The 72089-nt window shown below is 37.0% G+C and overlaps 5 protein-coding genes across 5 annotated transcripts; all 5 read left to right on the top strand.

Moving 5' to 3' along the window:
* The first annotated feature begins 26403 nt into the window (after nucleotides 1-26403).
* On the top strand, nucleotides 26404-30366 carry LOC105439384. The gene is made up of 4 exons (XM_011668314.1): nucleotides 26404-26677; nucleotides 28652-28753; nucleotides 29693-29887; nucleotides 30215-30366. The coding sequence occupies exons 1-4, from the start codon at nucleotides 26404-26406 to the stop codon at nucleotides 30364-30366; spliced, it is 723 nt and encodes a 240-aa protein (XP_011666616.1).
* A 6512-nt stretch (nucleotides 30367-36878) lies between these two features.
* LOC105436422 (craniofacial development protein 2-like) lies at nucleotides 36879-38099 on the top strand. The gene has a single exon (XM_030998001.1). It carries the CDS (start codon nucleotides 36879-36881, stop codon nucleotides 38097-38099), a length of 1221 nt encoding a protein of 406 aa, XP_030853861.1.
* Nucleotides 38100-38224: 125 nt separating this feature from the next.
* Nucleotides 38225-38659, top strand: LOC115929290. Its single transcript, XM_030998000.1, has one exon. The coding sequence runs from the start codon at nucleotides 38225-38227 to the stop codon at nucleotides 38657-38659; it is 435 nt and encodes a 144-aa protein (XP_030853860.1).
* Nucleotides 38660-42904: 4245 nt separating this feature from the next.
* Nucleotides 42905-48005, top strand: LOC105439382. Its single transcript, XM_011668310.2, has 5 exons — nucleotides 42905-44469; nucleotides 45522-45779; nucleotides 46200-46301; nucleotides 46710-46937; nucleotides 47243-48005. Exons 1-5 carry the CDS (start codon nucleotides 43551-43553, stop codon nucleotides 47587-47589), a joined length of 1854 nt encoding a protein of 617 aa, XP_011666612.2. The 5' UTR covers nucleotides 42905-43550; the 3' UTR covers nucleotides 47590-48005.
* A 13545-nt stretch (nucleotides 48006-61550) lies between these two features.
* Nucleotides 61551-66418, top strand: LOC115918062. Its single transcript, XM_030997037.1, has 5 exons — nucleotides 61551-62457; nucleotides 63092-63379; nucleotides 63979-64080; nucleotides 64877-65104; nucleotides 65430-66418. Exons 1-5 carry the CDS (start codon nucleotides 61551-61553, stop codon nucleotides 65795-65797), a joined length of 1893 nt encoding a protein of 630 aa, XP_030852897.1. The 3' UTR covers nucleotides 65798-66418.
* The last annotated feature ends 5671 nt before the right edge of the window (nucleotides 66419-72089 follow it).

The following is a 72089-nucleotide window of genomic DNA, read 5'->3' as shown; positions in this document are numbered from 1 at the left end:
CTTAATCCTTGTCTAAATTCAGTTTCTTTTGACGTTTCATTAAATTATTAGAGAGATAAGACGGTTCGTTGTACCGTTCTCGACTCTTAATCCTTGTCTGACCTCAGTTTTTCCCCATCCCGCGCGAAGCGCTGAAGCTTCGACGTTTCATTCAATTATTAGAGAAAGGAGACGATTCGTTGTACCGTTCTCGACTCTTAATCCTTTTTCTTCGTACGTCCTCTTCCTTTCTTCTTTCTCTTTTTTGTTTGGCCGGTGTTTTTTGGGGGTGCCACAACCCCAACCCCCCCCCCCTCCCCATGGCTACGCGTGTGACTGCTGCATTAACACTGCAACCAAAAACTGTCGATTTTTTTTGTTGGATAGCAACTACCGGTAAACACAACGAAAAATCTAAATTAAAAAATTCACCTCTGGATTCAGGATTCGGATATTTCACCGGTTTTTGCAGTGTAAATGCAAACTTCGGTAAGACACCGAATTTTGCTCACATGACTCTCCTCGCTACCATTCTTAAGCGCATGCAACGCACTGATAAGTGGCGCATGAGCATTAATCACCCAATACTCGGTACGATTAAACTTCGCCGGCTTTTTTAAGGGTTTTTCTAGTGATGTAAATGGTAGTCCCCCTAAAAAAATCGATGATTTTTCAAAATGGTGTTTGGGATGTGTAAATGGGCATCCCGTCTAAAAGCCGAAATGAATTCCTAACCAGAACTTCAAACCTTTGACGAAATAGCGCGCCCGGGGCAAAAGTTATGAATGTTTATGTCAGCGGACAGAACCTATAGTCTGTCAAAATAATTAGCGTGGCCTTAAAACACATTTTAAAGATAAAACGAGCAATCCAAGATATAAATGGACATCATTGTTCACTCACTGTCCCCTATCTTATACACACAAATACGCTCTCATTTCCCTTTCTCTTTCTTATTTCTCGTTTTATGCTTTTGTTTCCCTTAGCTTTTTGTCATTTTGTTTGAAGTCTACCTCTGTATTGTATATCAACCGCAAGTCTACATCGACGAGTAATTTCAAGAAAAGTGGATATGTCTACACGACATTTATTTAGTGTAAAATGATTCATTCATTCTTAATGGCAACTATAAAAAGATTAATTGCTGTTTTTTTTCGTACATTACAATGGATAGCGCTGAAGAAGATCAAGGAAACGACTAAAGATTCTGATGTGAAAGAAGCCTGCCCCGGGCGCACTCCTCGTCATCAATGAAGTGTTCGACATCGATGACGAATTCAGAGGTCACACGGTAAAGAGTGAGGTATCGTTTGGTCATGAGGAGGGTCATTTTATGATTAGCTACCAGCATGCAAGCCAGGAACAGATGCTGCGAGTCAAGAGCTATCTGGAAGAATGTCGATACAACGTATGGATGGATGTGGACAAAATGAGTAGGAATTATCATACCTTTCCTTCTTTGATCATCATCCATTCTTCTTTCTCCACCGTTGTTTCTTCCTTTCGTTAATTTTTCTTCTTTGTTGCGTGGGTCTAACCATTAAATGAAGGAATTATGGCAGTGATTTAATAGAAAGGGAGGTACCGCGGAGTTATTACTTGTAGGTTAAATTCAAGATAACGAGAACTTTATGAAGGGGGGCGGTCCGGGAAGGGTGATATCATCTTCATTTCACATTCTTACTCTCCTTTCATCATCAGATGGACATGTGGGTCATTGTATCTCCACCACTGCATGTTAGTTATTTCATTTTTATATTAAAGAAACCACATGTCTGTCTTTTCCTCTTCGTTTTTTTAGGCCTACATCTATTCCTCTTTCATGTCTTTGGTATTTCATAACAGAAGGTGACATACTGGATTCCATGGCCAAGGCAGTCCAGAGAGCTTCGGTCGTACTGGTTTGCATGAAGAGAGTCAACACTGCCGCACAGGTGAGAAACAATGAAAAACGCATTATTGCGGTTAGTGGCGTAGCGATGTCCGGCCATGGAGGGACATTCTTGTTTATACTAAGGGGCGGAAAGGGACACCGGTCCAACTAGGAGGATACATTTCAGAAGGGAAAGGCCATCGAATGTAGAAAAGGGTTTCGGTCGTCCGTAACATCATATCTTCATGTAACTACCTATAGTGGCCACCCCTTCTTTTTGCTGTCTCTCTTTCTTTATCTTTCTTTTTGCCATTCGAAAAGGGATACTCTTTGTAGGAAGCTTGAAAAAGATGGGGGGAGGGTGAGCTTGAGCCTTCCAAGTTCCCCCTCCCAATCTGGATCCTGTATTTTACCTTTACTCTGCTGTTTCTTTTGTTTGTTGTAATACGTGTATCTATCAGAAGCGACTTACGCCTACACCCTAAAGACAGACATAATTCCCCTGATGCTTCAAGATCAATTCACCCCAGAGGACTGGCTCGGTGCCCTCGTGGGGATGAAGAAGTATTACCCTATGTTTTCAGACGATCTCATGAGACAGTGCCTACCCGATCTGGTCCGAGAGCTAAGCGATAGAGGCAAACGTGAGAAACTAGATCTGGCTTTGCCGTTGCTTGAGAAAGTCACAGGTAAGCCATCTTTGAGAACTCTTCTGTATTAGTCGTAACAGCAGTGTTTTTATACATTTTCTGTAATTACCGATTAGAAAAATTAACATCTACTTTGTAGGTATTTGTATTTCTTCACACAAAGAGAATAGTCTAAGAATCTAAACGGTCTTTTCTAATATCGATAAAACATTTAAACACTGATTTTCGTTCCCCATCTACATAATAAAAACGAGTCTAAATCACATGAGTAAAAGGGATTTCGCATGTGTTTCTCTGGTATACCCTTCACCTATAAAACTCTAACTCTTCACGACTGTGTCTTACTCCTATCATGCCTGTAGGTGCAAGCAATCCATCATCCCATGCTCAAAGGCAAGGGGATGGAACAGCGGAAGACGACGTAGACTACAGTGGAAGATTCAAAGATGACAAACCAGGCAATGAAGACGGGGGGAATTCCCGCCCGCAGAAAGAGGTAGATCTGGTCACATGGGACGAAGAAGAAGCGGGAGAATGGTTGAGAATGCATGGCGTTGATACGAGCAAGGACAGTTTCAAGAAAGTGGATGGCATCCGCCTGAAGCAGATCAAGAAACTACTAAACCTGGCTCCAGAATTTTGCCTGACGTCTCTGAAAGACGAATTTGGTCTGAGCTTGCGGGACGTCCTCTTGCTAATAGATGCGTTAGAGCAGCTCTCACTTTGATGAATCAGTTAAGCACCAATAGATGCTAATAGGAGATATTAATGCTGAGAGGATTACTAGGGGAGCGATGAGGCAGAGAAATGATAACCGTCTTCACCATCACAGTTTTCAAAATGATTTTCAAGGCAACGAAAACAGGGATATGATAATTGTTAACAGTCCGTCTGATGAAATGATGCATTTCACTGAACGTTAATCAACACGAAATGGGGAATTGAGGAATTTCTTAACTGGTATGAGAGGTATTATCCCCGCGTAAAACAAGAGAGAAAGAGAGAGAGAGAGAGAGCGAGAGAGAGAGAGAGAGAGAGAGAGAGAGAGAGAAAGGGGTGGGGTAGGAAAGGTGTCAATATAAGAAATCGTCAATATTACAGGGATACTACCAAAATAACTGGTTTGCATGATTATAATCAGAAAAAAAGGGGAACTGATGGCATCTATATCAAAACCTATGTAAATGGTTTACCATTTTAAAAATCTAGATACCCCAAATAATAAGCCTTGATCCAGAAACTACGTGCATCGGCCGGGAATCGAAATCGGTTGCTCATTCAACCACTGAACTACCGATGTTAATTTACGTACTAGGAAAGTTTTATTTCTGTCAAAAGTTTTAAACATTTATTATTGTGTGTAACTTACCTTGTCATAGAGAATACGGAGGAAGGAGAAGAAAGTTCACTTTCTGTTCCAAAGTCTAAAACAGACTGCTTTAAACATATCCCCCTCGTGTCTTCATTAATAGCATGGACTCAATCGGACAGATCCTTGAACTAAACATGGCCCTCTCTGTGAACACCTTTAGATATATGTTCAAACAATCTGGTAAGGCCCGTTCCCAATAAAAGGGAATGCCAAGTGGTGTCTGTTCCGTCTCGTGATTTAATTTTGACTTTTTTTTCTTCATTAGTATATCCCTTCGTATTGGTTTATGATGCGTTTACATTAAAATACAGCCGTATATGACCGGTACTCATATCCACCCTCGCTTTTGATCGACCTTGCTTCATAGTTCTCATAATGTAGAATGACATGAAGCTTTTCAGATTAAATGAATGACATCATTTATTATCAGCATGAAACAATTGTGATATGTTCAATTGTTTATTATAGTTTGTTTATTTAAATGCTATATTAATTCCAATCAACGTTTATTACCAAGGAATTCAATATTTGTAGATAATGTACATAATTATGCTTTGTAAATATTTATATAACAATTGCGGTATCTCAAGTTTGGATCTTTTTTGAGCCAATGTCGTCTTTTTACTTTCTTTATAAGGCTATTTTCAAAAAGTAGATATGTCTAACAAAATAATGATTATATTTCACCTGATTTTAAATCTGATTACTGTCTATGTATGTAATACGAGGATATCATTACGAGGATATCCAATAATGTACATTTACTTATTTTTTCTGTTGTGTTTGTTTTATGACCGTTATAAGTTTATGTTCATGGTTGTTAATGAATTTGTTAATACTAAACAGGGCCTCACAAAAGACCGCCACGATAGGTGAAAATGTGCTACCCTGTGCAAATATCAGAAAGAAATGAATAAATAAGTAAATAATATCAACTAATGTAAAGGCAAAGGGGAAAGGTTTATATAAAAGAACACCCAATTTAAAATCAGTTGAACTAGGAAAAGACCTCTTTTAAACGTCAGTGAAACAGAGGAAATAAATACTACGTTTTTTTAGACGACTTGGTCTTGTCCCATCCTTCCCCATGGACACTCTGCTCTGTAAACAAGTTGGGTAAAAAGAAATGCCCATTATGAGGGTAATTACATGTCTTTTCTTCTTTCTTTCTTTTTTTTTTTTTTTTGGGGGGGGGGGGCAATTTTCTGCTGAGCTTGAGTACTGATTTGCCAAACCTTCTACCGCACTTACAAAGTAAGCACAACAAAAACATCAGAACAATATTTTTACCCTGCACTTTCAACATTTGACAAGATTATTTAATTCGTGTGAATGCTTTAAGGATAAAAAACGCACTTTGGGATTGGAACAATATCTAGAATGACCATTAAACAAAACCAACAGATGAAAAGCGATTGTTGATGTTTTTCTTATTGTTGTTGTTGTTAAATGATGTACAATGAGAATAAAGAAAATGATGTTCAATGATAATACCATGCAATTTGGAGCTTTTGCAAATAAATGTAGACCATGATCTGACTATTCTTGTGGTTCAACTTTTGCGAAATGTTATCGTCGTTTATAACCGTAAACAAAATTCCAATGTACTTGCATCGGCCGGGAATCGAACCTGGGTAGCATGCCTGGTAGGTGAGCATGCTACAACTAAACCACCGATCCTTGCGTTAAATGAATTGGTACAGAAACGAGCGGGATTGTCGAACGACAATTACTTCTACAAAACAATTCACTTTACAGACCTTAGCCTAACCGCATTGGGTATGTCCAAAATACATGCCATCAGTAAACAATTGTATCAAAGTTTACTTGAAAACTGCATAATATATATCATTATCATATCTTTTTCCCTCTAATTGTTCAGCCATACCTCTCTTTATCCCTCTCCCACTCTGAATCTCTTTCCTTCTTCTGTACTCCATGCATCGCTCATATACACAACCTTGATGAGTGTAATAATCATAACTAACTTCTCTACTCCATATTTTTGTTCTTTTTTGCAATATAAAGAGTCACAACCCCCCCCCCAAAAAAAAAAAAAAAAAAAAAAAATCTCTCTCTTTCATTTTCCTATCTTTGAATTTGCTTTCCCTACACTCCCTCTCATTTTCTCCCCCTCCCCCGCTTTCTTTGGTTTATCCACATCTATCTTAACTATTTCACATTGACTTCCATTTTTGTTTAACTCTTACTCTTACTCTTCAAATACTTGTGTACTTCCCAATGTTGTGGATTAAAAGACAAGCGAAATAGAATTTGGAATATGTGCCTATAATCCTCAATATGGGGATGAAAACGAACCCAATTTCGTTTAGATATATATTAATAATAAAAGTAATATGTAGATTCTTATATAATGCATTATCCTCAAAGAGTCTTATGCGCTTTACATAGTATAGCAGAATTGTAAGCGATAATTACAATTGCAAATATTTGAGATGAAGTATACTACAGATAAGTGGGGAAATGCACAATATAAGTGGGGAAAAGCAAATAAATGACAAATTATCAAATAACATTTAATTATAGCTCCACAGAAATATAGAAAAATGGATGATTATAGAGAAATGTATGACAACAACGAAGTAAGAGGCTACAGAACAGAACAAAATATGGTAAGGCAAAGCAAAACATTATTTGATGGATACCCCACACATATACAATTGAATTAAGGTTACTGGAAGAGGTGCATTTTTAATAGACTCTTGAAGATGTCCATGGTAGAAGCATCCTGAATGTCCTGTGGCAGATTGTTTTAGGGAGTTAGGCAGGAAGTTGCTTATAAACTGTGCCATCTGATCGCTTCAGTGTTTAAATTTCGAAACTCTATGTATGTATTTATTAACAATGAACTTTAGATAAAGCGGACGGTTATCCGGTGGTTTCGGTTTCCTGTTGGGTAGATAAAACCCGGTCCCACTTACCCCAAATCAATAACGATAAATCTCTCCGTACAAGAAGATAGACTCTCCTACTTAACATCCATTATTAGGTGATCTGTCGCGTAGCGTGGCAGAGCACCTATTGATATCGTCATCGTATATCGTATTTCAAAATAATATCAACATCAATTTCTTCTTTGAATTAAATTCAATGCCAAACAATAAATGACATGGTTTGACATTAAAATTAGACATAAAATATTTCTTTATATTTTTTTTAACTTCTTTCCAAAACTTAATGACTTCGTTACAAGGAAAGAACATATGTATGCAATCACCTGGTTGATTACAATGATAAAATTGCTCAGTGGCATTTACTTTCCATTTAAACAAATTATTTGGTATTGCCAAAATAATGTACATGAATTTGAAATTAAAATTGATCAGTAAACTGTCTTCTATACCTTTTAACTTAAATATCCGAACATCTTACCATAGTGCAGGTATAGATTCAATTCCTAAAGCAATACTCCCAAATTCCTCCGCTCTAGATTCTTCGATTTTAGTTTTAATCAACTCATGATATATTCTTTTAACTGTCAACTGCCTTACTGAAATCATTTCAACAACCTAATTAAAATCATTATATACAAAAGCTGTGGATCTAAATTTCATATACTCTCTATGTTCTACATTCGAATCTGCTAGTACTAGCATATTTACAAGTGATTGAATCGCTCCTCTACCACCTTCCATTTTTAAATAACATTTTCCCACCTGACTCATCAACTAAATCTTTACTTTACTATCCATTAAATCTCCAACATACAAAATGTCAGAATTTATCAAATTCCTATAAAAGGGCATTTTCCCTTTATACATTACATTTGTATTTAGCCAAATCATTTCTTTACAATAGCTATCAAAAGTAACTGATCGGACATTTCTTGAGTAGTAGTAGCTTTTAAACAGGAAAAAAGGTCATAATTAAATATATTATAGTAGAAATGAGGCATCTTGTTTTCCAGAAGACTTATGGTTTTAATATTATATTTGCAACCCACATTTAACTCATCGCTTAAATATTTACATAACCAATTTATATTTAACGATGCAACCTTTGTTTGAACATCTAACATATCTAAAACCACCTTCTTGTATACTATTTAAACAAATTTACCTTTGCAGGTCTCCCTTTCCCCATGAAATCAAAATATAACTGATCGAGCTCCTTAATTATCTCTTTAGGACAAGACAAAACTTGTGATGTATAAAGGATTTTCGACATTATCAATGATCTTAATATCGTTATTTTCCCTTTATGTGTGAAATTCTCTGTTTCCAAAGATTTAACAGCTGCTTTATTTGTTCAAACTTGTTCATTTCTAAGCCTATATCTTTATTTTTTACAAAAGTAGATACCAAGTGACTTAACATAAACATCTTCCCATAGCACATTTCCAATGTATTTGCTGGATTGTTGGTTCCCAACCAGAGGGGTTTTGTCTTGTTTTCATTTAATTGAATTCCAGAATGCTTTTCAAATTAAAACAAATCTTTATAGCTGTTTTTAATACTTGACGTAACTGTACGAAAAAATAATGTCATGTCATCTGCTAACTGTAGTATTTTAAATGTTTTCTCATTAAAAAGAAATCCATCTTTTTAGGTGATCTGCCACTTAGCGTAGCAGAGCACCTATTGATTGTGTCAGGATCTATAATTTTTCTCTTTTTTTTCCCTTTCTTTCTGTTTCGTTTTTTTTCGTTTCATATCAAATGAATGGCATGGTAAATGATAATGAAGCTTTCATGACATGTGCCTTATCCATGATTATTGATCCTAACAAAGATAATTTTGTTAATTTCTAGTATTGACCATATTTCCGTCATACATTTTCATTTCTGAATGATATTTGATATGCAAAACCTTTACGTCAGGGTAAACTTTTGGTCACACCCATGTCAATGCGTGCGTCAAACCTTAAAATTGGTCAAAATGCTTATTCCACCAATTTATTACAAGTTTCAGACCTTTTTGAAAATTTACACAATTTGCGCGCGCTGTTTTTGAGTGTGCCGTCCGTACCAGACTCCGTACTGAATGTATTAATTCATTTTTTTCTCAATTGTATTGTGTTGCTGATACTGTTCTGAGCAATTTGAAATCACTTTTAGCCATTATTTACCTAAATAAGCAAAAGTTGCCAAAAGTGGTAAAAGGGGCACCTATTTTGAATCCGTTATAACTATTCAGAAAAGCTGATTAACCCCAATTTTTATTTCATGTTCTGACAGTTTATGAATTGGGGATGCGATTTCAAGTAGGCTTTTTTATTTATGTTAGAATGCTTTGACGTCAACATAGTGCCACTTAAAGGAAAACAATTGAATTTGATTCGATTAGGTAATGTTTGCGGTTGTTGTTTTAAATAGATCTCGTCTATCCCTAGTTTGATATCTTCCATATTTTATTGTTTTGTAGCTGATAATTTATTCTACAAAGCTACTGTGATTCAATTTTTGACCAGAAGACGAGATCGTGGTCAAAATTCCGATTTAAGGTGAAGACTGCAAAATCTGCCATTCGGTTACTACTGATACGTGCTATCTAACTTGATATGCTCTAGCAATGTATAAAAACGTTTGCGTAATGATGGGTGCCCCAGTATTTGGGAAATGGCTTCATTATTAAATACAACTTTGAATTATAGTTTGCATATTAAATACACATGCACTCCCAATGTACAATTTCTCGCCACCCCTACCCTCTTTCCCACCACCATCGCCACTAGCAGCGTTGGTTGATTTCTGGATGTACCAGGACAAAGACTACTGTCATATTATTCATCCAAGTTTTCTCAAGTTAATGAGCAGCTATAGTAGAATTGTATCGAATTATAAAAAGAATGGAAAGTAAATCAAAGATAAAAATGACCAGAAAGCTTTTACCAAAAGAACTGTTTGGTGTTATTTAAGAAAGAAAAAAAAAAGAGAGGGAAACAAAACTATCAGTATAATTTTTATGTTAATTATGATTCAATTGCTTTGGAAAGCAAAACTTAATTTCAATTCTTTGTTATGACAATAATAATGTTTTTTGCGATTATGTAAATTTGATTTGTAGAATTGTATCTTTGAATGTAACCATGTATATATTATCAATAAATCCTCTGATGAGGCAAAGAGAAAAAAAGGGGAAAAAAAGAATTGTATCGAATGAGGATGTTAACCTCTGATTTCTTGTTTCAAATAGTCATTAAGTGTATTTTAGTAAAGGTTAATGTGGTAGATAAACACAAGGGTTGCGAAACGCACTTTCAGCTTCTATTTCCTGATATGATACTCTTCACAGAATAACGCCAAGATTAATATCTCTAGCATCCGGTTTGAAAGGTATTATATTTCTTGCGATTCTTACTGTAGTTTTAAATAAAAATGTCTGATGATTGGTATTTTCCTTGAAAGAGGATCTCAAGTATGCTTTCAGCACGCACCTGGTCTGTCAGAACATGCTGTACACATGCTTTGCTCGATCCCGTGAACCATGTATACAGGAATATTTTTATCTAGCCTAATTGATCTGTATCTTGAAACAAAATTAACATAGAAACGTGACGTTCACTTGAATAATACATTCTAGGTAATATAAAAACAAAATAAATATATACATCAGATATACGAGATGAAGGAACAATGGAAAGAGGGGAAGAAGAGATGGCAAGAGAGAGAGAGAGAGAGAGAGAGAAAGAAAGAGAGAAGAGAGAGAGAGAGAGAGAGAGGGAGAACAGGGAGAGAAAGAGAGACAGAGAGACAGACAAGCAGGGAGAGGAAGATGAATAGAGAGAAGGTGTTAGACAAAAAATGTTTATTCATAGTACTGATAAATGAAATAAAATGAAATGAAATAGTCATAATAAACATGCTAAATACGATACACCACAATACAGAACTACTCACATACGAATATCGACAAACTCATTTAAGGAGTGATGGAGAGAATGAGGGGAAGTTAGGGAGGGGGGTAGAGTAGAACCTTGTTAAGAGACAGATGAGAAACGGCAGGAAAGAAATATATCAAACGGCTTTAGATCGAAATCGAGAGAGAACAAAGGAGAGAAACAGAGACAGACATAAAGATAAAGAGAGAGAGAGAGAGAGAAAGAGAGAGGGGGACGGGAGGCAGTGGGGTAGAGGAATATAGGGGAGGGGAGAGAGACAGACAGAGAGGGGGAGGACGAGGGAGGGAGGGAGATTGACAGAGACAGAGATAGAGAGAGAGAGAGAGACGCGTAGAGAGAGAGAGAGGAGTACATAGACTATCCAGCATAGAATTATCGTATCCGGACACCTAACCCCTGGACATCCACCCCCGGAAAACCACCCCAGTCAACTACCCCCAGGACAACTACCCCCTAGGGCAACCACCCTCTAGGACGACTATCCCCCGGGACATCTACCCGCGGACAACTAATCCCTAGGATACTCAGCCTTTATACATTTTCTACCAAAATTGTTTGGCAAATGACATTTATTTGTAATCTTGAACAGTGTAAATTTCGTTTGATTCTGTGAGAATTATTTATTTTTTAAAACCTGAACTCACGTTGATTTTTAATAATATCATTTTTCCCCTTGGTCACATTTTGCTTGAAATAGACCATGATTGTACTTTGTCCATCATACAGACAGAATTAATTGAATGTGTATTTTATTTATATCATTTTGTGTTCTATAATACAGGCTTGAATAGAACACATGATACATATTCAAATGTGTATATTACTTGAATGAGCAGTGTGTGTTGTATACTGTTAATAATTGTAATAATATCCTAGGTTTCCGTGACGACTTCAAAGTAGTTTTTAAACAGATAATGGTTTTATGAAGATAATCGGTGTTATCAGACATCCAGCGTCCAAGGCGTACAAAGCCCTCGTTCGTCCATTAATGGAGTTTTGGAGTGCAGTATGGGACCCTTCTGCCCAAAGATCCATTGCCCAGTTGGAAATGGTCCAAAGATGCGCCGCCAGATTTGTAGTTCATCGCTACCATCATACATCAAGCTTTGGAGAAATGATCAGTCAACTAGGATGGCCTTCCCTGCAGACCCGTAGAGAGCACTCCAGCCTAGCTTTCTTCTACAAAATCCACAATGAGGCTGTGGACAAACCACATCACTCCTGTGACAAGACCATCAAGGACAGTTCACCCTGATGGGTACCAACTCCCCAGACAATCATTCTTCCTAAGGACCTTGCGTGCATGGAACTCCCTACCAATGGACGTAGTAAAGGCTCCATCGGTGGAAGCATTTCGTCAACTATTGACGAAATGCAGTTTGCTAAACCCTGAACCAGACAAGAAGATTTTTACTTGCACCTTATGTAAATAGGACACTCAGCACTTCGCGTCCTCTGTGACACACACACACGCACACACCTTTCATCTGCAAGGATCTTCATGAGTTAAGGAGGTAGATTATGACGAAGAAGAAGAAGAAGAACGATAAACCTAATTGTTCATCTTATAATTTTCGGGAACGAAGAACATTTCGGAGAGAAGGAGAGAGGGGGATGGAGGAGGGAGGGAAAAAGCAGTGGGGCATCGGTCTGGCTTCTTTTCTTAATAAAATCGACTCGAGACCATTGAGTTGGAGTTTAAATAATGTTCATAGTGTTTAATTCGATGTATTTTGTAGCGTTGTGTGGCTCATTCCATGCTATCAAACTGCACAGTGAATCTTTATCAGTACTCGCACCCTGTTCATGGTTTCCACCTGAATTATTGCCCACACCATCGATCGAAAGGTCAGAACCAACGAAAGGGAGATTTGGAACTCATCGACGAACATATTCGACAAGCAATACTGAAGAAAAGTCAAACACTGAAATGACTGAGTCAATATTTGAGTCAGAGAAAAAGAAACAGCGCCATCTACGATGAGATTGTGGGAAGAGTAACATCAGCCATCGAGAGACAAGACACAAAGTTCCGCTCTGCGCTCCTCCTGCGCTCCTCCTAGCAGGTGCATCTTCTTCAGCCTCCTCAGCCTCAGCTTCAGGTTCCAGTTCAGGGACCGGGTCAGCTGACCAGCAGCACGCTCCTCTACATCTGGCTGCGGTGAACGGCGAGAATATGCAGGCTGCTCCTGCCCCTCTACTGGTGGTGGTAGTGGTGCATGGTGCAGGACCGGGGGGTGGGGGGGGGGGGGGGGCTTCGTACGTCTTGGCTTCTTCGGTGGCATAGCTTGGCCTTTTTTCCTTCAAAACTTGGTATTCTCTCTCCGTATTGTAGATGCAGTAATGTTTTGTCGGATTGCTCATATTCAAATGAAGCTCCCCTGCTGGACCCGGCTTTTATATACTCCCTCCCAGGCATGGCGCGCCTCGTCAGACCGTAGTAGAACGCAACGCGCTGCAACGCGCCGGGCCGTAAACCGTCATACGCTGGGACGCGCCGTGATTGAACGCGATGAAACGGGTACCATACACCTGCGGTCAAACATGGTTGCCAGATTGTACGTTCCCAACCGACCAGTCACGTTCTGATAGGGGGGGGGGGGTCCTTCACGTTTCTCACGTTCTGATCCAGGTCTGACACGTTTTTCACGTTCTGCTTTCTTAGGATGAAACTTGGATACCGGGCAGCTTTGAAGCACCTTTGTGCCCACGTTATAAGAAAAGGCCTCCAAAGCAATAGCAATCATTGTATCCTGAGACCTGCCCGTCGTGTCAGAATATAGAAAAACGCAACGCGCCTTAGCGCGCCGGGCCCGTTAACCGTTAGACCGTAATAGAACGAATCGAGAATTAGCGCGCCGGGCCGGTAAACCGTCCCACTACGGACCGCCTCCAAGTTTTGTTACGGCCCATTGCGTACTGTCACGTTTCGTTGCGTTCACCCCGTTTAACTACGGCCTACTAGGTTTCTCATCTGGCCCGGCATCTGGCCCGGCATCCACGGCAATCACGACCTGTCACGTTTGCCTAATCCATCCCCCGCGTTGTCTCACGTCCATCCCGTTTCATCCAAGGTAGCCTGAAACGGGGTTGCCGTGGCCGCCGGGAACATAATATAAACGTAGTATAAGTTCTTTCTTTACCGCGGCGCCAGCACGCCATCAATAAACTATCCGCATACGATCTTTCTTCCGACTTGGCCTGACAAAATGAGCAATGCCGGTGCGTGCGACTTATACCCGATTGGCCCCTAGCCAGGCGACGGGAAAAGCCATGTAGTCTCGTCATGCTACACCCCATTCAATGTCTCCTAAATCTCTTACTTGTCTGGCCAATTTTAGGTACTTCTTGTCTCACAATTGCTACTTTAATGCCGTAGACAGTACAGCCAGCGACGTGCAGGGTGATGGGCAGTTGTAGATGCCTTGAGAGTTATGGGAGATCAAGTTGAATGATACATGGCTAGCTTTACCTAGTAAGTAGGGTATAACCTGTCTTACTAGAGCACCTGTGAATGATGTTCTAGCTGGTCTTGTACCTTAAATTGCTGGAGAACGGTGCATCAAGATCAGGCTTTTTTTTCTTTTCTTTTTTTCGGTAGGGCTAGTTCGTAGTTTAAAGTGCTTGCTATGTGTCATCATGACATTCTCTTCATGCTCGTGACAGCTCAACTGAACCATTACCCGAATAACATAGGGTTTGTAGCCATCCTACAGATCTATAACATATAGAACTGAAGGGCGGATGAGCTCACATAGAGCCAATGGCCAGCTACCATGGAAGAGTTTGGTACATCACCATGTATATTACCATTGTCTGCAACATCATGAACAAGTACAAACAGAAAGAAAAACGAGATGCAAGCCTGACTGGTCCCCGAACAATTAGTCCTGCTGTAAATAGCCTTCGGGAAGAGTTGCTGCCTTTTGCAAATAATGTACATTATAATGACCAACCTAGTTCAAAGCCTTCGGGAAGATTTGGTCGTGATGCTCTGTCCCTGAAAACAAGAGGAAAGCGACTGCGCATTGCGACATGGAACGTTAGGACGTTGTATAAGGCAGGGAAATTAGATAACCTCATTCAAGAGGCTAATAGGATGAAACTAGATATTATAGGTATTGCGGAAACTAGGTGGACTGATAATGGATGCGTGAAGAAAGATGATTACACCTTTATATACTCTGGAGGAGAAAAACACCAACATGGTGTTGGAATGTTAATCAAGAAAAATCTCGAGAAACACCTTCTAGGTTACTGGACATTAAATGAGAGAATGATGTTATTGAAGCTGAAACCTAAACCGTTTAACCTAGCAGTAATTCAAGTGTATGCCCCAACCAGTGAGTACAGTGATGACCAAGTAGAAAAATATTACGATCAAATAGATGAAATGCTAAAGCATTGTAAATCAACAGAAGTTGTTATCGTGATAGGTGATTAGAATGCTAAAGTCGGAGAGGGTAAGGATGGAAAGATTGTTGGACAATATGGACTAGGCCATCGTAATGAACGGGGTGATCGACTTGTTCAGTTCTGTAAGGAACATGATCTAGTGATAATCAACACCTTTTACCAACAACATAAAAGAAGAACCTACTCCTGGAAAAGCCCAGGAGATGTAAATAGAAATCAAATTGACTACATTTTAATAAAGAACAGGTTCAATAATTGTATCAAGCAGGTAAATACATGCCCTGGGGCTGACATAGATTCTGATCACAACCCGGTGATTGCAGAAGTTGAAATAAAAGTAAAGAATACACTCTCCAGAACAAAAAGAAACCCTCTTCCGGATGTCACAGCTCTTAATAAAACAGACATAGCAGAAAAATACCTTATGAAAGTTAGAAATAGGTATATTTGTCTAGTAACCGAAGAAATAGAACAAACAAATAATGAGGTAAATGACATTGAGAAACTAGAAGTGGAATGGAAATGCTTTTAAAAAAGCATTCAGCATGGAAATAAGACACTCCCAACTAAAAAGAAACCAGCAAAGCAGCCATGGATGACAGAAAAGATTCATTCTGAACTTGATGCAGGAGAGGCAAAAGCAAGTCAGAAACTCCAAATCATACAGAGACATCAATAAGGAAATTGATAATGAATGTAAAAGAGCAAAAGAAGAATGGCTTACTCAAAAATGTATTAGAATTGAGCATTTCTCCAAGACAAACCAAACAAATGAATGCACAGAGAAATCAAGCATTTTAAGAACAAGAGAAACAAGGCAGCAAGCGGATGTATCAAGAACAAGGATGGAACATCTTCCCTCTTTGAAAAGAATGATATTAAACAAAGATGAGAAGAATATATCAAAGACCTCTTTGACAATGATAGAGGTCCAGAACTTACAATCACTGACAACGAGGGTCCAAGTATACTTGAATCAGAAGTTAAACAAGCTCTGCATTCACTTGGAACTTCTAAATCTGAAGGCCCAGATGGGATAACACGGGAAGAACTTGTGGCCTTAAAAGAATTTGGGATCGAACATTTGACTAGTATTTGCCAAATGATATACAATACAGGTCATATTCCTGAAGATCTGAAAAAGTCGATATTTGTGCCAATTCTAAAGAAGCCCAAGGCAAGTGTATGTGAAGATTTCCGGACACTGAGCCTTATGAGCCATGTAACTAAGTTGCTCTTAAAGATCATTCTCAACAGAATAAAAATCCAAATTGACAATGAAGTAGGTAAGGAACAGTTTGGTTTTAGACCTCAAAGTGGTACTAGAGAGGCAATATTCTGTATGAGAATGATGACAGAAAGGTATATTGCAGTAAATAAAGAAATATTTGTGTGCTTTATTGACTACTCTAAAGCATTCAACAAAATTCACCACGACAAATTGATTGAAAGCCTACACAAAAGTAATCTAGATGGTAAGAACATACGTCTTATATCTAAACTTTACTGGGAGCAGACAGCTTAATTGACAAAATTAACAATGAAATTACAGGTTACACAAAAATCAAAAGAGGAGTACGTCAGGGATGCGTAATGTCCACATTTCTGTTCAACTTGTGCACAGAGTTGGTATTCAGGGAAATTTTAGATATGAAAGCTGTTAGTATTGGGGGTGTAAATATTTATAATTTACGTTATGCTGATGACACTGTACTTTGCGCAGAAAATGAAGCAGAGTTACAACATGTATTGGATATTGTAAAAGTCAAAAGTGAAGAATTTGGTCTATTAAAGCATGAATGTCAAGAAAACTATAAGTCAATGATTTTTTAGTAGAACAGAGAATAAGCCTAGAATATGTTTGAAACTCGATGGACATATCATTGAGCAAGTCAGTAAGTACATCTACTTAGGACAAAATATCACAGATGATGTCAGATGCGAAGCAGAAATAAAAAAAAGAAGAATAGAAATTGCTCGGAATACATTTCTGGCAATGAAAGGATTATTCACAAATAGAAAGGTGAAATTCACGCTTAGGTTGAGACTAGTAAACTGTTATGTATGGTCTGTCCTAGTGTATGGAGCAGAAACATGGGCAAAAAACAAGGCCATGGAAAATAGAATGACATCTTTTGAAATGTGGATCTACAGAAGAATGATGAAAATATCCTGGAAACGAATGAAAACCAACAAAGATATATTGCCCATGGCAGGGCGTAAACAAATTGCACTAGTAGGATTAGTTAAAGAGAGAAAAATCAAATACTATGGTCATGTTAAAAGGCACCAAAGCCTCTTAAAGGATGTATTGGAAGGAAGAGTGGAAGGAAGTAGACCTAGAGGACGACCCAGAATCAACTAGGAAGAAAATGTCAAGAACTGGAGTGGACTAAAACTGCAAGAGTGCACCAGAATGACAGAAGATAGAGTGAAATGGAGAGATGTTGCAATCAACCTCCGAACCGGTAGAAAATACTCAGATAGATAGAAATCTCTTACAAAATAAACAAGGGGGACGAGGGGGCGAACTTGTTTTTGTGAGTGTTGGCACATAGAAGGGGTCAGTGTCCTTCCAGTAATACCGCCAACGAGTTGAATCGTTTGATGAGCTGTACCTATTTGAGCACTTGGAACGTGAAATACATATAAACACGATACACCCCCCCCCCCCCACTTAACCAATCCCCTATTAATACCGGAAGTTATGGAAAAGTTGTGGGAGTACTAGTTTGCTCATCGCACCAAGACAAGTCATCTGACATCATGTGCTTAGCGCTTTGCTAGACAGCACGTCTATCGTAAAGGCAGAATAGGCACATTTCGTCCCGTTGTTTTATAAATATCATACTCAAGAAGTCGAGAAGCCGAATTTTGGCACCTCGCTTTTTAACCTTCTCATACCCAAGAAATCGAGAAAATGAGATTTGGAATCTCGCCTTCTCACATATTCTTATAGCCATGAACAGTGGCGGATCCAGGAGGGGGACCCGGCCCCCTGAAAAAAACGTGTAAAAACACGTTAAGTTTACCTTTTTGGGGAGTTGGGCCCCCCTGCTCAAGCTCAAGGGGGGGGGGGGGGTTCAAATTTAAAAAATTTCGAGGGAAAAAAAAAGTGCTCTCACTGGAATCTTGCCTTATCACCTTCTCATACCAAAAAAGTCGAAGTGAGGAGATTCTGGATTTCACCTTCTCGCCTTCTTTGACCAAAATAGGCCAAGAAGGCAAAATGCCGGATCACGCCTTCTCGCCCTCTAGGACCAAAAAGTCGAGAAGACGAGGAACTATCTCGTTATCTCAGTGGCACTTTTAAGCCTCGTACTAATATTCATGATACGATATAATAGAAAATTAGGGGGAATAACATTTCCCCTTTAAAATGGTATGTTGTTGGTATATAATCTAAACAATCTAGGTGCTTAAAGTGATACACTGTTTGTTCGGGGTCACTATTTCGAGATTAATATTATACATTTAATTTGCATATTATGCAAATTAGCCTCAACCTAAGGGACAATTAAGGGAAATAAGTCATATTTTTCTGATAAAAATGCATGTAGGTAACCAAATTAAATTATATTAATGTTCACACTAACATTATTACTATGGTTCCTAAGCATAGCAACATTTTTAGGTTATCATTCATAATTTAATTTACATAATGCTTATTAGCTCAAACCACGAATGGAAATGCAAGTTTTCATGGTAGGTGAAACAGTTGTAAATAATTTAATTATTACCAATGTCTTTTGCAGAGTATTCTACTTCATTTCGTAATTGATAAAAACAATCATTTATGGAAATACTAGAGCTCAATGAAAGACCAAGTTTCATGGTAAGTGAAAATTGTATAAATAATATATTCCGATTGAAATTATTAATGTCTTTTGCAGAGTATCCGATTCATTTTATCTTTTATTGAAACAATCATTTATGGAAATACTAGAGCTCAAGGAAAGTGATAGTTTCCTGGTAAATGAAAATGTTGTAAATAATATAATCCGATTGACATTATCAATGTCTTTCGCAGAGTATGCGATTTCATTTCGTTTTTTATTAAAACAAATTAATGGAAATACTAGAGCTCAAGGAAAGTGAAAGTTTCATGTTAAAATGAAAATTTGGTATATAATATAATCCGATTGACATTATTAATTCTTTTTGCAGAATATGCGATTTCATTTCATCTTTTATTAAGATAGTCATCTACGGAAATACTAGAGCTCAAAAAATGTGAAAGTTTCCTGGTAAATGAAATTGTTTTATATAATATAATCCGATTGAAATTATAAATGTCTTTTGCAGAGTATGCGATTTCATTTCATCCTTCATGAAAACAATAATTTATGGAAATACTAGAGCTCAAAGTAGGTCCAAGTTTCATGGTAAATGAAAATATTGAAATAATAACATGATTGACATTATCAATGTCTTTCGCAGAGTATGCGATTTCATTTCGTTTTTTATTAAAACAAATTAATGGAAATACTAGAGCTCAAGGAAAGTGAAAGTTTCATGTTAAAATGAAAATTTGGTATATAATATAATCCGATTGACATTATTAATTCTTTTTGCAGAATATGCGATTTCATTTCATCTTTTATTAAGATAGTCATCTACGGAAATACTAGAGCTCAAAAAATGTGAAAGTTTCCTGGTAAATGAAATTGTTTTATATAATATAATCCGATTGAAATTATAAATGTCTTTTGCAGAGTATGCGATTTCATTTCATCCTTCATGAAAACAATAAGTTATGGAAATACTAGAGCTCAAAGAAAGTCCAAGTTTCATGGTAAATGAAAATATTGAAATAATATAATTCGATTGACATTATTAATGTCTTTTTCATAGTATGCTACTTCATTGATAATACCTTTCTTTGCTGCACAAAGTTCGTGTGAACAAGTCAGCGAGTTTTTGAAAATTAACAATATGATGGTTTCCCTATTCTAAACACTCTGTCACATTCAAGCTATTCACGTATTAAATAAGAGTAGTCAATAACAGATTACCCTTCTTAAGATCTCTGTTGTCTTTTTAATGTCCTACACAGTATGTTTTTTAGTTCAACCTGAGTTTGAGTTTCAAGTAAAGCTCTTTTTCAATTACATCTCAGCCATCGGCATGTAGGATGAGCAGATCTATATCATTACAGATGAGGACAATTTTACCACTTATTTTATTGCTGTCTTGATGCCCCTCTAGAGCCCCAAATTTCCCCCTAAAATTGATGGCAACATTTCACTTAAAGTTCATCATAGTGTGAAAGATGACGTCATTTGAAACACACTTACGCATTTCCCCCTTATAAATATGTCCGAAAACAAATATTGATCAAAAGAATACACAATTTGGGTTTTCTGTTGTATGCAGAATACCTAAATTTTGTATTCTTTCATCATTATTCGACTTTAAACACACTTTTTTTAAATTGTTGCAGGAATGTGTTTTAAATAACATCCTTTTTCACATTATGGTAAATTTTAAGTTGAATTTTGCCATCAAATTTGTAGGGCTTCCTACACTTTAGAGGGGCTTTAACAATCAAGATATCCGCATCTCCTGTATATACGTGGCATCAATACTGTTGTACAGTCTTCCTTCTCGTGGACAGTACAAAGCATGTTAAGAAACCTATGTTTGATTAATAATTATTATTATTATCCTTACTTATATAGCGCCTAACACTTACTTTATCAGAAGTCTCTAAGCGCTCTATAATAATGCAGCATAATTCCCTTGGCTTTAGCAGTGCAGCTGTTACGCGCTCTGCGTTTCAAGGAATACATTCCTACCAGGTACCCATTTACTTCGTTGCGGTGTCGTATGTTTTTCTTCACCTTCAGCGAAGCTCTATGTGCACACCAAATTTGGTTCTTTAGAACTACCAGTGTGTCTGCATTGAACATCATCTTTGATTGAAGGTCTATCTTCATAACCATTGAACACAACGGTTGCCTTCTCATACCAATTTGCCACATACTTAGCATTAGTACACTGTAAAAAAGAATTTGTTCATTGGTAATTTTTACGTATTTTTTCCATGTAGAATTTACTTGAAAACATTAGTTTTGCCACTTACGCACTAAATTTAAGTCTTGCTAACTCAAACTTTCAATTTAGTAGAACATACGTGGAATATTTAAGTAAAATCAAATACATAAGAACTTTAAGTAATTTCAGCTTGTATTAATTTAGTAATTTTAACTCAAAATCAGAAATTATACGTATTACTCAAACAATTTATGTTGATTATTCTTATCTTTTTAAAGTAAGGACCGATGCAGTACGTAATAGAAATATTTACATAATTTATGAATATTCATTAAGACCAAATTAAACTCTTTTTTAAATAAAACAATTCTTTTTTGTGGTTGATTGAAAATTAAAGGACTTTAAAACATTTACTAATTCATTTAACATGGCTAAGCAAAGACAAGACAATTTTTAATTGTTACCCAGTTCAAAACAAATCAAAACTTGATATTTCAGGAAATTGTCAACCAATTTTCCTTTTAAGATGCCACGATCAAGTATATATAAAATTTGGAGCCTTTCAATATGTGTCGAATTGAAGCGTATGTAATAGTTTGTGATGGTGGTAGATATATATATATATACGGTTAAATCTTAAATAGAAGTAGTGTTAGTGATTAGTGGATGTTACTTGTTAGATTAGATGGGTATCGTGCAATATGTAATCCTATCATAGCTTTTATTAAATTATCTAAAATGATTACAATACTTAAATTATTTACGTTAATGTAACTCGATTTAACTGAGTAAAAATTTATTCAGCAAAATAAGTAAATTCTACTTAAGATGCCGTAGGTAATATTTACTTAATAAAAATAAGGCAATTCTTTTCCTCAATTTTATTGAGTTATTTCGACTATTATTTTTTTACAGTGTTGGTAGAGTATCCCTGCAATCTGTTTGGTCAATTACTATGTATATAATTTTACTGGGTGCCATTACAATTATTTTTAAAAATTCTCCTATTTTTTTTTTTTTTTTATAGTTATAATTATTAGTTTTTCTTGTTTTTTTAAATATTGTTCTTATCATTTTTTTTTAAATATATATATTTTTTAATTTCATGAAAAATGTCATGAAATCATGCTTTCCGGTAATTACCGGATGCCTGGTTACGGCAAAATCATGCGTCCGGCAATTCCCGGAAAGCATGATTTTGCCATGTACCCGGGGAATCTGTAAAATAAAAGATTTTGGTACTTTTGACGATTTTTTTTTTTTGGACCCATTTTATAAAACAGATGATGCACTGGTTTAATTCGTGTGTCAGTGGATTTTGTATGCACGTGGTACCTTCAAATTTGTTCTAAAACCATTCGAAGGTACCTTATGCACACAATTCCTACCGACGCACTTAAACCTGTGCACCATTTGTATACTGGGCACCTGAATGGGTATACTGTTTCTTTGTTGCCATGGTTGACTAAAAAGGGCTTTTAAACAAATTTATCATTAATATATATAATAAAAAAACAAGGCTATTTGTAGTTGCCCAAAAAAGCATTAAAATACCCCCCAACAAATTATCATACTTGGGATTGGGAATCGAGAGCATCTGATGACAAGTCACACGGTTACAGCATTGATTTGGATGAGGGCGGCTTGGGAAAATCCGTTCAAAATAGGCAATCCATAAGTTATCTTCGATAATTATTATGTAAACAAAAGCGCGCGATTGCGCATGCGTGACTTTTAGATAGCGCGGCGCCAATTGGGCGCGGCGCACATATAGGTGAGGTATGCACGTAAGTTTGCCGAATAACCGCATTACTTTTTGTATAAACATGATATTAATCCACCTCTGTCAAAACCATTGCACCCTAGCCAGCTCACAGCCCAAACATTGATACGAAATACGTACGCAAGCACGCCATGTAGTGCCGAATGACGAACGCTACCATGCATAGAGTATAAGTTGGTTAATATTTACAAAAACTGACATTTACCAACCTTCCCTCGATCAGTGGAGCCAGAAGTAGTCTCAGCGGAACAACCATCGATATCAGAGACTAAATCTTTCGGTCTTTATCTAACGTAGATTTACTTAGATATAATCCAACCCGTCTTGTTAAAATCACCATCTACCACTACCCCTTTACCAGGCACTGAGGCAGGACAGCCTAGACTACTAAGGAGTTACGTGTAATGTAAGTTTTGCTTTGTTTAGATTTAGACATTAATCTAACTTTAAACATTTTGATATGCCTCTAAGGTTAATTCAATGGTGTTCCTTACCCTGGTCCGGCAAAGGCCACTAAAGGAATATTCTATACAGAAACTTTTAAACCAAAGTCATTTACTATCAGCAGGATCAGACTGCAAGTCTTTGACAAGATCTAGGACTCGATGGGAAGCTGTAAACTCTAATACGTAATATGGCTCGTTCTGATAGTAGTTTTTGTGCTGTGCGATAACGAAATTACATGTGAAATCCAATAGAGATTTGAGAGGAAAACTTAAGAAAATCAATACGTGCCTTCACGGTTGTTTCATCGCAAAGCATCATGGGACATCTGCTAAGTAGATTTTCACCTTCGCGCCACCGCGATCAGCGCTGCTCCATTGCCAACAACGGGACTTTTATCCTGTCGAATCAACATCATAATCTTGTACAGGATCCGTTGTTCTGCAGTGATTTTCTTTCATTCCAGTATCATGTGTACGGTAAAAAACGCAAAGTTGGTGTTAATGTATTTTTACGACGATCTTAAACAAAATAAAGCTGGTAATATGACGTATAGTGGGCTAATGAGAGTGGGTCCCTAATTTGTTATGAGTTTGTAGTCCCTTAAGGTCATATTTTCAAATGTGTGTGTGTGTGTGTGTGTGTGCATATTGCGTCGGTGGCTTGCCTTTTCCAGCTGCTAAACACTCGTATTTAAGGTAGAAATTAACCAAATGTACCGTAAAATTTGACTAATGTCTCAGGGTTTAATTTAAATGATAATGATAACTTCATCTGATTTTTTTTTTGTAGAGAGATACATTAAGATCGGGTATAACGAAGGAATGAAAAGAACTTTCCTCCAACACTCTAGATTAAAAATTCCATGTATTTGTTTTCATGCAACTAACAATTCATGTGACCATGGGATTAAAAAAAATATTTTCGGAAACATCTTTTACCACTGATTTTGTGATTTTTGTTACCAAGTTAAAATATTTTGACTACTCTTAAGATAGGAAACGCATGCATATCTTTTGAATGCGGCAAACATTGTTTCCATGATTAAGAAGGTACTTGCGACAAATGACCCGAGGTATATCAAAATAAATGACCACTCGATGGCAGCTCAAACGATTCCATCTTCAAGAGTATGAATATGATTTCATCAGTTTACGTATTTCTATTGCAATAACTGATATATATTTCAACTTACTCGTGAGCCATGTGAAGCATTCTTTTTCGAAATCACCTTTTATTGATCAATAAAGAGAAGTAGAGGTGTCATGGTCGAGTGGATTCGTCATCGAACTTTGGAAAGACATTGATCTACATTTGCCACTTTCAACCCAGGTGATGTAAATGGGTACCTGGCAGGAATTAATTCCTTGAAATGCTAGAACGTCGTAATGACAGCCATGCTAAAGCGAGGGTAATAATCAGGATCCCCTTGAGTGTCAAATCTGACAAACATGAGCGCTAAACAAGAACCCGATACTGATACAATAAGTCCGACCTACCGGTTCTTATCAAACAGAGTAGAGTGCTTTGTTCAGTTAAAGTGTCAAATATTATGATAATTAATAAACGTTTCAGGCTCAAAGTGTAATCTAGATTTCTACGAAGAGCCCTAAGCTGTTCCCATGAGTTTCATGGGAAACACATCCTAGATTTATATTCGATGTTTATACTTTTCCAAAGTCAAATCGGCATTTTATTGCTCTTACTAGTAGTATACAGTCAATATCTATCTCTGCGATGTATATTAAGCAAAAACACTGTATCAAACTGAAGAATCCATAATCTCTGAGTTTGGTTGCACCCCTCCCCCCCCCCCCGCGAGTTTTTTTTGGGGGGTGATGTAACCGAAGTTTTGGGTCGGTTTTTAAACCCATTCCCGACAAGGCCAACCCAAACTGTTACTTTTTGTCGGGAATTCTTCTTCTCGTACGAAAAGTTGAGTGGCCGCTGTCCTCTTGGTGCTAATTGGCGGATGTTGTGCTTCATGATGATGATAATGATAATGATGATGAAGATTAAGATGATGACAATGATGATGATGATGACATGATGGTGGTAGTAAATGTGTACTAAAGGGAAAGATTGTCAGGGTTATGCCACTTAAACATTCAGCGATCTTGATAAAAATCAACGCTTAATCAGAAAAGGGGAAATTATGAAACAGTTGTCACCGTGTTAGTTGAGTGTGCGTGTGTGTGTGCATGCGTTTGTGTGTATGTGTGGTGTGGTGTGTGTGTGTGTGTGTGTGTGTGTATGTGTGTGTCTGACTGTTTTTGTTCAATGCACTGCTTTATTCCTCACCCAGGAACTTGGCGCAAGTGAGATCTGGCAGTCTTGCAAATATTGTCTAATGTTCAGTCATGCATGCAGAGATTCAAATGAAAATGGTACCTAAATTTACTGGGAGGATAACTCTATCAAGGCATATCATGAAACCCATGATTAAATATTCATAATTCAAACAATACAACTTTTAAAAAGTGGGACATTTTTCTGACTCACTCTATATAACAATAGTAGAATGAAAAAAAACGGTTGGATAGTCCATTTCAGAAGGTTGACTATGGATTTTCTACACTCGAGGTCCTTCAATGACTCAAATCTTGTAAAAATGTGATTTTCATGGTTTGCTTTAATAAATCACACAAAGAAAAACAAAATAAAATAAAAATACGATAGATATGATGGGAATGAGCAATTCACTCACTATCCCTCATTTTCAAAAAACACACACGCTCTCATCTTTCTTTCTTGTTCTTACTTCTCGTTTTATGCTTCTAGTTCCCTTAGCTTTTCGTCAGTTTGTTAAATTGCAGTCTATTTATAGTAAAAAAAAAAAAAAGGACCTGGTACCATAAACCGCAAGTTTACATCGACGGTTAATTTCAAGAAAAATGGATATGTCTACACGCCAATAGTGTAAAAAAAATTCTTAATGTCAACTATGAAGATATTGATTATTTTGTTTCCTACGTTCTTATGGATAGCGCTAAAGAAGAAGAAGGAAACGACTGAAAATTCTGATGTCATGGACTCCTCCTGCTCGGAATTACTCGACGCCATCAATGAAATGTTCAACTTGGATAGCAGCGATGACAGCGATGACAGCGATGAGTCCGAAGGTCACACCCCTACGCGTGGAGATCCTGGTCACTGTTCAGTGAAGAGTGAGGTATCGTCTGGTCATGACAAGGGTCACATTATGATTAGCTACCAGCATGCGAGCCAACAGCGAATGCTGCGAGTCAGGAACTATCTGGTGGAACGTGGATACAACGTATGGATGGATGTGGACAACATGGGTAGGAATTATTATAATCTTCCTCCTTTGATCAACATCCATTCTTCTTTTTTCCACAGTTGTTTATTCCTTTCTTTCGTTTATTCTTCTTAGTTAACTACCATTCCTTGCTTTCATTCATTCTCTCTTTTTAACCACTTTTTCTTCTTTCAATCGTTCTCCCTCTTTCACTTATATTTATTTTTTATTTATAATTCAGTGTTGTATTGTGGGTCTAATCATTAAATTTTTAAGGAATGGAAGACATCGCGGACCTCCTACATATTGGTAGGTGAAATTCAAGAGAACAAGAACGTGGAGTATTCACGGGTTGGTCTAGCTAGGGTGGTATCATTTTCATTTCACATTCTTACTCTCCTTTCATCATTAAATGGGGCACGAGCACTCGTGGTCATTGTATCTCCGCCTACTGCATGATAACAGATTGCTTTATTTCTTAGATTAAAGGAAACCTCATGTAAAAGAATAAGTGTATGTATTTCGAGAAAAAAAAGAGATGTATGATTGCCCTTTGATGTAAAATATTCCCTACGAAAGTGTGTTAGAGATATATAGTGCGTCCCAGAAAAAACGAAACCGAGAATTATCGATATTTTATCATAACTTAGTCACATTTATAATTACTAAATGACACATATTTGGAAAGCTTAGATCCTCCTCTTTCATTTGATGCAACTCATATGATTCATATTTCACGCATGAATGATTAAAATGAATTTGAAGAGAAGAAACCAAAAGGTAATTTGGTGGACAGTATCTGAATTTCAAAAAGAAAATCACATTTCTAGAGAGTTGAGTTTTTGCCCTTTCATATGACACCTCAATCAGGAAAAATGAGCACGGAATGACAAAGTTTTGTTTGTTTAAAGTAGCGCTTGCATTTCCATAATTTTATCAAAAGAATTCGTTTTCACTGGGTGCCTGCCATAGCAACATGCAGAGTTTACAAAAGACTTAACTCCATTTCGTTGACAATCAGCCATTGACGAAATACTTCATGTATGGCTGATTGTCAACGAAACGGAGTTAAGTCTGTTGTCAATTTCTAGAAATGAGATTTTTTTTCCCCTTGAAATTCAGATACCGTCCGCCAAATGACTTTTTGGTTTCCTCTCTTCAAATTCATTTTAATCACTCATGCGTAAATATGTATTATATGAGTTGCATCAAATGAAAGAGGAGGATGTAAGCTTTACAAATATGTGTCATTTATCAATTATAAATGTGATTAAGTTAAGATAAAACATCGATAATTTTCGGTTTCGTTTTTTTCTGGGACGCACTGTACAAATGAAGATAGTCTTGGCATGATGTAAAACAAAATGTATTTAGTATAACATGGGCGCAGCCATTTTCTTGAAGTCGTACAATGTATTATGCACTAGTCTTCAGCTGGAAAAGCTTTTACTTTTCAATGCGGGAAAATTATAATTGAGAGCTGAGAACGTCAACAATTAACTTTGGTGAGAAATGTATAACAGGAGAACAATTGCAACTAATTTGTTGAAGAAAAACAATACAGGTGCAGCAGTTGACAAATCTATTTCATTTATGCTAAAGCTTAACCCTAGAAGAACACCAAATGATTTATGCAATGTGTGTTCTGACAATTGTAGTACAAAGGATAATAGCAGGTAAAAGAACTACATGTAAATGTACTTCATCACCACGCACAACTTGGAAAGAAGCATCCATAGATTTGAATATATTTACTTGTCTAAGGACTTCGCATAGTACGTCACGTTATTAAGAAAATGGCGATGTCCATGTTGTCCTGAAAACTGTACATTATTCTTGCTCTATGCGTCTCTCATACTCTTTGGTTGGTAATCTTGTAGATTAATACAATTGATCTCTCAGAATAAAAAAAGTTACTTCTTGCGGTTGAGTTTTCTTTAAAGAAACCACACATCTGTCTTTTCCTCTTCATATTGTACATCTATTCCTATTTCGTGTCTTTGGTATTCAATAACAGAAGGTGACATACTGGAGTCCATGGCCAAGGGAGTCGAGAGAGCTTCGGTCATCCTGGTTTGCATGAGCCATAAATTCAAAGAGAGTAAAAACTGTAAGGCAGGTGAGGAACAAAAAATACACATTACTGCAGTCAGTGGCGTAGCGGTGGGGCCAGCCATGGAGGAGCACTCGTGTTAATATTTAGGGATGGAAGGGGGCAGGGGCGGATCCAGGCGGCAGCAAGGGAGGGGGCCCAATTCGTGAGAAAATATTTAGCGGTGAGTCAGCCAGCCGGCGAATAAGCGGGAGGAGCGGGGGGTGGGAAGGAGGAATATTTTTTCCTCCAAATTCGTGAAAATCGATTCAGCGCCGAATCAGCCAGCCGGCGGGAAGTGGAGAGGGGGGGGGGGGGGGGGGGGGGTTAAGAAGCACTAACTTTTTTTTTTTTTAACTTGTGAGAAAAATATTCAGTGCCGAATTAGCCAGTCGGCGAATAAGCGGGGGAGGGGATAAGGAGCACTAATTTTTTTTCCTCCAAATTCGTGAGAGAATATTTTGCGCCGGATCAATACCCCCCCCCCCCCCACCCTCTTGCGCCAGGGGAGGGGCCCATTTTCTTTGTAATGAAAAAACGGTTAAATTTACCTGTTTTGGGGCCAGGGGAGGGGGCGCCTCATAGATCCGCCACTGGAAGGGTGCACCGGTCTAATTAGGACGATACGTTTGGGAATCGAATGGCCATGTTTCCACCTGGGGCATCCCCTTTCCTTTTTTTCTTCTCTCTAGCTCTCCTTTTCTTTCCGTATTCGGAAAGGGATAATCTTTTGTCTTTCTTTTGTTACGCGTCAAAAAATATCAGACTCCTCCCCCGGTTAGAAAACAATCATTGTTCTAGAAGGTTGATTTAGGATGGGGGAGGGGAGTGGGAGGGGAGGCTTGAGCCTCCAAAGCACCCCCCCCCCCCGCCCTTCCTAATCTTTTGGAACCGCTTCTGATAGAGAGCCCTGGATCCGCCACATAGATATTATTTTATTTTATTTTGTGCTGTTTCTTTTGTCAGAAGCGGGATACGCCCACGCACTAGGGAAACACATAGTTCCCCTGATGCTTGAAGATAAATTCGTTCCTACGGCCTGGCTCGGTCCCCTCGTGGGAATGAAGAAGTATTTCCCTATGTTCTCAGACGATCTCATGAAACAGCAACTACCCAAGCTGCTTAAAGAGCTAGGCGATAAAGGCAAACATGGGGGAAAAGGTAGGCCTACGTTAAGGACTCTCCTGTAAGCATCGTACCGGCTGTGTGTTTTTTCTAACAATTTCTGTAATCAAAATGCACTAGAAAATGAATATGTACATATAATATGCAGATATCTTTCTTTCTTTACAGAAAGAGAATGGTTTAACAATCTACATGTCTATTCTAATTGATCGATGAAACATTTAATGTCGTCCCCCATCTATAATACAAATGACTTTAGATTACATGAGTGAAAGGGATTCCGCATGGGTTCATCTGGTATACCCTCACCTATAAAACTCTATAACTCTTCACGACTGTCCCTTACTCCTATCATGCATGTAGGTGCAAGCAATCCAACAGCCCATGATCAAATAAAATGGAAAGGACCAGCAAAAGGCAAGGAAATAGACTGGCTTCAAGGACTAGACTCTTGGGATGAGAAAGAAGCACTAGGATGGCTGATAAAGAATGGCGTTGATACGAGCATGTGGTAAGGTCCATAATACGAGGGAGGACATTTACAAGAAAGTGGATGGGATAGGCCTCAAGCTGATCAAGCAACTGCTAAACCGGGATCCAGAATTTAGCTTGACGTCTATTGAAGGTGAATTGGGTCTAGGCTTGCGAGACGTCCTCTTGCTAGTAAAAGCGTTGGAGAAATTCCCAATTTGAAGAATCTAAGCATCATCCAATAAATAGATAATTAAGTTTTGAGCTACATACAATATTTTTGTGAGATAATGAAAAACTGAGTGTCAAATTTGAAAGAACATACAATTTAAATGACAATATAATCTTTCTTTGATCCTAATCGAATCAGAGATGGCTGACATATCCATTAGTAAAAACCATTTCTGATATTTGTGGGGCCCCAAAAATATTCGATAATTTTTAATCAGCCGTTTGAAAAGCGAGATAGCGCCCTATACGTTTTATTCAGAAGAAGAATGTTGGCATGTTTTAAAAGCCATATATTTAAATGAGTCGCCAGGTAGTAACTGTCTTTTTGTAGAAATCTACTGATGTTTTTTTTTTTTGTGGAAAATAAAGAGCTTGTTGGAAGTTTGAATGAGGGTTTTCATAATCAAGAGTTGTCATTGTCACCAAAACAGGCAATCATTACTCTATTGTAAAAACAAGGGGCCAAGACAAAGTAAATGGCGACCTATATCTTTATTAAATGTAGATAACAAAATTACAGCTCACGCTTTGTCCTCAAAATTAAAATGATTAGTAGTAATTCCATAGATTGATTTTTCATAGTTTCACAATAAAAATGGTTATTTTTCCTGTGAGACTTTCGCCTACTCATACATCAGACCGACGTTTTATCACCGCTAGATGGGGTAGTATTTATGATGCCTGCAGCAAAGACCTCCAGACCTCCACTGATACAAGACCCTAGTTATCATGAAAAATGCACCGTATTAGTATATGTAAATATAACAAATTTTGTCATCATGGGTCATGAAGCAGCACCTTCACCTTATACTTTTTGTTTATAAAAAAAATCTTTGTTCAGATTGCTTAATTTATATTGAACTAATTAATTTGCATATTATGTTGTAAAAATTGTTCCTTTTTATAATGTTGTATTCAAGTATTACCGTCACCTTTTCCTTTTTTAAAGGAATTGGGGCACATTCTGTACACTTGTTTGAATGTGTACTATATTAGTTTGAATACTTATGGAAAATATTTTTTAAATATGTCTGTGTTTATAATGTATGAGACAATGTACTACATGTATGTTTTATACTGTAAGAACAGTTGTGTTCCTATTCATCATTTTGTATAATTATGAAGATCTGAATAAAGTCAAAAAAGCTTTTAAAAAAAAAAGAGTATGCGAAAGTCTCACAGGTAAAACAACCTTTTTAATTGTGAAACTATGACAATTCAATATAAGTAATTCAAATTATAGTTTCGTTTGATCAATCTGAATTTATGAAGGATAGATCGGCAACTAAAAATATTGTTCAAAATATTGATTGACTATTTTTAGTAAAAGCGTGTACCCGTTATTCTTATGTTCGTTGATTTTAAGCAATCATTTGATGTCGTGAATCATGCTTATTTGTGTAAAGGTACTATGTCCCACTTGCATGCCAAAACAAAGAAAAGGTAAAATTCCAATCGTATTTTTACCTCTTTTATCCCCCCCCCCCCCCAAAAAAAAAAAAAAAAAAAAAAATTAAAAAAAAAAAAAAAATAAATAAAAATCCATAATCCCGTAGCTACATATTTTTTCTATTTATCGATATTCTAAGTATACTTTGTTCATGTTATATTGTAAAACAGCCTCTGAAGAACTTACACTTTAACAAGCTCTTTTTCTCGTGCTATTTCTATTTTATTGTCGTTTCATTGTATATATGTTGTGTAATGTACTTAGTAAATGTACCATGTTTTGCACGACAAATAAAATCATTTTGAATCAATACTGATTTAGAACTTCCTGCAGAACGAAAGGGCTGGAAAATGTCTTTTTGTGGGAAAATAACGACGATTAGTTGTCGAATCGACATAAGTCATTACAATCGCTTATGTAAAAAGTCTGATTTTCAGACCTTTGTACCGAATATTTGTATGTTTTGTGCTGCGCAATTATTGAATCAGTTCAATTTTGATCATTACAAGAAGTGGGTTAGTGATGTAGACAAATGCTGCATGTACCTGTCACAGCTCATGTTATGTATTTTATTACCAAAGAAAAAAAGAAGCCAGTCGGTCACTTAATAGTGTCTGACAGTGAAGTCTAGCAAGTAAACGGGTTTCCTTGCATAATTTGAATAATAGGACGTTGCTAACGTTTACATTTCACAGATGGGACATACATGACATATCCATGGTTCCTGCAATGTTCTACATAATTTGATGTTGGCTGCAAAAGGGATATAATATTTTTAAAACACTAGAAAATTTGGATTGCAACAATTTTATTCCATGGGTACGAACATTTTATAAAATTGCAAGTGGAAAAGTTGTAATTATTATGGTTGTATTTCACATTCATGTATTATACGTTTTGTTACGGATAAAACATAACGAAAATATATGTGGTAAACAAATTCCAAGTCAAGGGAATGTGGTCGGTAAAAATAAATGTATTATGTATCATGTATTATGCAGTATGCGGATAATACTATAATATTTTAAAGATTCCTTACGGTCAGCAAATACTGTTATGAAGAAGCTTACTTGTTTTAGTAATTTTTCTGGTATTTCTATTGACTGAAAAATCGGAAATTATATAGAGCCTATTTAGTGTAAAATTTATTTTAAAAATTTGAATGGAATAGGGTACATTTATCTTCTGAGTTATTAAAATGACTGGGGATATATGAAGGTAAAAATAAATAAAAAGTTGTGGATTTAAATTTGGATGGGTAAATTTAATTTAAACAAATTATATCTTAGATATGTAGGGAATGCGTAATTTAATTTAATGTGAAATTCGAATACAGTATGTAGTTTTTAAAAATATTTTCATTAATTTAGCTTGTTATATTGTATATACACAAAACATAAAATGTAATTTTACTAACATGTTTGAAATTTGTTTAAACGAAATATTATTGAGGGTAGTATTACCTATGAAAAAAATGTTAGTTATTTTAAAAAGCGTTCAATTAATTTTGTGATATAGTATAATGTATGTGGTTTTATTTGTAATCATTATAATTGAGTGTTTTTTAATGTAAATATAAACTAATTAATAAATGATTGGGAAAAAAAAACATTACGGCGAAATTGTGATATTGAAGCTTTTAGTTTTAGTTCAGTCACAAATTACTCGTGACACTACCAACATGGCCCTACAGAGGAATTTTTCCTGTTAGGGACCGGGGAAAATGCAATGAATTATTGATAATTTATTGATTTTTTAAACGCGAAGGGGGGGGGGGGGTAAGAGGGGTAACAGGATGATAGATGAAGAAAATAAGGGTGAGACTGAGAGAGTAACAAACAGGGAAACAGGGTATACGGCAGAAAGAGACGAAGAAGAAGAGAGAGAGAGAGAGAGAGAGGCCAGTCATGGAGGAATCATTTTTGAGTAGTGTGAAATGGAAACAAATTTCGAAGTAAAAAATATTAGCCAGTCAGCCCAAATACGCACAACTGGGGAACTAGTTATTCTGATAAGGTTTGCAACAAAAAGCGCTTGGGGGCATTTTTAATCCAATAAATAATGAGGTTTTTTTTTTCAATGTGCAGGGAAGGGCATTCCAATGTTATGGGCCAGTGAAAGTAAAGATTCTGCTGGAAAATACCGTTCTTGTTTTTGGTAGGTGAGAAAAGCTTGCTAATCTCGTGGGATAACTATGGCATTCCGTATTTGTGTTAAACATATTTGAGAGAACTTGAGGCGATTCTTTTTTATTCATTGTTATACCAAGGCTTTATTTGTGGGGCTCGTGCCAAACGTAAATAAAGAGTCGGTGGTGCTGGTAGCGTGGATTGGAAAATGTATTCGATGAATAAATGGGTAACTGAAACCCCTGCATGGTACAGATCATAAAACAAGAAAGCATCATGAGAACAATGATCACAGTACAAAAATCATGCAAGTCATCACCGTATCAATAGTGATCAGATTTCTGTAGCCGACAAATGCAGTTTTCATAAGTTCGTTTCTTAATATACAGATATGCAATTTAAAAAATATAAAACAATTACATAGTATTTCAATATTATGTGTAAATTCCTGGAATAAGAAATACCGGAATCGATATCAAATATTCTGACTTTATTGCATACATAACTCACCCGAGAATAAGTGGTAAACAGGTAATAAAACAGCCATGCCATCTTGGTTGACCATGGTTGAACCTAAGGTTTGCAGCTCGTAAATACGTGCATCATGCCTCAGCGGCTACAGTAGACAAAAGTAATACATCAAATATCTACTATGGATTTTATCAACTGAATCAATATTTGTTGTAAAATTCGCATTATACATAAACCGAGTCTGATACTAATAGACTATTCATCAATCCCCCAAAAATCTCAACAAAATAATTTATTTAACATGCCTCCGTACGTTCCACCGTACGGTGAATAAAACATGTCATTACATAATATACCGCCTCGTATATTACGACATCATAAACACAACACTTCTCATCCAGGTGATTAAATATCACCAACATCCTGGATAAAAATATGGAACAAATTCCGTGTTATTATATAGCGATAATAATCCGCTCTGAATGTCTATACCAAGCACCGAAAGTCGTATAATTATGAAATGTGACTTAATCAATGCCACGTCCAAAAATGTAAAGCAGTCTGTATAGACGCAACCCAAATCAAGTCAAGCAATAAAACAAAACTTTCACGTTTTGAAATAACTATCGTATAACATAACTATTCCTATAATTGCACTGATAGGGAAGTAAAGGTCAATATTATGTTCAATTATCTCTACATTCATGTGTATAAAACTGTAACAAAATACAGGCTACCTTGACAGCTTCAAAGACATAGGAAGGACCATTGTGAACTACCGGCTTCGTTTAATGTAAGTGGGTGAATGTCGGTTATATAAATGCTGATTATCACGGCCTTACCTGACATACCTCCGCGTCCAGAAGGACTACCTTTCTTGAATGAGTGCACATCATTCTGGATTAGATATAATAATCAATTTCAGTTTTTTTTAAATATATAAAAAGAACATACATGAGAAAATATCATAATTTCATTGGGATCCATTTAACATTTTACATTGTACCTACGAACAATAAAATATAAATAAATAATCTAGGGAATACTTTGTCCTTAGAGTAGGTATACCAAACCCACGTGACCATTAAAGTAATTAGGCTTTTGGGTTTAACACGTATGTATAAATTAACCTAGGGTGTTTTTAAAGGAAAAAACAAGTTTTGAAAAGATCAAAACGAGTTTGGTCACACACATTATTTGCGAGAAAGAGTTCATGAGTATGAGCGCGGAAATTGGTGTGACAGATGATTAGCATCGCTTTCTTTTGTAATAATAACATTCTATCGAGTAAGGTATTTCCACATGTGCCACACGCAAGTTTTCCATAACGTAACTAAGGAAGTACTAAAGTTGAGTACAACTAAAGCAGTATACGAGATGGATAATACAATTTACCTTGTTCAAAATATATTTCTATATTACTATTCAATATTTCTAGATATTATTTAACAAACATTATCAACATGCAGCTTATTTATTTACCTTGTGTGTGTATTGGGTTTTTACAGACGTGTATCAATCAGGTATGATGATTTACGTCTGGGGATCGACCTTTAAACGTCACCATCCGAAAGACGTGACTGCGTCCTCGGCTGAATCAGTTTGAAACTTCCACTTTTTAGCTGGATTACAGGCGCACGCCACAACGCCTATTTGCCTTCATCCAGTCAGCAACTACTCGTAGGGGAAAGTGAGGTAAGATGAGCAAGTGGGTAGGTTTAGCCACCCCTTGTTACTAGGAAACTGTACAAAGTGAAAACTGGTGTGGGCCCTTCAGGACATTAAGGACATAAATTTACATCACTGGAACTACCCGAGACCGTAGAAATACTGGCTGGTTTCCAGCGGTGTGCTAGTCTGATCCCGGTGTTCTTACCAGAGGAGAGGAGCTAATAGGTGACGCTGTTAGCTTTAGAAAAACTCTCATAATCCTATGACGAGAACATGACAAGGCGGGTTGGGTCGCCTTCAAATAAACCCCGTCCTGCACCGGGCAGCAGCGATGCAGTACCTGTAGTTCGCGGAGGATCCAAACCTTGGACAACGGTGGCTACGGGGGAGCAGAGGGCAGCTCGGTAGTAATGCTTCTGGCTTCTGTACTGCGATGGAAGGATCTGGCCGCCCACCATTATTAATTGGTCACGTTTGTCATCATGAGAGTACAAAATCAACAAATCAAGCGGAAGAAAGAGGTACTGCTCGTAGTACGCTTGCGGGTGATGACGGATCAGGATCAAAGCCTCTTGTACGAAGTTCTTTTCTTGAAGGTCCCATGATGGAAAGGAACAACACCCCTCTAAGGAAACCAATCAACGTAGCTACGTGGAATGTACGTGGTATGTCAGATGGAAAGGTGGAAATGGTGGAGAAGGAGATGGCTATAAATGATATTAAAGTTTTGGGAATATCTGAATCATGGTGGCTTGGACAAGGCAGATTTACATCAGACGAAGGAAATACAATCATCTTTTCAGGGAAAGAAAGTGGAAGGAAGCGAAGGGGTGTGGGATTCATCATAGAGAAGGCTACAGCTAAATGTGTCTTGGGATACAACCCGATCAACGAGAGGATTATGACTGTGAGATTACAAGGGCATCCTATGAATATCTCCATAATCCAGGTATATGCACCAACAGCAGATGCACCGGAGGAAGAAATCACTGATTTCTATGAGATGGTACAAGATGTCGTAGACAGCATTCCTAGGAAAGATTTCCTCATAATATTGGGTGACTGGAATGCCAAGATTGGTAAAACGAGGGAAAAATCTGAGTTCATTGGCAATTATGGTCTTGGCATCAGTAATGAAAGAGGAGATCGACTGGAAGAATTCTGTGTAGCAAACAGCTTCATCATTGGTAACACGTGGTTTGAGCATCATCCCAGAAGACTGTGGACGTGGATGAGTCCGGGAGACAGAGCCAGAAACCAGATAGACTTCATCATGGTCAAGAAGAGGTGGCGAACATCACTAGAGAACGTCAAGACAAGACCAGGTGCTGACTGTGGCAGCGATCATCAGTTGTTTGTGGCTAAACTGAGACTAAGACTGAAAGCTAAGAAATGTGATTCAGCTCCCACAAGGTATGATGTGGAAAATATCTCTTCTCAATTCTCAGTGGAAGTGAAGAACAAGTTTGAGCTGCTGTTGAGAAACGATGAAGCAGAGCAAACACCAAATGAGCTGTGGGAAGACATGAAAGAAACAGTTGAAAATGCAGCAAAGAATCACATCCTAAAGAAAAGGAAGCGGAATCAACCATGGATCTCAAATCAGATTTTCGACATTGCTGATGACAGGAAGAGGGCAAAAGCGAAACGCAATAGAGGAGAATGGACGAGACTCAATAAGGCGGTTACAAGTAGTGTGAAGGAGGACAAAAGGAAATACATCGCGGGGAAGTGTGAAGACCTAGAGCGTCACAAGAACAACTCTAAGGCAGCATTTGCAATTGTGAAAGAAATCACAAAGAAAAGATCCCAAGACTGGATGTAATTAATGATGAAAATGGCAAAACACTGACAGAGAATGAAGACATCAAGGAAAGATGGGTGCAGTATAGTACCAAGCTGTTTGCTGCACGGGAACAAGTTGACACTCAGTGGGAGGAAAGTGATGAAATGGAGCCCCCTCCATTAAGATCAGAAGTGGAGCTTGCAATGAAACAACTGAAGGATGGCAAGTCCCCTGGCTACGACAACTTGACTTCCGAGATGTGGAAGGCTACAGGTGAAGAAGGTACTGACCTGATGTGGCGTCTCTGTTCCAATATCTGGAATAGTAGGGAGTGGCCCAAGGACTGGTGTAGAGCTGTTTTTATACCATTGCCAAAGAAGGGAGATCTGAAAAAATGTGCAAATCACCGAACGATCAGCTTGATTTGTCATGCAAGCAAAATACTTCTGAAGGTGATTAGCAGAAGAATGAAAATCAAACTGCAAGCCGAGATCTCAGATGAGCAAGCAGGGTTCCGGGAAGGTAGAAGGACAAAAGAACAGATTGTCAACATTCGAAACATATTAGAGAAATGCAGAGAACACAAACATCCCCTCTAAAGCATTTGACTGTGTGAGCCACTCTCAATTGTGGAATACAATGGCAAGGATGGGGTTCCCAAGTCACATCATCGAACTGATCAAAAACCTCTATCATCACCAAGAAGCAACAGTGAGAACCAGTAACGGCAATACCGAGTGGTTTGGAATTGGCAGGGGAGTACGTCAAGGCTGTATACTGTCTCCTAACCTTTTTAATATTTACTCTGAGGACATTATGAGAAAAGCTCTGGAAGGATTCAAGGGGGGAGTTAAGTTTGGAGGTAAAAAGATCATGAACCTAAGGTATGCTGATGAAACCACTCTCGTTTGCAGCAGCAGAGAGGAGCTGATGGATTTATTGAATCGCATCAAACTGGCAAGTGAAGAGAAAGACCTTCTTCTAAACACCAAAAAGACAAAAATAATGGTTGAGATTATGATGACACTGAATTCACCGTAGCTGGAAATATGATTGAAGTAGTAAATTGGTTTGAGTACTTGGGTTCAATTATCACTAACAAAGGAGCTAGAGAGCACCACAGAGATAAGACGAAGGATGGCAATGGCAAGATCAACAGTACAGAATATGTCTCACATCTGGAAGAGCCGAGGCCTATCTCTCAGTCTGAAGGTTCGTCTGCTTCAAGCAACTTCTTTCTCTATTGCTACTTACGGAAGTGAGTCCTGGGCCATGACAAAGAATGACAGAAAGAGAGTTGATGCCTTTGAAATGTGGTGCTACAGGAGGCTGTTGCAGGTGTCATGGAAAGATAAAAAGACAAATGTGTGGGTCCTGGAAAAGATTAGAACAGACTTGACCATCAAAAAGGGAATCATGGAAAGAAAACTTTACTATTTTGGGCACATTGTTAGGAGATCTGAAGGTATTGAGAAGCAAATACTGCAAGGAGCAGTCGAAGGGAAACGGGGTAGAGGTCGTCCGCCAATATCTTGGACTGATGATATTAAGAAAGTGTCTGGACAAGGAATGAAAGGTGCAACACAAATGGCAGGTGAAAGAGTTGCATGGCGTGCTCTCGTGAAGACCACAGCAGCGCTTTACAGCGCCACCTGAAGTTGTTGATGATGATGATGATGATGATGGAACTACCTTTGTCACATGGGGGCAGAATTATAAGAAATTTGTCGTTATGTCGGGGGTTTACACAGTTTTTTATATTTTCTTATTATCATATAGCTCCGTTTAGTCTCATTTCACAACGCCCCCTATCGTCAGAGTCAGCAGCCATACATGTTAGCCTATGGAGGTTTTTTTTTTAAATCGTTAAAAATTCATTTTTTGTTTAAACGAAAAGCACATCCACCCGACGTACGTTATCACTAGCTCTTTCATTGGAGCCCTCATGTCTCATTGACTTTTGAAAGTTCACCCACCGTAATTTTTCAAAATAGGTTGCAAGCTCGCCATTGCCTATAATACACATGTGAAACAAGTCGAACTTTGGACTCAGTCTGCCAAGTGATTGTAAGATTATAGGTCAAGCACACGAAGGATAAGAAGCATGAATTATCAATTATCAATTCTGCTATGTTCATTGTGTCCATTTCATCCAACCCCCAACCGTAATTTTTCCATTTAGTAAAAGCAAACATTTTGCCGAGTTTAGCAAAAACATGAATATTCATGAACGGTCAGACAATACAGCCTTTTAGTACGTAACATATAGTGAATGGGAATGGGCGATGATCCGTCGAGGAGGTAGAGGTCAGTGTTTTGTGCTGGCAATGTTCACGCGAGCGAAAATGAGACAATCGGAGCAATATGTGTAGATATACAGTGATTATTCCTTCCCAATTGGGGTCTATCAGAATTGCTTGTTGTGAATGTTTGCTATAGATAAAAGCGGATTTTTGTGTAAAAACCTCTGAGCCTCATTGAACTTTAAAACAAATGTTGTGTCAAGTTTTCAAATTGGCGTGTGTGGGGGAAGATGGGTCTTTCCGTTGGGGCAAGTTGAGCCCTGGCTTAACCATTGTGTGGCTTATCTTACCCCTGTGTGAATCACTGTGTACTTTTTAAAACACTTAAGTTAAAAAGGAAGAAATGATGATTGACAGCAATTCATGTCTTGGTGTACCTGCAATAAGTAACAGTATAAGTATAATCATTTATTATCCATATCAGGAAATTTGGTGTTATTCTAATAATTTCATTTCAGATACCAAATTGTGCACGAAATGTCACGGATCAACATACCCCATGACTGGGGAAAATTGATCCAAATGACCTTTTTTGGGGCGGTCCACCAGACAATGGAAGTTATACTACATTACTGTATTTAACCCATAACTGTAGTACCTATCTATTGGTATTACGGAGCCAAATTGTAAATACTGGCTCATCTTACCTCACTTTCCCCCAATTTAACCGTTTATAACAGTTTATAACCGTTAACAAAATTACAATGTTTACATGTACTTGCATCGGCCGGGAATCGAAACCAGTTAGCCTGCGTGGCAGGTGAGTAGCTACCACTGAACCACCGATGCCTGCATTAGATGAATTGGTACAGAGACGAGCAGGATTGTCTAACGTCAATTAATTCTACAAAAACAACTCGAGTCATTTCACAGACCTTAGCCTAACCGCCTTTAGCATGCCCAAAATAAATGCCATCAGTAAACAATTATATCAAAGTTACTTGAAAATTGCATAGTATATATTAATTTAGGTCTGACATGTCATACATTACACCAGGCTGAGGATCACCATTATATAGACAAATAGTTTCACCTGATAACACACTTAGTTGGCCAGAATTCACCTAGTTTTGAATCAAACAACAACATAAACATAAAGATAGAGGCTGCCTGGTGGAAACATTATAATTAAAATGGAATTTTAACAATAACATCTATTCGACCTGAAGCACTAAATAAATAACGGCGAATGAAAAATGAATAATTTCTTTCTTTCTGGACACTATTTCATTTTTTTCGTAAACACAATAAATGTTTTACAACATGCACGGGACTAGTAATGTAACCGCTTTCCATCTTGGTCCTGGTATTAAAACATAAAAATGTATGAATAAATTATGGTAAAAGATAAATCAGTCAAAACGATAACAAGGACAAAACACAATATAAGCAAATTTAAACAATTTATATGAACATAAACGACATATCAACATCTTAAAGATGGCAACTGTTATAATTATGTTAAATTAGATCTCAGAATAATGAATGAAATGAATACAGCAGAGTGCAAAGAAAAAGATGAATAATGAAATACATTTCCAAGAAAGTAATTGGATAGTATGTTGCATTTTGAAAGGTTAAACTTTGTTCGTTTATTATGTGGCATTGAGAAACACAGACCGCCCTCGTTACAATAAGCGGTTTCGCTTTTCGGTGAACCAGCTGACGCCACCGCTTGGGAATCACAACAACTGGGGTATATGAGTACGAAAATTAACTCATTCTTTTTTAATAGTTTTTAATAATAAATGTGATAAGTAGATTCTTATATAACGCATTTTCCTCAAAAGGCATTTCTGCGCTGTACACATAATGGCAAAGTTTTAAGAGATAATCACGATTGCAAATGATTGAAATGTAGTATATTACAGATAAGTGGGAAAATGCACAGCATACATAAAAATAAGAAAATAATACACAAATTATCAATTTACATTTAAGTATAGCTCCATAAAAATAACTAAATTAATAATTGAAGAGAATATACATTACGACAACAAAGTGAGAGGGTACAGAAAAAGAGCAAAATATGATAAGGCAAAGCAAAAACTTGATTTAATGGATATTCTACACTGTTACAAACATATAAATTGAATAAAGATTACTGTAAGAAGTATGTTTTCAAGAGACTCTTTAAGATTTTTAGGGCAGAAGCATCCCGAATAACCTGTGGCAGATTGTTCTAGGGAGTTACGCAGAAAGTTGCTTAGCAATTGAGTCAACGTTTATCGCTTCAGTGTTTTATTTTTGAATCTCTATGTATGTACTTGTAACCAATTGACCTTTGAGAAAGCGGATGTTAAGCCGGTAATTTCGGTTTCCTGCTGGAAAGATATGACATGCATGGTCCCACCTATCCAAAATAAATAACGATAAATCTCTCTGTACTACAAGATAGACTCTGACTCCTACTTAAAACCCTCTATTGTGTTTAAATTCGTTTTCAGAAGATTCAAATAAGTGCCTAAAAGGGCATTCTTTTTGAAAGATTTAGGTTCTCCTACCTTCACAAAACTCACCTTTTACTGGTTAAATGAAAAATTTGATCTTTTGCATTTTGCTTTTGTTTTTGTGTTTTTGTGATTAGGGGCAGCGGCGTAGCCGTTGGGGGGGGGGGCTTCAAATTACTGTTATAAAAGAGTGCCAAAAAGGCAAAAGGAAATGATATAATGCTGAGTAGCCGTATAGGAGCTCTGTAATTAGAATGCCTACTTTAAACAATTATCTAAAAATGTAAATATTATCTTTTTCGGACTCTAAATTCCTTTACATACTGGTAAAGAAAACTATGTGCCCGTTTTCCCTTTCCAGGAGAAAAGTTGTGAACTCCTGAGCTCCTTTATAGAAAACAATCCGGGCTATCCCGCTCATAAATTATGCTTGTCATACATGTCATAGACATAGGTAGATACAAATTAATGTACTTTCTATGGATGAATTCATGAAGAATTGAGTTTGCCTTAATATTCGAGACACTTTAATAATTCATTTCTTATAGCCCCTCCCCCTTCTTTCAAAGATGAAAGAAAAGTTACTATATTCCTGAAACCACAGGCACCGGTTTAGTCAATGGGCGAGTGGGACCGGGTCTTGTCAAAGTGCACATTTCGAGTTTTCTTAGTACTTGCACTTTCAGCGTTCATACATGTTTATTACATTTTAACCAAAACTGAATGAAGCTGCCACCATGGACGCACAGCAAAGCCTGACGGAAGAGCAAAACGCGACTGTTGAAACCTATTGCCATGGGATCGATAAATTTATGGTAAAATTCAAAGAAAGTCGAGATTTAGAGGCTCTTACCTCCATCGAGGAGTGGAACGTACTCGGCATGATTTACCATCTGAAAACTGGGGACGCCAAATCGGCTATTATCAAATACTTGGTCTGTCATGACGAAATCTTTGATATATTTACGCTATTTTGGAAGAACCTTGTGAAGGGAAAATTCTCAATTTTTCTCAAGTTGAAGAAGAAGAAGAAATTGTTAGCTCTGTTGAATATTATTGGTAATCTAACTGATTGTTCGGATGAGTTCAACTATGCCTTTGGTAATAAGGGACTCCTAACTTTGCTCTTTCGCGATCTCAAGACGAGAACTCTCGGCGACACCCTTATTTGTTACGCACTGAAGATCATCTATAACAGTTGTTGGAGAGTTCCCGAGAACAGAGTGATATGTCGAGAGTTCGTTGATACCCTCCAGGAGTATTCACAATCGACGAGCCCTGAGATTCAGGCCATTGCCTTCTTGGCGCTTTCCTACATCGTCGATAAATCAGAAGTTCATAAGATTTCCCTGAATGAACCGTGTCTGAAATTCCTCCTACACGCTCTTAGGTCGGCCATGAGTGAACCAGATGGCCGATCTCGGGTCTACTTCTACTCGACATTCGAGGTCCTTCAAGGACTCAACCAGCTGGCCATCAACGACTGCAATAAGCTTCTCATCGTAGAACTTGGTGGGATAGACGTCCTGGAGCGAATCCTGATGGAAGAAGGATCGAGCAACGAAGAAAAGCTTTGGGCTGCCCGAGGAATATGGCAACTGGCTTTCAAAGAAGAGAACAAAGTCAAGATACGTCAACGCACAACACTCCTCCACAGTAAGTGGATGCTTACAATTTAAAAAAATTATATGATATGTACTAAGGCAACAGTTGCTCCGTACTCAATATATTACAATAACTGAATTCTTAACTTCAGCCCTAGCTGGACCGAACCCTAAACCTTGCCCTGAACGAAAACCTAGCTGCATTTACACTGCAACCAAAATCGTCGATTTTTCTCACCATTAAGTTTGCATAGCAACTACCGGTAAACACTACAAAAAATAAAAATTGAAAAATGTACTTCTGGATTCAGGATTCGGATTAATTTCACCGGTTTTGTTGCAGTGTAAATGCAAAAACCGAATTTTGCTCACGTGACTCTCCTCGCTACCGCTTAGGCGCATGCAGGGCACCGATAAGTGGCGCATATACTCACCCAATACTCGATACGATTAAACTTCGCCGGCTTTTTTTATGAGTTTTTCCAGTAAATGTAAATGGTAGTCCCCCCCCCCCCCCCCCCTCCCAAAAAAAAAAAAAAAAAAAAAAAATCGACGATTTTTCGAAATGGTGTTTGGGATGTTTACATGGGCATCCCGTCTAAAAGCCGAAATGAATTCCTAACCAGAACTTCAAACCTTTGACGAAATAGTGCGCCCGGGGCAAAAGTTATGAATGTTTATGTCAGGGGACAGAACCTATATAAGTATGGTTTAGCTTTTTTTCTTCTTCATTTTGATCTCAATCAGTCTGTCAAAAAAATTAGCGTGGCCTTAAAACATATTTTAAGATAAAACGAGCAATCAAAGATATAAATTGGACATCAACGTTCACTCACTGTCCGCTATCTTATACACACAAACACGCTCTCATTTCTCTTTCTCTTTCTTACTTCTCGTTTTATGCTTCTGTTTCCCTTAGCTTTTTGCCATTTTGTTTGGAGTCTACCTCTTTATTGTATATCAACCGCGAGTCTACATCGACGAGTAATTTCAAGAAAAGTAGATATGTCTACACGACATATAGTGTAAAATGATTCATTCATTCTTAATGTCAACTATGAAAAGATTGATTGCTGTGTTTTTTTCGTACATTATAATGGATAGCGCTGAAGAAGATCAAGGAAACGACTAAAGATTCTGATGTGAAGGAAGCCTGCTCGGGCGCACTCTTCGTCATCAATGAAGTGTTCGACATCGATGACGAGTTCAAAGGTCACACGGTGAAGAGTGAGGTATCGTCTGGTCATGTGGAGGGTCATATTATGATTAGCTACCAGCATGCAAGCCAGGAGCGAATGCTGCGAGTCAAGCGCCATCTGGAAGAGTCTGGATACAACGTATGGATGGATGTGGACAAAATGAGTAGGAATTATCATACCTTTCCTCCTTTGATCATCATCCATTCTTCTTTCTCCACCGTTGTTTCTTCCTTTCATTCATTTTTCTTGTTTGTAGCGTGGGCCTAACCATTCAATTAAGGAATGATGACAGTGGATTCATGGAAAAGGAGGTACCGCGGACCTATTACTTGTAGGTGGGTGACATTTCAAGATAACAAGAACTTTATGAAGGGGGACGGTCCGGGAGGGGTGATATCATCTTCATTTCACGTTCTTATTCTCCTTTCATCATTAGATGGGCATGTGGGTCATTGTATCTCCGCCACTGCATGTTATAGTTATTTCATTTTTATAATAAAGAAACCACACGTCCGTCTTTTCCTCTTCGTTTTGTATGCCTACAGTGTACATCCATTCCTCTTTCATGTCTTTGGTATTTCAGAAGGTGATATACTGGATTCCATGGCCAAGGCAGTCCAGAGAGCTTCGGTCGTACTGGTTTGCATGAGTCGTAAATTCAAAGAGAGTCAACACTGCCGCACAGGTGAGAAACAATGAAAAACGCATTATTGCGGTTAGTGGCGTAGCGAGGTCCGGCCATGGAGAGGCAGTCTTGTTTATACTAAGGGGCGGAAAGGGGCACTGGTCCAACTAGGAAGATAAATTTCAGAAGGGTAAGGCCATCGAATGTGGGAAAGGGGTTTCGGTCGTCCGTAACATCATCTCCTCAAGTAACTACCTATAGTGGCCACCCCTTCTTTTTGCTGCCAGTGTCTCTCTTTCTTTATCTTTTCTTTTTGCCATTCGGAAAGGGGTACTCTTTGTGGGAAGCTTGGAAAAGATGGGGGGGGGGTGAGATTGAGTCTTCCTAGTTCCCCCTCCCAATCTGGATCTTGTATTTTACCTTGACTGTGCTGTTTCTTTTGTTTGATGTTATACGTATATTTATCAGAAGCGACTTACGCCTACACCCTAAAGAAAGACATAATTCCCCTGATGCTTCAAGATCAATTCACAACAGAGGACTGGCTTGGTGCCCTAATGGGAATGAAGAAGTATTACCCTATGTTTTCAGACGATCTCATGAGACAGTGCCTACCCGATCTGGTCTCTGAGCTAAGCGATAGAGGCAAACGTGAGAAACTAGATCTGGCTTTGCCGTTGCTTGATAAAGTCACAGGTAAGCCATCTTTGAGAACTCTTCTGTATTCGTCGTAACAGCAGTGCTTTTTATACATTTTCTGTAATTACTGATTAGAAAAATTAACATCTACTTTGTAGGTATTTGTATTTCTTCACAGAAAGAGAATGGTCTAAGAATCTAAACGGTCTTTTCTAATATCGATAAAACATTTAAACACTGATTTTCGTTCCCCATCTACATAATAAAAACGAGTCTAAATCACATAAGCAAAAGGGATTTTGCATGAGTTTCTCTGGTATACCCTTACATATAAAACTCTATAACTCTTCACGACCGTCTAGGTGCAAGCAATCTAACAACCCATGGACCACCGGAAAACGACGTAGACCGCAGTGGAGGAATCAAAGATGACAAACCAACAGCCAATGAAGACGAGGGGAATTCCCGCATGCAGACATCGGTAGATCTGGTCCAGTGGGATGAAGATGTAGGAGAATGGTTGAGATCGCATGGTATTGATATGAGCAAGGACATCTTCAAGAAAGTGGAAGGAATCCGCCTGAAGCAGATCAAGAAACTACTAAACCTGGCTCCAGAATTTTGCCTGACGTCTCTGAAAGACGAACTGGGTCTTAGCTTGCGGGTCGTCCTCTCGCTAGTAGATGCGTTGGAGAAGCTCTCAATTTGAAGAATCAGTCATGCACCATTCATTAATAGATGCAAATAGGAGATGTTAATGCCGAAAGGATTACAATGAGAGTGGCGCTGCAAGGAAGTGAGCACCGTCTTCACCATTACAATTCTCAAAAATATTTTCAAAGCAACGAACAACAGGGACAGAATAACGTTTAATAGAACCTCTGATAAATTGATGCATTTGTCTGAACATTAATCAGTGCTAATTTGATAGGCATTTTTATTTATCTACTGGGATGGTATGAGAGGTGATATCCCCACGTAAAACAAGAGAAAGAGAGAGAGAGAGAGAGAGAGAGAGAGAGAGAATACGGAGGAAGGAAATGAATGTTCACATTCTGTACCAAAGGTTTTTTTTTGTGTTTTTTTTTTGTTTGATTGATTTTATTTCTGCGTTCAAAAATATACAAATTCAAAGTCAAAGTACAAAATTTCGAACAATAACAAATACAATGAATACAATGTTTACAAAAGTAATTAAATGAAAAATCATGTACAATTATATCATTCGATAAACATGTACGAAGCATACAATAACATAAGAAATATGAAATATTTTCAATAAATTAGAGAGGTAATTTGGAACGCAGGAGACCACCATCGTGAGCGGTTAGGCTGGAAATGGATGGCGGCCTCGTAAAAGAATTGGCGACATAACTCTCTTCGAAAAAACTGAGTGACCAAGAGGGTGCGGTGCAAGTGCAGGTGCAGTGAGCAGTTGCATGATAAAGAATAATTAAGTCACTGTTTTGTTATACTAATTTAAAGAGAGGGGAGCATAAGATTGTATTATTTGTCGTTTAAGTGTAGCTTTTAAGGAGTAGATGGTTGAACAAGACTTTATGTTGTCGGGTAAATCATTCCAAATGTCCGGGCCAGAATGTCTAACAGATTTGTGTGTTATTGATAATTTGGGGTTTGTAAGATGGAAGTTTCCAGATATGCGAGTAGAGTATGAATGAACGGAATTATTAAACCTAAACATGTTATCAAAGGATGGTGGAAGCAGATTATTAATGTACTTAAACATAATAACTGCTACTTGAGTAGTGTTCAGATCGAAAATTTTTAGTGTTTTAAGTTTATAGAATAAAGGATCAGTGTGAGCTAAGAAATGCGAACCTGTACAAATACGTATGGCTTTCTTTTGCAGTTTGAAAATAGAATTAATTTTTGTCGAACCACAATTTGCCCATACACTATTACAATATGTTATATACGGGAGAACTAGCGAATTATATAGTAGGAATAAGGTTGCATGGGGTAGAAGAAACTTTAACTTGGAGATTATTCCAATACTTTTGGAAATGCACATTGTAACTTGGTGTAAATGATCATTCCAAGTCAAGGCTTCATCTATAAGGACACCCAAAAACTTGGAACTAGTTTTCTTCTCTAGTAGCATACCATCGATTTTAATATATATAGGTGTTTCTGTATTATGAGAATGATGTTTAAAATACATGAAATGAGTCTTTTTTGTATTAAGTGAAAGTTTATTGGATTTAAACCAATCGGATACTTTGTTAATTTCATAATTCAAAGTATTGTTTAACATATTAAGATCTTTATGGGAATAAAAGATATTTGTATCATCGGCAAATAAGATAAAAGAAAGAAGGGGGGATGTATTGTTAATATCATTTACATAAAGAAGAAATAACAGTGGACCTAAGATGGAGCCTTGAGGAACACCGCATTGAATTAAAAGAGGATCAGAATCATAACTATTAAATGTAACATATTGTCTTCTGTTTGTTAAATAATCTTTAAACCATAACAGTGGCTGACCCCGAATTCCATAATGACTGAGTTTGGAGAGTAGAATAGCGTGATTGAGCGTATCAAATGCTTTACTCAAGTCACAGAATATACCTATAACATGCTCTTTGTTAGCTATGGCACTTGTAATTTTGTCATAAATTTGAATTAATGCTAAGTCAGTTGAGTAATTTTTTCTGAAGCCATATTGATTTGAATTGAGTATTTTGTGTTTAGTGATAAATTTGTGTAGCCTATTATGAACGATCTTTTCTAAGACTTTGGATATACTTGGAAGTAGGGAAATTGGACGATAGTTACTTATTTCGTGAGGATCATCTTTTTTGAGAATGGGGTTGACTTTAGCTAGTTTTAATAGATCAGGGAAAACACCTTGCGATAACGAGTGATTAAATATGTGAGTTAAAGGCTTTGCAAGTGGATACATTATTTCTTTTAGGAGAGACATACTTATTTTATCAAAACCGTGCGATTTTGAGTTGTTAAGAGATTGGGTAATGTTAATAATTTCGCTAGGATTTGTCGGATTTAAAAAGAGAGACTCTTGGTTTTGATTGGAAAGATAGTCTTTAAAGTGAGCGTGAGTTCTATTAATTTTGCTGGCGAGTTCAGGGCCGATATTCGTAAAAAATGAGTTAAATGAATTTGCATGAAGACTAGGATCATGTATTTTAGTGCCATTTAATGTGATATTATCCGTGGGTGGGGGATTCGTTTTTTTTCCCATTACCTCTTTGATAATTTTCCAAGTTGCAGTTGTGTTTGAACTGGCCTTTTTTATTTTATTAGAAAAATGCAATCTACGGGATGTACGGATAAGTTTTGTTAATTTGTTGCGATAAATTTTATATGTGTTTAGGTTAGTGTCAGTTGGATTGTGTAAATGTGATTTGTAGAGGCGATTGCGTGTTTGTATTGATTTCAATAAACCTTTCGTTATCCAAGGATTCCTGGGTTTATTTCGCTTATTACTCATTTTGCCTAAAGGAATATTCTTTTCATAATAATATTGCAATTTGTTACTAAAATGTTTATATGCAGTATTGACATCATTTACACTATATACCTCAGCCCATCCCTCGAAAAATAAATCCTGTTTCAGCAATTCTATATTACGTTTGGATTCTTTGCGATATATAAGCTCATCAAATGATTTACGGCGAGATAGTTTGCATTCACAAGTTAAAAATATGGGTAGGTGATCCGACACTTCAGAACACAATATTCCACCGATGGTTTTGTTGTTATGTACGTTTGAAAAAATATTGTCAATCTGAGTTGATGAATGTGGATTTATTCTGGTGGGTTTATTAATAATCGAAAAAAAGCCGTATGAATACATCAACTGCATACAATTGGTTGAGTTACTGTTATCAGATGAGGGTGAGAAGTTGATGTTAAAGTCACCAACGATAAAATTGTGTTTATTTTCATCCCCTATTTTATGAAGATGAAAATCCAGTTCGTCACAGAATAAATCACAATTAGAATCAGGGGGTCTATAAATCAAACCTATGATGACATTTTTGGTGTTTGAGTTATTAATTTCGATAAATAAAGATTCTGCTTGTGTTAGTTTAATATCTGAACGGATTTTGAAGTTTATGTTTCGTGTATATAAACGCAACACCGCCACCTCTTCTTCCTTTGCGGTCCGCCCTAATCAACTTATAATTAGGCAAATTGAACATATCTGGAGAATTCTGATGTAACCATGTCTCACTTATTCCAATGACGGAAAATGCAAAATTATTTAAAGAGTGTAAAAGGTTTTCAACGTATTCGAAAGTTTTGTTCAGACTTCTGGAGTTTATATGTAAAAGTGAAATATTGTCTGGTTTGTAAGAAAATGAATTTTTGAATTCTTGGGGTGTGTAGTATTTGCTCTCGTTTATATCGTCGACAAGAATATCGGGAATGTGCGCGTGCGAATTCATTTAACGATACGTATTATGTAAAGTACCGAAAATTTGGAGGATGAACAACTGCATGTGTGATGCTGGTGCGTTTGTGTGTGTACGAAGTGCAAGTGTGCGGGTAACTTCAAAATATAATACAAATGAAAATACAATAAGACCCATCTTGGTCACAGTTACAATAATTGCTTAGGAGCAACAGAGCGGAGCCCGACCGCCCGACTAAAGGGTGTATTTTTGACACGCAAAATAGAGGGGCTGGGAAGAAACAAAATGCTTGATAACAATAATGACAAATCGGAGTACGATTATTAAATGGCAAAGAGGGATTTGACATTCCCGCTCATCAAAACTAGTTCAGTCTATAACAATGGATTCTGTGATTGACACAGGAGTTTTGCAAAACAAAGAGATTTGTTGTGCGGAGGAGAAAAATGTATGCATGTTAAAGCAGACTCTGAGATGATGCTTAATAGCAATAACGTCATTCCGGAGTACAATAATATTAAATGGCAAAGAGGGTTTTGACATTCCCGCTCATCAAAAAAAATATTAAAAAATCAGTCAATTACAATATAACAGAAATTTTTGGAATGCTAAACAGATAATAATTATTGATAAAGAGTGAGGAGTTCGGTTTTAATAATCCCATTAATCAAGATCAAAGGTTAATAAAAACTTGTCTCCAGCTTCCAGCCCAGTGGAGGGTAAGCTATTACATTCCTGCATGATACAAAATGGAGCTGCATGACACCCGAATGTATACAATCGTAACAATTTAGCATTAGTGAAAAAGTACAATTCCTTCAAGATTCAAATGTTTTACGTATTTGGGCGATCGAATTTTCCATTATTATTGGTCACAAAACAATAAGACACACCAAAACATAAATGCAGATTCGAAATGAAAGTAAGGCTGCTCAAACAATGGACCCATCGCTCTATGCGTCGAGTATGTTTGTGATAGAGCGCTACAGCGGGCCGATGTGAAGATCGGTCAACCGTGGCGCGGAGAAGCCACGCCCTGTTCATATACGTCAGACACGCGTAAGCGATAAGTCCATGTATTTGTTAAGGTTATAAGCACACGAAATTTCGAATGTATTTTTGATTGACACAGGTGATTAGAAAGATACATGCATGCTAAGGCAGGCTCGTATGTACATACGTGATAACTGTTATGACAATTCGGAGTACAATAATATTAAATGGCAAAGAGGGTTTTGACATTTCCGCTCATCATAAAAAAGAAAGTTTCGTCAATTACAATATAACAGATAGACTCGAAACAATTGAATGCTATACAGAAAATAATGAATGATAAAGAGTGAGGACTTCGGTCTTGATAATCCCAGTCGTCAAGATCAAAGGATAACGAATACTTGTCTCAAGCCCATTTGAGGGTATACATTCTTGCATGATACAAAGTTCTACTGCATGTCCCCTGGAAGGAATACAATCATGACAATTTAGGATTAGTGACAACCGTACAATTCTTTCAAGATTCAAATGCTTTACCCATTTGGACAATCGAATTTTCCATCATGATAATTGTCATGTACAAAAACCAAAAAAATATAAATAAATAAATAAAGTTTTGAGAAGAAAATTAGGCTGGTCAAACAATGGACCCATCGCACCCATGCGTCGAGTATTTCTGAGATAGAGCACCACTGCGGACCAATATCAAGATCGGTCAGCCGTGGCGCGGAGAAGCCACGCCCAAACGTTAGACACATGTGAACGACAAGCCCATGTATTTGTTACAGTTTAATAAGCCCATCATATACGAATCGTGTGACTGACAAGGGTGTTTTGCAAATCAAAGAGATTCGTTGTGCAGATGAGAAATATTCATGCATGCTAAAGCAGACTATGACATAATGTTTGATGGCATGACAATTCGGAGTACAATTATTAAGTGGCAAAGAGGGTTTTGACATGAATTCCCGGTCATCAAAACAATTTCAGTCAACCACAATAAAACAGATGGACCCAAAACAGTTGAACGCTATACAGATAATTATTGATAAAGGGTGAGGAATTCGTTCTTGACAATCCCAGTAATCAAGATCAAAGGTTAATACAAATTTGTCTACGACCCCCAGGCCAGTGCATGGAGGGTAAGCTATACATTCCTGCATGATACAAAACGGAGCTGCATGACCCCCGAAAGGTCATGACAATTTGAGATTAGTGACAACAATACAATTCTCTCAAAATTCAAATGCTTTACACATTTAATGCGGTTTTGAAAAGAAAGTTAGGCTGGTCAAACAATGGACCCATCGCACCCATGCGTCGAGTATTTCTGAGATAGAGCACCACTGCGGACCAATATCAAGATCGGTCAGCCGTGGCGCGGAGAAGCCACGCCCAAACATTAGACACATGTGAACGACAAGCCCATGTATTTGTTATAGTTTAATAAGCCCATCATATACGAATCGTGTGACTGACACGGGTGTTTTGCAAATCAAAGAGATTCGTTGTGCAGATGAGAAATATTCATGCATGCTAAAGCAGACTATGAAATAATGTTTGAAAGCATGATAATTCGGAGTACAATTATTAAGTGACAAAGAGGGTTTTGACATGAATTCCCGGTCATCAAAACAATTTTAGTAAACCACAATAAAACAGATGGACCCAAAATAGTTGAACGCTATACAGATAATTATTGATAAAGGGTGAGGAATTCGTTCTTGACAATCCCAGTAATCAAGATCAAGGGTTAATACAAATTTGTCTACGACCCCCAGGCCAGTGGAGGGTAAGCTATACATTCCTGCATGATGCAAAATGGAGCTGCATGACTCCCGAAAGGTAAATATTCATGCATGCTAAAGCAGACTATGACATAATGTTTGATGGCATGACAATTCGGAGTACAATTATTAAGTGGCAAAGAGGGTTTTGACATGAATTCCCGGTCATCAAAACAAGTTCAGTCAACCACAATAAAACAGATGGACCCAAAACAGTTGAACGCTTTACAGACAATTATTGATAAAAGGGTGAGGAATTCGTTCTTGACAATCCCAGTAATCAAGATCAAAGGTTAATACAAATTTGTCTACGACCCCCAGGCCAGTGGAGGGTAAGCTATACATTCCTGCATGATACAAAATGGAGCTGCATGACCCCCGAAAGGTCATGACAATTTGAGATTAGTGATAACAATACAATTATCTCAAGATTCAAATGCTTTACACATTTAATGCGGGTTTGAAAAGAAAGTTAGGCTGGTCAAACAATGGACCCATCGCACCCATGCGTCGAGTATTTCTGAGATAGAGCACCACTGCGGACCAATATCAAGATCGGTCAGCCGTGGTGCGGAAAAGCCACGCCCTGTTCCTACTTTAGACACACGTAAACGATAAGTCCATGTATTTGTTACAGTAAGTTTAATACGCCCATCTTACACGAATGGTGTGACTGACACAGGTGTTTTGCAAAACTAAGGGATTCGTTGTGCAGACGAAATATATTCGTGCATGCTAAAGCAGACCATGACATAATGCTTGATAGCAATGACAATTCGGAGTACAATTATTAAGTGGCAAAGAGGGTTTTGACATGAATTCCCGGTCATCAAAACAAGTTCAGTCAACTACAATAAAACAGATGGACCCAAAACAATTGAATGCTATACAAATAATAATTATTGACCAAGAGTTAGGAGTTCGTTCTTGACAAACCCAGTAATCAAGATCAAAGGTTGATACAAAAAATCCGTATAACTCCTGAAAGGTATACAATCATGACAATTTAGTATTCGTGACAACGTACAATTCTTCCAGGGTTCGACTGCTTTACGTATTTGGACAATCGAATTTTCCAGTATTATTGGTCACAAAAAAGTAAAACACGCACACAAAAAAAAATTCTCTTCTTTTTTCCCTTTTCTTTTAAATGCAGATTTGAAATGAAGGTTAGGCTGCTCAATTAATGAACCCGTCGCTCTATGCGTCAATTATCTTTGTGATAACGTAACACGCATTTGAACCACAAGCCCAAACATTGATACAGTTTAATAAGCGTTTCATACAAATACAGGCTTTGTGATTGATACAGGTGACCCTGCAAAACAAAGATTTTCTTTAAACCTTTCTGTCGGCATGCAAATAGTTTAACCATAATTGGGTGACATTAATGGTCTGGTATGCAATGATTCCCATGGTCGGTTACCCGTTCAGATACATGTATTTAAGTCCAAGGGTTTATATATTGCTTTAACGACTATATTCAAGGTTAATGTTGCTGAAAATGGAACAAGCTAACGTGGAAATATGCTATAAAAGAGAGGGGTTAACACGAATCAAAATCCTGTTACAAAAAGCTTCCGTAATTCAAAGCAAGATGTACTTTGACACAAATACTTGCCCATAACCCAACGGGGGTGGGGGTGGGGTGGGGAGGGGTTGGAAAATATGTAACTTCTAACCTGCGAATTAAGTGACGTCCAAGGGTCCATGGTTAGATGGTAGCTTTATCGGCCATGTACTACTCTACGGTCTATAGGGTGGTCTATATCCCGTGAGAAAAAAGGTGGGCGGGGCAAAAAATATACAGAGCTACGTGTACATTCTTGGTTATAAATATATCCCGCGGTGGACTGCGAATTGAATGATGTTTATAATCAGGTTTTACCTTTGGAAATTGCATTAATAATATAATGTAATACCTCCAACATTTGGTAAAGAGTTTGGAGTTGGCAAATGCTTGGGTTTAAACTTTCCATTCATCAAGTACAGCGATGGAAAATACATGCCTCCAACCTAACGGGTGTACTTTTCATTGATCCCTATAGGGTTTTAACAACATTTTTCTTTTTTCTCTCTTTTTCCCTTTTCTTTCTTCACACGTTACATGAAATGGCTTCCTGTAAATATATCGACCAAGTTCATGGTTTTTGTAACAAAAAATATGAAAAAAGGAAGCACTTTAGTTTTATCTTAGAGCATAAGCAAAAATCAGAGTCCTGATTACAAAATTGCTTCAGAAATTCAAAATTCAAAACAAAGATTTACTTTTCATGTATTATTGTTATTTCTAAGCAAGGTATTTGAAACTCGATGCAAGCAATATACGGTGATATTAAAGTGACATAGAATATAATTATAAGTATGATTTCATAAACTTCACGTTTACTTTACTCACTTATATCACTTTTCGTTTTTCGGACCTCAAATTAAAAGATGAATAATTGTTTGTGTCACCTGAAATGATGATGGATTTGTTCATTCTCTGTAGGGATTCCATGTGGTAGTACCTTTCTCCTTCCATTGGAGGACGATTTTAGCACCTTGCAACCTTATTCTCGTAGATTGGTTTTTCTCCTTTCGCAACTTGTAACCAATTTCAGCAAGATGGCCGCGATGAGCCTTCAGGGTGGGAGGGAGGTCCGTCCTAACCGTTATGCGAGGGGGAGGCGGTGGTGCATGTCGCATTTCCGCTGCGTTTCCTAGTTGCTGCGATGTTTCCTTCGGGCGTCTTTGGTTCTCAAAAGAAGAAAGAATGAGATCTCTGTCAGGCATCTTGACGAATTTAGCGATTATCGGAGCGGGTCGGGAACGGGCTGGGGCACCGGCGTCTGGGGTCCTAGGTTGGTTGCGATAGGGTAATCTGTGGGCGTTGATCATTTGGATCTGTTTGGCGGTTTCCTCATCTATTCCAAGGTGGATGAAAACTTTACAAAGCGTGCGATAGATATCCTCGTTTGGTTCGCTTTCAACCCCGTAGAATAGTAGATTTGGCTTTCTGTTGTAGATTTCCATCAGAAGCAGTTTTTCTTTTAGATTAGATATCTCCTCTTGAAGGGGCGCGATGCTAGCTGGTATGGAGTTTTCTACTTCAGATATTTTGGCAGAGTTAAACTCCACTGAAGATTCCACATCTGTTAGGCGACGATGAAATGATTGTAGCTCGGGATTGATATTATCAAGTTTAGATAATATTTTATCTGAAAAGTCTGCAATGTCTCGTTGTAAAACCGCATTAGAGGGATCCGGGGTAGTAGGCGAACGAACTTTGTCAGTCGAGGTAGGCGAGCGAACTTTGTCAGTCGGGGGAGCCGATGGGGCTGGCTGCTTACTTGTAGTTTGTCGGGTAGTGGGCCTCGGGCCATGGGATGCCATAATTTGCGTTGTGTAACGTGTAATCTTAATGGGTGGCAGGAGCTCCGCTCAAACCGTCCGTTCAGCTCGAAGTCATCTGTCGCAAACATAACCCCCTCGTGTCTTCAATAATAGCAAGGAATCAATTGGACAGATCATTTTGTTAAAAATGTCCATTCACCTCAAACACTTCAGTAATGTCCGTTCCCAATAAAAGAGAATGCCGAGAGGTTTCTATTCCTTCTCGTGATTGAATTTTGAATTTTATTTCTCATTTATATATTCCAATGTATTTCTCCTGTATGAATTACACCATTAGTTTATGATGCGTTCACATTAAGATTTAGCTGTATGTCCAGGGGTGTTTCACAAAGATCTTAAGTCGAACTCAACTCTAAGTTAGGCCAAACAAATATGGAAAGCCATTTGTAGCCTTAAGATGGAATATATTCAAAAGCGAAAAATCAATAACTTTAGACTTTCTATAAATTCCACATCAAGAACATGAATTCTCCTTGGTAATAGAAAATATGAATGATTTGAATCAACTTTGTATGCCTTGTAAAATAATTTTTACAAAATATTTTCAAAGATGCTAACGGCTTTCCATAATTGTTGAGTCAAACTTAGAGATAACTTCAACTTAGGATCTTTGTGAAACACCCCCAGTACTCATATCCATCCTCGTATTTCATGGACCTTGCTTCAGAGTTCTCATAATGTAGGATGGCATGAAGTTTTCAATTTAAATGAATAACATCATTCATTATAAGCATGTTTTTTTGTTATATGATTAATTGTTATATATTAGTTTGTATATTCAAATGCTATATTAATGTCAATCAACGTGTATTACTTTACAAGGAATTCAATCTTTCTAGATATGTACAATTTTATTGCTTGGATCTATTTACAGCCAAAAATTGTCTTTCTACTTTCTTTATTAGGCTATGTAATACAATAGTAGAATTACGAGGATATCCAATAATTTGTATACATATACTTATTTCCTTCTGTTTTGTTTGTCTATGACTGTAATAAGTTAATATTCATGGTAGTTATTGAATTTAGTTGTTACTAAACGTGGCATCATGGAAAACCACCACTATCATGTTGAAATGTGTTATCCTGTACAAATATCAGAAATAAATGCATGAATAAGTAAAAACTATTAACTAATGTAAAGACACCGTAGAAGAAGATATGGCAAGATGGGAAAGGTTTATACAAAAATACCAAATTTGAAATTAGTTTAACTAGGAAAAGACCTATTTTAAACGTCAGTAAATTAGAAGAAAAAACTAATTCGTTTTTCAGACGATTTTGTTGTCCCATCCTTTTCCAGAGACACTTTGCGCTGTAAAAATCCTGGTTAAAAATAAATGCCAAATAATGATATATGAGGGTAAATATCATGTCAATCTTGGGCGGGGGCAGCTTTTTGCTGATTTGCTAAATCTACGACCCTCATTTACAAATTAAGCAAAAATCATCAAAACAATTGTGTTACCCTACACTTTCAACATTTGACAAGATTATGCATTTCGTGTGGATGCTTCAAGGATAAATAGGTACCTTGTGATTGGAACAATATCCTGAATGACCATTAAAAAAAATCAATAGATGTCAAACGAATGTTTTTGTTTTTCTTCTTATTGTTGTTGTAATAAATGATGTGCAATGAAAAGAACAAAAATTATGTTCAATGACTATGCCATGTGTTTTGGAGCTTTTGTGAATACATGTAGGTCTACATTCAACTGATTTCTAAACCTTGGTCTGACGATTCTTGTTGTCGATATTTTGCAAAATATTATCTTCGTTTGTAAACTGAAAACACAATTGCGATGTACTTGTTAATTGTACAAATTAATTGGTACAGAGACGAGCGGGATTGTCTAACGTCAATTAATTCTAAAAAACAGTTCATTGTACAGACCTTAGCCTTACCGCATTGGTCTTGTCCAAAATAAATGCCATCAGAAAACAATTGTATCAAAATTTGCTTGAAAATTGCATACTATATTATTACTTTAGATCACACATACCATACTTTACAACACACTTATTTGGCCGAAATTCACCTAATTTTGAATCAAACAACAAGAATATAGGGATAGAAGCTACCTGGTGAAAACCTTAATATCAAAATGCAAATTTTACAATAGCATCCAATCGACGTGAAGCATTAAACAAATAACGGCGAATGAAAAATGAACCCTTTCCTTTCTTTCTGGACCCTATTTTGTTTTGTAAACAGAATGAATGTTTCACAGCATCGTGGGACTAGTAATGTAACTGTTTTCCATCTTGGTCCTGGTATTAAAACTTTAAAATGTAAGAACAAATTATGTTAAAAGATAAATCAGTCAAAACGATAACAAGGAAAATACGCAATATAAGCAAATTTAGACAATTTATATGAATATAACGACATATTAAAGTATCGATTTTGTATATAGATGGTAACTGTTATGACCATATTAAATTAGATCTCAGAACTCCCTCTCTTTCTTCCCCTCTTATTCAACCAACCCCTCACTCTCTCCATGACCTGTAGGCCTTACCCCCTTCTACCCCCCCCCCTCATCCCCGCACGTTTATATCCACGCCATCTTTCTCTCTGCCCTGACTTCCATTTTTTTTTTACTCTTACTTTCCAAATAGATGTGTACTTCCCAATGTTATGGATTAAAAGACAAGCGAAATAAAAGTTGAAATATGTGCCTATATTCCCCATTTCCTCAGTTTTGGGACGAAAATAAACCATTAAAAAAAAAAATAATAATAATAGTAATAAGTATATTCTTATATAACGCATTATTCATATGCGCTTTACATAGTATAGCAGAATTTAGAGAGATAATTACAATTAAAAATAATCGAGATGTAGTATCCTTGACGAGTGGAAAAATGCACAATATACCCCAAAATAAGCAAATAATTAACAAATTATCAAATTTTATTTAATTATAGCTCCATAAAAACAACAAAATATATAATTAAAGAGAATATAATTATAACAACAACGAAGTGAGAGGCTACAGAAATGAGCAAAATGTGGTAAGGTAAAGCAAACATTATGTGATGGATACTCTACACTATTACAAACATATACGATTGAATGAAGATTATTGGAAGAGGATTGTTTTCAAGAAACTCTTGAAGATTTTCAGGGTAGAAACATCCCGAATGTCCTGTGGCAGATTGTTCTAGCGAGTTACGCAGGAAGTTGCTTATCAATTAAGTCAACGTTGATCGCTTCAGTGTTTTATTTTCGAATCTCTATAATTGTACTTGTAACCTATTAACCTTTGATAAAGCGGATGTTAAGCCGGTAATTTCGGTTTCCTGTTGGAAAGATATGACCTGCATGGTCCCACCTACCCAAAATAAATAATGATAAATCTCTAGATGATAGACTCTGACTCATACTTGAAATCCTTCATTATGTTTGAATTCGTTTTCAGAAGATTCAAATAAGTGCTTGAAAAGGCATTTTTGTGTGAAAGATTTAGGTTCTCCCACCTTCCTATTCACCTTTTACTGTGTTAAATGAAAAAAATGATCTTATGCATTTTTTACTTTGTGTGTTTCTTAAATAGAATGATTAGGGGCAGCGGTGTTGTCCATGGGGGGCTCCAAATTACCCGTATAAAGGAGTGCAAAAAATGCAAAAGGAAATTACATAATGCTTAGTAACCTCCATTACATTATATGGAAATTATGTGCCTTTTTTCCCTTTCTGGGAGAAAAGTTGGGAACTCCTGAACTCCTTTAAAGAAAACAATCCGGGCTATCCATCACATAATATGCTTGTCATACATGTCATATACATAGGGGAATAGATACAAATTAATGTATTTTCTATGGATGAATTCTTTGCCTTGATAATCTAAACAAATTCATAATTAATTTGTGTTAGCCCCCCCCCCCCCCCCCCCACCCCCTGCCTTAAAAAAAATCGCTATATTCCTGAAACCCCAGGCACCGGTTTAGTCAATGGGCGAGTGGGACCGCGCTTTGTCAAACTGCACATCACGAGTTTCTCAGTACCGTCACTTCCAGCGTTCAGTGTAATATGTATAGGTATAGGGTATTATTATTACTCAAAACTGAATGAAGCTGCCACCATGGACGCACAGCAAAACCTGACAGAAGAGCAAAAGGCGACGGTTGAAGCTTATTGCCATGGGATCGATGAATTTCTTGTAAGTTTCAAAGAAAGTCGAAAATTAGAGGCTTTTGCCCTTATCGATGATTGTAACATTCTCGACAAGATCTACCCTCTGAAAACTGGGGACGCAAAATCTGCCATTATCAAATACTTGGTCTCTTATGATGAAATATTTGAGATATTTACGCTGGTTTGGAAGAGCCTTGTACATGAAAACATCCCCTATTTCCTCGACTCAGAGACGTTGTTGGGATTGGCGGTTAGTATTACCAATCTAATAGATTGTTCGGACGAGTTCGCCTATGCCTTTGGCGAGAAGGGTCTTCTTACTATGGTCATTCGAGATCTCCAGACGAATCTAGGCGACGGACACATCCATCACGTACTGAACATCATCTACAACTGCTGTAGGAGAATACCCGAGAACAGAGTCATGTGTCGAGAGTTCGTTGTTACCCTCCAGGAGTATTCACAATCGAAGAACTCTGAGATTCAGGCCCATGCCTTCTTGGCGCTTTCCTTCATCGTCGACAAATCAGAAATTCATAAGATATCCCTAAATGAACCGTGTCTGAAATTCCTCTTGCTGGCTCTTAAGTCGGCCATGAGTGAACCAGATGGCAGGTCTCGGGTCGGCAGTTACTCGACACTCGAGGTCCTCCAAGGACTCAACCAGCTGGCCATCAACGACTGCAACAAGCTTCTCATCGTAGAACTTGGTGGGATAGACGTCCTGGAGCGAATCCTGATGGAAGAAGGATCTAACGACGAAGAAAAGCTTTGGGCTGCCCGAGGAATATGGCAACTGGCTTTCAAAGAAGAGAACAAAGTCAATATACATCAGCGTTCAAAACTCCTTAAAAGTAAGTGGGTGCTTATAATCTTAACAAATATATGACAAATGCTACGTACGGCAACAGTTGCTCCCTACTCTATGTATTACAATAACCGATTTCTTAACTTCAGTCCTAGACTGAACACTAAACCTCGCCCTAAACGAAAACCTAGCTGCATTTACACTGCAACCAAATAACGTCGATTTTTTTTTTCTTCTTTCTTCACATTTTGGTGTTTCGCCACAGTTGTTGCAAAAACTACCGGCAATATTTGTAATGGCAATCAGTCTATCAAAATAATTAGCGTGGCTTTAAAACATATTTTTAAGATACAACTACAATCCAAGATATAAATAAACGTCATCGTTTACTCACTATCCCCAATCTCCCACAAGACACAAACACACACACTCTCATCTTTCTTTCTCTTTCTTACTTTTCGTGTTATGCTTCTGTTTTCCATAGCTGTTCGTCATTTTGTTTGCGGTCTCTGTATTGTATAAAAAGAGAGGACTTGGCACCATATCAACCGCATGTCTACATCGACGAGTAATCTCAAGAAAAGTGGTTATGTCTACACGACAATAAATGATTCATACATTCTTAGTGTCAACTATTTGAAAATATTTGATTATTTTGTTTCCTACATTCTTATCGATAGCACTGAAGAAGATTAGAGAAACGACTGAGAATTGTGATGTCAAGGACGCCTGCTCGGGTGCACTCTTCGTCATCAATGACGTGTTCGACATCGATGAAGAGTTCAAAGGTCACACCCCTACACGTGGAGATCGTGGTCCAAGTTCGGTGAAGAGGGAGGATTCGCCTGGTCATGTGGAGGGTCATATCATGATTAGCTACCAGCATGCAAGCCAGGAGCGAATGCTGCAAGTCAAGCGCCATCTGGAAGAATCTGAATACAACGTATGGATGGATGTGGACAAAATGAGTAGGAATGATCATATAATCTTCCTCATTTGATCATTATCCATTCTTCTTTTTTGCACCGTTGTTTGTTTGTTTCTTTCATTTATTCTCCCTCGTTGACGTACTATTCTTTTCATTAATCAATTCTCATTTGACCACTATCACTTTCTTTCATTCTCCTTTCTTTCATTCACCTCTTTTTATTTTATTTTTCTAGTTCAGTTTTGTAGCGTGGGTCTATATAACCATTAAATTAAGGAATGATGGCAGTGATGTCAGGGAAGGGGAGGTACGGCGGACTTATTACATGCAGGTAGGTGAAATTCAAGAAAACAAGAACTTTATATGAAAGGGGGCGGTTTGGGGGGTGAACCATCTTCATTTCGTGTTCTTACTCTCTCCTTTCATCATGAGATGGGCATAAAAATAATAATACAAAAAACGATGCTTATAAAGCGCTTACCTCCGAAGTCATTGTCACCCAAGTTATTGTATCTCTGCCACTGCATGTTAACATGTTATTTCATTTTTATATTAAATAAACCACATGTCTGTCTTTTCCCTCTTCGTTTTGTAGGCCTACACATAATCCTCTTTCATGTCTTTCGTATTTAATAACAGAAGGCGATATACTGGATTCCATGGCCAAGGCAGTCCAGGGAGCTTCGGTCGTACTGGTTTGCATGAGTCATAAATTCAAAGAAAGTCAAAACTGTCGTACAGGTGAGAACAAATAAAACACACATTTAACGGTTAGTGGCGAAGCGTAGGTCCAGCCATGGAGGGGCACCCTTTTTTATACTCATGCCTCAGTGACACCTTTGCGTATCTGGCTTGCGTATTGCTGTGTATTCATTGCAAGCCGTTTAAAATTAGTTCCTATTTCTTCATGTCAAGAAATGAATTCTTGATTTCAAGAAATTATTTTCTGTTATAAGGCAATGATAATACTTGGTATCAAGAAATAGGAATAAGTGTTAAACGGCTTGCCATAAATACGCAGCATTACGCAAGCCAAATACGCAAATGTGTGACTGAGCAATAAGGAACGGAAGAGGGGAATCAGACCAACTAGGAGGATACATTTCAGAAGAGAAAGGCCATCGAATATTGGAAGGGGTTTGGGTCGTCAGTATCATCATCTCTTCATGTTACTTCCTATAGAGGCCATCTCTTCCTTTTTCTTTCTCTTTCTTCATCTTTTCTTTTTGCTATTTGGAAAGGGATAAACTTTTTTCGTTCGTTACTAGAGAACAGGCGTGGTTCTGTAAGAATTATTTAGGATGTGGTCTTCGAGAAGGGGGAGGGGGCTTCATGGGTTCTTGAATTCGTTTTCTACGTGTGCCTCACTCAAAGTCATTCTTAATGAAGAAAAATGTGTGGGAAGCTTGAAAAAGATGGGGGTGAGCTTGAGCCTCACAAGTCCCCCCTCCCAATCTGGATCCCCCACTTAGATATTCCTGTACTTTACCTTGACTGTGCTGTTTCTTTTGTTTGATGTTATACGTGTATCTATCAGAAGCGACTTACGCCTACACCCTAAAGAAAGACATAATTCCCCTGATGCTTCAAGATCAATTCACACCAGAGGACTGGCTCGGTGCCCTCATGGGAATGAAGAAATATTACCCTATGTTTTCAGACGATCGCATGAAACAGTGCCTACCCGATCTGGTCTCTGAGCTAAGCGATAGAGGCAAACGTGAGAAACTAGATCTGGTCGTGCCGTTGCTTGATCAGGTCACAGGTAAGCCTTCTTTTGGAACTCTTCTGTATGCGTCCTACTCGCAGTGTGTTTTTCCATACAGTTTCTGTAAACAAAATGCACTAGAAAATGAATATGTACATCCGATATACAAATATCTTTCTTTCTTTGCAGAAAGAGAATGGTCTAAGAATATTTTAATTGATCGACGAAACATTTAAACACTGATTTTCGTCCCCCATCTATAATAAAAACGTGTCTAAATCACATGAGTGAAAGGGATTCCGCATGAGTTCCTCTAGTATGCCCTAACCTATAAAATTATATAACTCTTCACGACTGTATCTTACTCCTATCATGCCTGTAGGTGCAAGCAATCCAACAGCCCATGCTCAAAGGCAAGGGGGTGGAACAGCGGAAGATGACGTAGACTGCAGTGGAGGAATCAAAGATGACAAACCAACAGGCAATGAAGACGGGGGGAATTCCCGCCCACAGAAAGCGGTAGATCTTGTCACATGGGATGAAGAAAAAGCGGGAAAATGGCTGAGATCGCATGGCGTTGATACGAGCAAGGATAGTTTCAAGAAAGTGAATGGCACCCGCTTGAAGCAGATCAAGCAGCTGCTAAATCTGGCTCCAGAATTTTGCCTGACGTCTCTGAAAGAAGAATTGGGTCTTGGCATATGGAACGTCCTCTCGCTAGTAGATGCGTTGAAGAAGCTCTCAATTTGAAGAATTTAAGCAAATAGGAAATATAAATGCTGAGAGGATTACAATGGGAGCGGCGTGAACACCGTCTTAACCATCACAAACTTCAAAATGATTTTCAAAGCAACGAAAACAGAGACAGAAATAACGTTTAAAATACCGTCTGTTGAAATTATTCGTTCGTCTGAACATTAATCAGTAAGAACTTGATGAGCAATTCGTTTAACTACTGAGTTGGTATGAGAGGAATTATCCCCGCGTAGAAAAGAAGAAAAAAAAGAGAGGCGTCAACATAAAATATCGTCAATATTACAGGAAGCACACTTTGGATACTAGCAAATGACCGGTTTTCATGATTATAAATAGAAAAAAGGGGGAATTTCAGCCATCAATATCAACACGTATGTAAATGGTTTTAAAAATCTAGATATCCCACGTAAAAAGTGAGAACGCGTCCTTTTAAAACTGAAAACTACTGGCATCGGCCGGAAATCGAACTCTATCGCTTGCGTAACAGGCAGGCATTCCTCCACTGAACCACCGATGTTTACGTTTGATAGTTTTATTTCTGTCAATTCATTTTGTTACCTCTTTAAATGCTGGAAACACTTATTATTGTGTGTAACTTACTTTTTCATAGAGAATACGGAGGCAGGAAGATGGAGGTTTACCTTCTATGCCAACGAATAAAACAGAATGCTTTAAACATAGCCCCCTAGTGTCTTCATTAATAGCATGGAATCAATTTGACAGATCATTGAAGAAAAACAAGGCCCCCTCTGTGAGCACTTTTAAATACATGTTCAAACAATCTTGTAATGTCCGTTCCCAATAAAAGAGAATGCCGAGGGGTTTCTTTTCCGTTTCGCCGTGATTGATTTTAAATTCTAAATTCTCATTGTATTCCAACGTATTTATCATTGGTTTATGATGCGTTTACAATAAAATACAGCTGTATGTCCAGTACTTATATCCATCCTCGTACTTGATGGACCTTGCTTCATAGTTCTCATAATTTAGAATGGCATGAAACTTTTCAAATTGAATGAATGACATCATTCACTATCAGCATGAAAGATATTGGTATGTTAAATTGTTCACTATAGTTTGTATATTCAAATGCTATATTAATTCCAATCAACGTTTATTACTATTACATGTACTTTGTAGATATGCTTTGTAAATATGTATATTGCGATTATGATATCTGGAGTTTGGACTATTTTGAGCCAAAATTGTCTTTCTCCTGTCTTATACAGTAATGATTATAGTTCAATCACCTGATAACTAATTACCGTCTATATATGTAATACGATAGTATCATTAAGAGGACATTTAATAATTTGCCTCACGGAAGACCACCCGTATAGGTGAACATAAGCTACCCTGTACAAATATCAAAATTAAATGAATAAATAAGAAAATACTTTCAACTAATGTAAAATTAGTGGTTTAGATTTGCTAATACAGTGGGAATTGTGTAAAATAAAAAAAATAGAGACTACAGTGTGAAATATTCTATTGATTGTAACAGAAAGAAGGAATGTTATATAGAATATAAGAAAACCTATATAGAATCAATATATACAAATATGTGTCAAGATTATGAATACAATGCATGTTATATATTTAGTGTAAGATTTTAAAAGAATTGTATGGAATGGGATACATTTATCGGCTGATCGAGCCAGTAAAATGTCTGGGGATATATCTAAGTAAAAATAAATAATAAAGTTGTGGCTTAAAATTGGGATAGGAAAGTTATCTTAGATATGTGGGGAAAATGTAATTCATTACGGTGAAAATACAAATATGTAATTTTTAAATATCTATTAATTAATTTGTCTTTCATGTTTTATATACACAAAAGAGAAAATGTAATTTTTCATACATATTCCAAATTTATGCAAAGGAAATATTGTGGAGGGCAGAGGTTAAAATTAATAGGCCTAACTCTGGAAAAAAGGAAATTATGTTACGTACAATTGAGTTTGTGATATAAGTATAGTTCATCTGTTTTTTTCTTTGTTATCATTATAATTGATTTACTTTGTACCTTGGTCATAGTTGAGATATGTAAATATGCACTTTGTTACAAATATTGACAATAAAATATTATTGAATAATAGTAAACTACTTTTGATAACCATACATTGCATTTTAAGTTATGGGAACAAATTGGGATTTTTAAAGTAAAACATATATTTGATCAAGGGCATTGGAACGATGTTGATATCATGTGTCCAAAATATAAGTTCCCAAAACTGTTTTGTTTTCTTCAACTTTTCAAAGGTGAAGAAAGCCTTTCCAAAAGTGTGGGATGATTACCTACGTATTGGTTTGTTACAATTACGTCACTCTAAATGCATACAAATATCAACGGGTGATGATATTGATATTTTAAAGATCTACTAATTCTTTGTGCAGAAAAAAAAGGAAAAGTTTATTGTTTAGCAATGCCCTTCAATTTTAATTGGAATCTAGTATTGATTTTTTTAAGTTTAATGCTATACGTGATAACTTACTTTACTTTACTTTACTTTAATCCATCGATGTTGGTAGGACAGAGCCTGTTCATCGATCGTTTGAATTCCTTTGCATCAATACTTCTGTTTGTTGTGGTTTCGTGTCGAGGTGTGTGTGTGGAGGGTGGAATAGTTCTGCATTCTTCTATTAACTTTCAAAGTCATATACTGAAGGTGATTTCTTCCAATAGTTATCGAGTTTGTTTTTGAAGGCATTTACAGATGGGGCATTAACCACTTCTTCAGATAGGCTATTCCATGTGTCCACTACTCTATTCGAGAAAAAGAATTTCCTGATGTCGAGATGTGCAAAAGTCTTCTCTAGTTTCAGAGTATGGCCTCGTGTTCTGTGTTCCTTGCATACATGTAGTAGGTTTATCTGAGTGGTGTATAAGCCATGGATAACAGAATCAAACAATTTAATTTTAAACTTTTGCATATGTTTTTACCGTCAAAATGTAATTGATATAAATGGAAATTTCAAAATGATTATGTATGTGAAGATTGTAATACCATTGAAACATCACGCCATACGATGCTTTGGAGAAATCAAAATATGCAGCTTTTAAAAATATATTAATTACTTTTGCTTCTTATGTTTTATATACACAAAAGAGAAAATGTAATTTTACAAACATATTCTAAATGTCTTTAAAGGAAAATGTTATGGAGGCCAGATGTTGAAAAGTATCACCTCTGGAAAAAAAAAATGTAAATTAAGCCTATGTAAAAAAAAAAAAAAAAAAAAAAAAAAAAAAAAATGGTTTTGTAATATAAGTGTAATTTAGGTGTTTTTCTTTTTAATCATTATAATTGATTGTGTTTTATGTAAATATTATTCAATGATTAAATGATTGGGAACAAAGTATTACGGTAAAATTTTGTTTGAAAGCTTTTAGTTGTGTCACAAATTACTTATGTGGCGACTGCTATTCCAATACTACATAATGTTTTTGTTTTTTTTAATCAGAAAGGGGTGACGCAAAGGTGTCCTCTCTCTGCTTTTTTAGTAGTATTAACTTCGGGGATAAAACAAAACGAACGTTTATGTGGTATAAAAAATTCCAGGTCAAGGGAATGTGGGCAGTAGAAACAAAAATTATAATGTTTTGCGGACGATACTATACTATTGTTTTTTTGTTATTCCTTACGGTCAGCAGATATTGTTATGAGGGAGCTTACTTGGTACTATGTCCCATTTGCAGCCAACATCAAATTCTGTAGAACTTTGCAGGATTTATGAAAATGTCACGTATGTCCTATCTGTGAAATGTATATGTTAGCAGTGTCCTATTATTCAAATTATGCGAGGAAACCCATTTACTTTCTAGACTTCACTGTCAGACACTAATGAGTGACTGACTGACTTTTTTAAAAAACTTTGGTAATAACATCCATAAAATGAGCTGTAAAGGTACATGAACTTTTGTCTACATCAAATAACTACTTCTTGTAATGACCAAAATTAAACTGATTGAATCTTTGCGCAGCTCAACACGTACGACTATTCGGTACAAGGGTCTGACAATAAAACTATTACTAAAATGATTGCACTCATTTAAGTCGATTCGACAACTATCGTTCGTTAGTGTTCTACTAAAAGACATTTTCAAGCCCTCTCGTTTTGAGGGAATTTCTAAATCAGTATTATCTTACAAATGCCGTTGGAATTTTACCTTTACACTTTTTTGGCCTGCAAATGGAACACAGTACCCTTAAGTATTTGTTCTGGTATTACTATTGACTGCGAACAATTTGAAATCATATATTTAATGCAAGACCTAAAAAATGGAATGGAATGGGATACATTTATTGGCTGAGCCAGTAAAATGTCTGGGTATTAATGTAGGTAAAAATATATAAAAAGTGAGGCCATACATTGGGATGGTGAAATTAAAAAAGCTAAAGTTATCCTCGATATGTGAAGTATGCCTAATTCAACATATTACGGTGAAAATCAAAATATGTAATTTGTTTCATCTGTTAATTAATTTAGCTTCTTATGTTTTATGCACACAACAGAGAAAATGTAATTTTGCAAACATATTCGAATTTATTTAAAGGAAAATGTTATGGAGGCCAGATGTTGAAAAGTATCACCTCTGGAAAAAAAAATGTAAATTAAGCCTATGTAAAAAAAAAAAAAAAAAAAAAAAAAAAAAAATGGTTTTGTAATATAAGTGTAATTTAGGTGTTTTTCTTTTTAATCATTATAATTGATTGTGTTTTATGTAAATATTATTCAATGATTAAATGATTGGGAACAAAGTATTACGGTAAAATTTTGTTTGAAAGCTTTTAGTTGTGTCACAAATTACTTATGTGGCGACTGCTATTCCAATACTACATAATGTTTTTGTTTTTTTTAATCAGAAAGGGGTGACGCAAAGGTGTCCTCTCTCTGCTTTTTTAGTAGTATTAACTTCGGGGATAAAACAAAACGAACGTTTATGTGGTATAAAATATTCCAGGTCAAGGGAATGTGGGCAGTAGAAACAAAAATTATAATGTTTTGCGGACGATACTATACTATTGTTTTTTTGTTATTCCTTACGGTCAGCAGATATTGTTATGAGGGAGCTTACTTGGTACTATGTCCCATTTGCAGCCAACATCAAATTCTGTAGAACTTTGCAGGATTTATGAAAATGTCACGTATGTCCTATCTGTGAAATGTATATGTTAGCAGTGTCCTATTATTCAAATTATGCGAGGAAACCCATTTACTTTCTAGACTTCACTGTCAGACACTAATGAGTGACTGACTGACTTTTTTAAAAAACTTTGGTAATAACATACATAAAATGAGCTGTAAAGGTACATGAACTTTTGTCTACATCAAATAACTACTTCTTGTAATGACCAAAATTAAACTGATTGAATCTTTGCGCAGCTCAACACGTACGACTATTCGGTACAAGGGTCTGACAATAAAACTATTACTAAAATGATTGCACTCATTTAAGTCGATTCGACAACTATCGTTCGTTAGTGTTCTACTAAAAGACATTTTCAAGCCCTCTCGTTTTGAGGGAATTTCTAAATCAGTATTATCTTACAAATGCCGTTGGAATTTTACCTTTACACTTTTTTGGCCTGCAAATGGAACACAGTACCCTTAAGTATTTGTTCTGGTATTACTATTGACTGCGAACAATTTGAAATCATATATTTAATGCAAGACCTAAAAAATGGAATGGAATGGGATACATTTATTGGCTGAGCCAGTAAAATGTCTGGGTATTAATGTAGGTAAAAATATATAAAAAGTGAGGCCATACATTGGGATGGTGAAATTAAAAAAGCTAAAGTTATCCTCGATATGTGAAGTATGCCTAATTCAACATATTACGGTGAAAATCAAAATATGTAATTTGTTTCATCTGTTAATTAATTTAGCTTCTTATGTTTTATGCACACAACAGAGAAAATGTAATTTTGCAAACATATTCGAATTTATTTAAAGGAAATATTAAGGAGGGCAAATGTTGAAAAGTATTATCTTTGGAAATAGAATGTTTATTATGTTTAAACAAATGTATAATTAATTGTGTGGTATGAGTATAATTGATGTGTTTTTGTAAACATTATGAGTGAAACACCAGTTACACTTCTGATTCCCAAGTTCCTTCTCAAAATCAGAATCCTAAAAGGACATCGAAGAAAAATACAAAGAAATGTAAGAACAGCAGGGATTCATTGCGAATTATGATGGTCAACTTCCAAAGCATCAGAAATAAGACGGCTGATACAAAAGTACTGATAGATGAATACGATCCAGATATAGTGCA

Source organism: Strongylocentrotus purpuratus, unplaced genomic scaffold, assembly GCF_000002235.5.
Source record: "Strongylocentrotus purpuratus isolate Spur 01 unplaced genomic scaffold, Spur_5.0 spur5_scaffold_4, whole genome shotgun sequence".
NCBI lineage: Eukaryota > Metazoa > Echinodermata > Echinoidea > Camarodonta > Strongylocentrotidae > Strongylocentrotus > Strongylocentrotus purpuratus.
This window is presented reverse-complemented; position numbering and strand designations above follow the sequence as displayed.

Excerpts from the sequence above, each read along its gene's own strand:
- LOC105439384 (XM_011668314.1), top strand. The coding sequence starts at position 26,404 with ATGGACTCCTCCTGCTCGGAATTACTCGACGCCATCAATGAAATGTTC. Across the intron at positions 26,678-28,651 it reads GATGGATGTGGACAACATGG|AAGGTGACATACTGGAGTCC; the intron begins GTAGGAATTATT and ends ATTCAATAACAG. Across the intron at positions 29,888-30,214 it reads AGGCAAACATGGGGGAAAAG|GTGCAAGCAATCCAACAGCC; the intron begins GTAGGCCTACGT and ends TCATGCATGTAG.
- LOC105436422 (XM_030998001.1), top strand. The coding sequence starts at position 36,879 with ATGGAAAGGAACAACACCCCTCTAAGGAAACCAATCAACGTAGCTACG.
- LOC115929290 (XM_030998000.1), top strand. The coding sequence starts at position 38,225 with ATGGAGCCCCCTCCATTAAGATCAGAAGTGGAGCTTGCAATGAAACAA.
- LOC105439382 (XM_011668310.2), top strand. The coding sequence starts at position 43,551 with ATGGACGCACAGCAAAGCCTGACGGAAGAGCAAAACGCGACTGTTGAA. Across the intron at positions 46,302-46,709 it reads GAGTCAACACTGCCGCACAG|AAGCGACTTACGCCTACACC; the intron begins GTGAGAAACAAT and ends TATATTTATCAG. Across the intron at positions 46,938-47,242 it reads GTTGCTTGATAAAGTCACAG|GTGCAAGCAATCTAACAACC; the intron begins GTAAGCCATCTT and ends ACGACCGTCTAG.
- LOC115918062 (XM_030997037.1), top strand. The coding sequence starts at position 61,551 with ATGGACGCACAGCAAAACCTGACAGAAGAGCAAAAGGCGACGGTTGAA. Across the intron at positions 63,380-63,978 it reads GATGGATGTGGACAAAATGA|AAGGCGATATACTGGATTCC; the intron begins GTAGGAATGATC and ends ATTTAATAACAG. Across the intron at positions 64,081-64,876 it reads AAGTCAAAACTGTCGTACAG|AAGCGACTTACGCCTACACC; the intron begins GTGAGAACAAAT and ends TGTATCTATCAG.